The sequence below is a fragment of the Triticum urartu genome, chromosome 5A (assembly GCF_056163025.1).
Source record: "Triticum urartu cultivar PI428250 chromosome 5A, HENAU_Tu73, whole genome shotgun sequence".
NCBI classification, from domain to species: Eukaryota; Viridiplantae; Streptophyta; class Magnoliopsida; order Poales; family Poaceae; genus Triticum; species Triticum urartu.
The window spans coordinates 603,684,278-603,756,006 of record NC_141877.1 but is presented as its reverse complement, the minus strand read 5'-3'; the positions used below and the strand labels follow the sequence as shown (position 1 = coordinate 603,756,006).

The window sequence follows — 71,729 nt, the reverse complement described above, 5'->3', positions numbered from 1 at the left end:
CAGGTGCGGTACTTCAGCATGGCATACCGTATAGAGCCTATGACAAAAGCATAGGGGACGACCTTCGTCCTTCCTCTTTCTTCTGCCGTGGTCAAGCTTTGAGTCTTACTCAACTTCACACCTTACAACTTAGGTAAGAACCCCTTCTTTGACTGATCTATTTTGAACTCCTTCAAAACATGTTAAGGTGTGCGTTCTTTGAAAGTATCATCAGGCGTCTTGATCTATCTCTATAGATCTTGATGCCCAATTTGTAAGCAGCTTTATCCAGGTCTTCCTTTGAAAAACACTCTTCAAACAACTGTTTATGCTTTCCAGAAATTCTACATCATTTTGAATCAACAATATGTCATCCACATATACTTATCAGAAATGTTGTAGTGCTCCCACTCACTTTCTTGTAAATACAAGTTTCTAGCAAACATTGTATAAACCTAAAAGCTTTGATCACTCCATCAAAACATATATTCCGATTCCGAGATGCTTGCTCTAGTCCATAGAAGGATTGCTGGAGCCAGCATACCTTTTAGCATCCTTAGGATCAACAAAACTTTGATTGTATCACATACAACTCTTTCTTACGAAAACTGGTAAGAAAACTTGTTTTTGACGTCCATCTGTCAGATTTCATAATCAAAAAATACAGCTAATGCTAACATGATTCCGACAGACTTAAGCATTGCTACGGGTGAGAAATTCTCATCGTAGTCAACTCCTTGAACTTGTGAAAAGACTCTTTCCCACAAGTCGAGCTTCATAGACGGTAACATTACCGCCCACGTCCGTCTTCTTCTTAAAGACCCATTTATCTCAATGGCTTGCCGATCATCGGGCAAGTCCACCAAGGTCCATACTTTGTTCTGATATATGGATCCTATCTCGGATTTCATGGCTTCTAACCATTTGTCGGAATACGGGCCCACCATCACTTCTCCATAGATCGTAGGTTCATTGTTGTCTAACAACATGATATCTAAGACAGGATTACCGTACCACTTAGGAGTAGTACATATCCTTGTCGACCTACGAGGTTCGATAGCAACTTGATCCGAAGCTTCATGATCACTATCATTAACTTCCTATTCAACAGACGTAGGCGCCACAGAAAACATCTTTCTGTGTTGCGTTACTCTCTGGTAAAGGTTCGACAACCTCATCAAGTTCTATCTTCCTCCCACTCAATTCTTTTGAGAGAAACTCCTTCTCGAGAAAGGACCCGTTCTTAGCGACAAACAATTTGCCCTCGGATCTGAGATAGAAGGTGTACCCAACTGTCACCTTTGGGTATCCTATGAAGATGTGTTTGTCCGCTTTGGGTTCGAGCTTCTCCGGCTGAAGCCTTAAGCATCGCAGCCCCAAACATTAGGAAACGACAACTTTGGTTTCTTGCCAAACCAATGTTCACACGGTGTCGTCTCAACGGACTTATATGGTGTCATATATAAAGTGAATGCAGCTGTCTCTTATGCATAACCTCAAAATAATAGCGGTAGATCGGTAAGAGACATCATAGATCGCACCATATCTCATAAGGTTCGATTACGACGTCCGGACACACCATTACGACTGTGGTGTTCCAGGTGGCTTCAACTGTGAAACAATTCCACAATGTCTTAAGTGATTTGCCAAACTCATAACTCAGAAAATCCCCTTTTGATCAGATCGTAGGAACATGATCTTATTGTTATGATGATTCTTAACTTCACTCTGAAATCGCTTGAACTTCTCAAACGTTTCAGACTTGTGCTTCATTAAGTAGATATACCTATATCTACCCAAATCGTCAGTGAAGATGAGAAAATAGCGATATCCACCGCAGGCTTCAATTCTCATTGGATCACACGCATCAGCATGCATGATTTCCAACAAGTCACTTGTCCATTTCATTGTACCTGAAAACGGAGTCTTAGTCATCCTGCCCATGAGGCATGGCTCGCATGTGTCAAGTGATTCAAAATCAAGTGACTCCAAACATCCATCGACATGGAGTTTCTTCATGCATCTTACGCCAATATAACCTAAGCGGCAGTGCCACAAGAAAGTGGTACTATCATTATTAACTCTACATCTTTTGGCATGAACATGTGTATTACCACGACCGAGATTCAATGAACCATTCACATAGGGTGCATGACCATGAAAGGTATCATTCATGTAAACAGAATAACCATTATTCTCTAACTTAAATGAATGACCGTATTGCAATGAACATGATCTAATCATATTCATGCTCAACTTAGACACCTGATAACATTTATCTAGGTTCAATACTAATCCCGAAGGCAGATGGAGTGTGCGATGGTGATCTCATCAACTTTGGAAACACTTCCAACACACATCATCACCTCGCACTTAGCCAGTCTCCGTTCAGTCCATAGCTTTTGCTTCAAGTCACCAATAATAGTAACTGAACCGGTATCCAATACCCAGGTGCTACTAGGAGTACTAGTGAGTTACACATTAGTAACACGTATATACTTTGTTGAAGTTGCCAGCCTTCTTATCTACCATGCATTTGGGGTAATTCCGCTACCAGTGACCGTTCCCCTTACAATAGAAGCACTTAGTCTCGGGTTTGGGTTCAACCTTGGGTTCCTTCACTGGAGCGGCAACTGGTTTGCCATCCATGAAGTTTCCCTTCTAGCCCTTGCCCTTCTTGAAACTAGTGGTCTTGTTAAACCATCAACACTTGATGCTCCTTCTTGATTTCTACCTTTTGCGGTCTTAAGCATCGCGAACAGCTCCGGGATCAACTCCATCCCTTGCATGTCATAGTTCATCACGAAGATCTAGTAGCTTAGTGATAGTGGCTAGAGAACTCTATCAATCACTATCTTATCTGGAAGTTTAACTCCCACTTGATTTAAGTGATTGTAGCACCCAGACATTCTGAGCACATGCTCACTAGCTGAGCTATTCTCCTCCATCTTATTGGCAAAAGAACTTGTCAGAGGTCTCACACCTCTCAACACGGGCATGAGCCTGAAATCCCAATTTCAGCTCTTGGAACATCTCATATGTTCTATGGCGTTCAAAACTTCATTGGAATCCCGATTCTAAGCCGTAAAGTATGGTGCACTAAACTATCAAGTAGTCATCAGGATGTGTCTGTCAGGTGTTCACAACATCCACAGACGATGTTGTAGGGGTTTGCACATCGAGCGGTGCATCAAAGACGTAAGCCTTCTGTGTAGCAGTGAGGACACTCCTCGGACTATGGACCTAGTCCGCATCAGTGCTTACAATATCTTTCAACTTGGTCTTTCTCTAGGAACGTATTGAAACAGGGAGCTACAACGTGAGCTATTCATCTACAACATATTTGCAAAGACAATTTAGACTATGTTCATGATAATTGAGTTCATCTAATCAAATTATTTAATGAACTCCCACTCAGATAGACATCCCTCTAGTCATCTAAGTGAAACATGATCCGAGTCAACTAGGCCGTGTCCGATCATCACGTGAGACGGACTAGTCAACATCGGTGAACATCTTCATGTTGATCGTATCTTCTATACGACTCATGCTCGACCTTTCGGTCTTCCGTGTTCCGAGGCCATGTCTGTACATGCTAGGCTCGTCAAGTCAACCTAAGTGTATTGCGTGTGTAAATCTGGCTAACACCCGTTGTATTCGAACGTTAGAATCTATCACACCCGATCATCACGTGGTGCTTCGAAACGACGAACCTTCGCAACGGTGCACAGTTAGGGGGAACACTTTTCTTGAAATTTTAGTGAGGGATCATCTTATTTAAGCTACCGTCATTCTAAGCAAATAAGATGTAAAACATGATAAACATCACATGCAATCAAATAGTGACATGATATGGCCAATATCATTTTGCTCCTTTTGATCTCCATCTTCAGGGCTCCATGATCATCGTTGTCACCGGCATGACACCATGATCTCCATCATCATGATCTCCATCATCGTGTCTTCTTGAAGTTGTCTCGTCATCTATTACTTCTACTACTATGGCTAACGCTTTAGCAATAAAGTAAAGTAATTACATGACGTTTATGTTGACACGCAGGTCATAAATAAATTAAGACAACTCCTATGGCTCCTGCCGATTGTCATACTCATCGACATGCAAGTCGTGATTCCTATTACAAGAACATGATCAATCTCATACATCACATATGTCATTCATCACATCCTTTTGGCCATATCACATCACAAGGCATATGCTGCAAAAACAAGTTAGACGTCCTCTAATTGTTGTTGCAAGTTTTTACGTGGCTGCTATAGGTTTCTAGCAAGAACGTTTCTTACCTACGCGAAAACCACAACGTGATATGCCAATTTCCATTTACCCTTCATAAGGACCCTTTTCATTGAATCCGATCCGACTAAAGTGGGAGAGACAGACACCCGCTAGCCACCTTATGCAACTAGTGCATGTCAGTCGGTGGAACCAGTCTCACGTAAGAGTACGTGTAAGGTTGGTACGGGCCGCTTCATCCCACGATGCCGCCGAATCAAGATAAGACTAGTAACGGCAAGTAAATTGACAAAATCGACGCCCACAACTGCTTTGTGTTCTACTCGTGCATAGAAACTACGGATAGACTTAGCTCATGATGCCACTGTTGGGGAACGTAGCAGAAATTTAAAATTTTCTACACATCACCAAGATCAATCTATGGAGTAATCTAGCAACGAGGGGAAGGAGAGTGCATCTACATACCCTTGTAGATCGCTAAGCGGAAGCGTTCAAGTGAACGGGGTTGATGGAGTCGTACTCGTCGTGATCCAAATCACCGATGATCCTAGTGCCGAACGGACGGCACCTCCGCGTTCAACACACGTACAGCCCGGTGACGTCTCCTACGCCTTGATCTAGCAAGGGGAGAAGGAGAGGTTGGGAAAGACTCCATCCAGCAGCAGCACAACGGCGTGGTGGTGGTGGAGGAGCGCGGGACTCCAGCAGGGCTTCGCCAAGCACTACGAGAGACGAGGAGGGAGAGGGGTAGGGCTGCCCCAACAGGGGAGGAACTTCATCTGTTGGGCTGCCCCTTTGCCTCCACTATATATAGGGGGAGAGGGAGGGCTGCGCCCCCACCTAGGGTTTCCTCCCTAGGGGTGGCGGCAGCCCTAGATCACATCTAGGGTGGCGGCCACAACGGGGAGAGGGGGAGGCGCACCTGAGGTGGGCCTTAGGGCCCATCTGCCCAAGGGTTTGCCCCCCTCCCCTCTTGGAGGCGCCTTGGGCCTTGGTGCGAGGCTCCCTAGCCCACCTAGGGGCTGGTCCCTTCCCACTATTGGCCCATCTAGGCCTCCAGGGCTGGTGGCCCCACCTGGTGGACCCCCGGACCCCTCCGGTGGTCCCGGTACACTACCGGTGATGCCCGGAACACTTCCGGTGGCCAAAACCATAGTTCCTATATATTAATCTTTACCTCCGGACCATTCCGTAACTCCTCGTGACGTCCGGGATCTCATCCGGGACTCCGAACAACATTCAGTAACAGCGTACATACTTTCCCTATAACCCTAGCGTCATTGAACCTTAAGTGTGTAGACCCTACGGGTTCGGGAGTCATGCAGACATGGCCGAGACAACTCTCCGGTCAATAACCAACAGCGTGATCTGGATACCCATGTTGGCTCCCACATGTTCCACGATGATCTCATCGGATGAACCACGATGTCAAGGATTCAATCAATCCCGTATACAATTCCCTTTGTCCATCGGTACGATACTTGCCCGAGATTCGATCGTCGGTATCCCGATACCTTGTTCAATCTCGTTACCGGCAAGTCTCTTTACTCGTTCCGTAACACATCATCCCGTGATCAACTCCTTGGTCACATTGTGCACATTATGATGATGTCCTACCGAGTGGGCCCAGAGATACCTCTCCGTTTACACGGAGTGACAAATCCCAGTCTCGATTCGTGCCAACCCAACAGACACTTTCGGAGATACCTGTAGTGAACCTTTATAGACACCCAGTTACGTTGTGACGTTTGGCACACCCAAAGCACTCCTACGGTATCTGGGAGTTGCACAATCTCATGGTCTAAGGAAATGATACTTGACATTAGAAAAGCTTTAGCATACGAACTACATGATCTTGTGCTAGGCTTAGGATTGGGTCTTGTCCATCACATCATTCTCCTAATGATGTGATCCCGTTATCAACGACATCCAATGTCCATGGTTAGGAAACCGTAACCATCTATTGATCAACGAGCTAGTCAACTAGAGGCTTACTAGGGACATGGTGTTGTCTATGTATCCACACATGTATCTGAGTTTCCTTTCAATACAATTCTAGCATGGATAATAAACGATTATCATGAACAATGAAATATGATATAATAATAACTAATTTATTATTGCCTCTAGGGCATATTTCCAACATCTCCTACATATTCTACGAAGATCTTTATCGGTCAAACCGCATAACAACATACGTCATTCCCTTTGTCATCGGTATGTTACTTGCCCGAGATTCGCTTGTCGGTATCATCATACCCAATTCAATCTCATTACCGGAAAGTCTCTTTACTCGTTCCGTAATGCATCATCCCACAACTAACTCATTAATCACATTGCTTGCAAGGCTTATAGTGATGTGCATATCCGAGAGGGCCTAGAGATACCTCTCCGATACACGGAGTGACAAATCCTAATCTCGATCTATGCCAACTCAACAAACACCTTTGGAGACACCTGTAGAGCATCTTTATAATCACCCAGTTACTTTGTGACATTTTATAACACACAAGGTGTTCCTCCGGTATTTGGGAGTTGCATAATCTCATAGTCATAGGAATATGTATAAGTCATGAAGAAAGCAATAGCAATAAAACTAAACGATCATAATGCTAAGCTAACGGATGGGTCTTGTCCATCACATCATTCTCTAATGATGTGATCCCGTTCATCAAATGACAACACATGTCTATGGTTAGGAAACTTAACCATCTTTGATTAACGAGCTAGTCAAGTAGAGGCATACTAGGGACACTCTGTTTGTTTATGTATTCACACATGTACTAAGTTTCCAGTTAATACAATTCTAGAATGAATAATAAACATTTATCATGATATAAGGGAATATAAATAACAATTTTATTATTGCCTCTAGGGCATATTTCCTTAAGAGAGGGCATTGTCTGTGAAGAACCGCGGTCATCACCCGCTGGAGATTATGATGTGGGCGATGGAGCAAGCGGAGTCGGCGGATCCAGTGAGGGCGGCCAAATGGGTGTTGTACATCTCGTTCTCCACCACGCCGTTGGCGCTAGCTATGAAGGTGTCTGCGATGAGGACGGGCGAGGCGGTCCTGGACATCTCGGCGCCAAGATCGAGCTTCCCTCTGATCGAGATCGGCGGGGGCGAAGGGAGCAGCGAAAGGAGGCCACAAGGTCGCGGAGGCATGCCAGGGGTGACTTCGTCAACTCCGCCTCGTCGTTCTATACATCTAAACCCAATGCCAGCTCCAGTGCCCTAATACGTCTCCAATGTATCTATAATTTTTTATTGTTCCATGCTATTATAGTATAAATGTTGGATGCTTTATATGCATTTATGTGTCATTATATATCATTTTTTAAGACTAGCCTATTAACTTAGTGCCAAGTGCCACTTGTTGTTTTTTGCTTGTTTCTGGTCTTCCAGAATATCAGTACCAAACGAAGTCCAAATGTCATGAAACTTTTTGGAGACTTTTTCTGGACATAAGAGACCCTGGAAACTTTGGGAGAGGGTCAGGAGAAGAAGGATTAGCCCACGAGGCACCCGGGCGCGCCCAGGGGAGGTAGGCATGCCCTGGTGGCTTGTGAGGCCCATGAGCATCCGTTTGACCTAATTCCGACTCTATAAATTCTCTAAAATCGGGAAACCAACAGAGAGCCACCCAAGATACTTTTTCCGCCGCCGCAAGCTTCTATTCTCGCGAGATCCCATCTGGAGGCCTTTTACGGTACTCTGTCGGAGGGGGAACTGACCACGAAGGGGCTCTACATCAACCTTGTTGCCCTTCCCATGATGTGTGACTAGTTTACCACAGACCTACGTGTCCATAGCTAGTATTTAGATGGCTTCTTCTCTTTATTTGATCTTCAATACAATGTTCTCCTTGATGTTCTTGGAGTTCTATTCGACATAATCACTTTTTTGCGGTGTGTTTGTTGGGATCCGATGAATTGTGAGTTTATAATATGATTATCCATGAATATTATTTGAGTCTTCTCTGAAATCTTTTATGCATGATTATTATAGATTTGTATTTCTCTCTGATCTATTGATTTGGTTTGGCCAACTAGATTGATTTTTCTTACAATGGGAGAGGTGCTTTGTGATGGGTTCAATATTGCGGTGATCTATATCCCAGTGACAGAAAGGGACAAGACACGTATTTGTATTGTTGCCATTAAGGATAAAAATATGGGGTCTATTCATGCGTGAGTTTACTTTGTCTACATCATGTCATCTTGCTTAAGGCATTACTCCGTTCTTTATGAACTTAATGTTGGGGAACGTTGCAGAAAACAAAAAAAATTCTATGGTTTCACCAAGATCCATCTATGAGTTCATCTAGCAATGAGTGATCGGATTGCATCTACATACCTTTGTAGATCACGCGCGGAAGCGTTCAAAGAACGGGGATGAGGAAGTCGTACTCGACATGATCCAAATCACCGGAGATCCTAGTGCAGAACGGACGGCACCTCCGCGTTCACCACACGTACGGTGAGCGTGACGTCTCCTCCTTCTTGATCCAGCAAGGGGGAAGGAGAGGTTGATGAAGATCCAGCAGCACGACGGCGTGGTGGTGGATGCAGGGGTCACCGCAGCAGGGCTTCGCCGTTCTACTACGAGAGGGAAAGGTGTTGCAGGGGAGAGGCAGGCGCCAAGACTCAAGGGTGCTCCTGCCCCCTCCCTCCCCCCCTTTATATAGGCCCCCTAGGGGGTGCGCCAGCCCTAGAAGATGGGATCTCCTAGGGGGGCGGCCAAGGGGTGGAGTGCCCCCCAAGCCAGGTGGGGCGCCCCCCCACCCTAGGGTTCCCAACCCTAGGCACATGGGGTGGGCCAAGGGGGGTGCACCAGCCCACTATGAGCTGGTTCCCCTCCCCACTTTGGCCCATGGGGCCCTCCAGGATGGGTGGCCCCACCCGGTGGACCCCCGGGACCCTTCCGGTGGTCCCGGTACAATACCGGTGACCCCCGAAACTCTCCCGATGGCCGAAACTGCACTTCCTATATATAATTCTTCACCTCCGGACCATTCCGGAACTCCTCGTGACGTCCAGGATCTCATCCGGGACTCCGAACAACTTTCGGGTTACTGCATATTCATATCTCTACAACCCTAGCATCACCGAACCTTAAGTGTGTAGACCCTACGGGTTCGGGAGACATGTAGACATGACCGAGATGGCTCTCCGGTCAATAACCAACAGCGGGATCTGGATACCCATGTTGGCTCCCACATGCTCCTCGATGATCTCATCGAATGAACCACGATGTCGAGGATTCAAGCAACCCCGTATACAATTCCCTTTGTCAATCGGTACGTTACTTGCCTGAGATTCGATCGTCGGTATCCCAATACCTCGTTCAATCTCGTTACTGGCAAGTCACTTTACTCGTACCGTAATGCATGATCCCGTGACCAGACACTTGGTCACTTTGAGCTCATTGTGATGTTGCATTACCGAGTGGGCCCAGAGATACCTCTCCGTCATACGGAGTGACAAATCCCAGTCTTGATCCGTGTCAACCCAACAGACACTTTCGGAGATACCCGCAGTATACCTTTATAGTCACCCAGTTATGTTGTGACGTTTGGTACACCCAAAGCACTCCTACGGTATCCGGGAGTTACACGATCTCATGGTCTAAGGAAAAGATACTTGACATTGGAAAAACTCTAGCAAACGAACTATACGATCTTGTGCTATGTTTAGGATTGGGTCTTGTCCATCACATCATTCTCCTAATGATGTGATCCCGTTATCAATGACATCCCCATGTCCATAGCCAGGAAACCATGACTATCTGTTGATCAACGAGCTAGTCAACTAGAGGCTCACTAGGGACACATTGTGGTCTATGTATTCACACATGTATTACGATTTCCGGATAATAAAATTATAGCATGAATAATAGACAATTATCATGAACAAGGAAATATAATAATAATCCTTTTATTATTGCCTCTAGGGCATATTTCCAACAGTCTCCCACTTGCACTAGAGTCAATAATCTAGTTACATTGTGATGAATCGAACACCCATGGAATTCTGGTGTTGATCATGTTTTGCTCTATGGAGAGGTTTAGTCAACGGATCTGCTACATTTAGGTCCGTATGTACTTTACAAATCTCTATGTCTCCATTTTGAACACTTTCAAGAATGGAGTTGAAGAGACGCTTGATATGCCTAGTCTTCCTGTGAAACCTAGGCTCCTTGGCAAGGGCAATAGCTCCAGTGTTGTCACAGAAGAGAGTCATCGGGCCCGACGCATTGGGTATGACTCCTAGGTCAGTAATGAACTCCTTCACCCAGACTGCTTCGTGTGCTGCCTCCGAGGCTGCCATGTACTCCGCTTCACATGTAGATCCCGCCACAACGCTTTGCTTGCAACTGCACCAACTTACTGCCCCACCATTCAAAATATACACGTATCCGGTTTGTGACTTAGAGTCATCTAGATCTGTGTCGAAGCTAGCGTCGACGTAACCCTTTACGACGAGCTCTTCGTCACCTCCATAAACGAGAAACATTTCCTTAGTCCTTTTCAGGTACTTCAGGATATTCTTGACTGTTGTCCGGTGTTCCTTGCCGGGATTACTTTGGTACCTACCTACCAAACTTACGGCAAGGTTTACATCAGGTCTGGTACACACCATGGCATACATAATAGAACCTATGGCTGAGGCATAGGGGATGACACTCATCTCTTCTATATCTTCTGCCGTGGTCGGACATTGAGCTGAGCTCAATTTCACACCTTGCAACACAGGCAAGAACCCCTTCTTAGACTGGTCCATATTGAACTTCTTCAATATCTTATCAAGGTATGTGCTTTGTGAAAGACCTATGAGGCGTCTTGATCTATCTCTATAGATCTTGATGCCTAATATATAAGCAGCTTCTCTAAGGTCCTTCATTGAAAAACTCTTATTCAAGTAGGCCTTAATGCTGTACAAAAGTTCTATATCATTTCCCATCAAAAGTATGTCATCTACATATAATATGAGAAATGCTACAGAGCTCCCACTCACTTTCTTGTAAACGCAGGCTTCTCCATAAGTCTGCATAAACCCAAATGCTTTGATCATCTCATCAAAGCGAATGTTCCAACTCCGAGATGCTTGCACCAGCCCATAAATCGAGCGTTGGATCTTGCACACCTTGTCAGCATTCTTAGGATCGACAAAACCTTCCGTCTGCATCATATACAGTTCTTCCTTAAGATAACCGTTAAGGAATGCCATTTTGACGTCCATTTGCCATATCTCATAATCATAGTATGCGGCAATTGCTAACATGATTCGGACGGACTTCAGCTTTGCCATGGGAGAGAATGTCTCATCGTAGTCAACCCCTTGAACTTGTCGATAACCCTTAGCGACAAGCCTAGCTTTATAGATGATCACATTACCATCCGCGTCTATCTTCTTCTTAAAGATCCATTTATTTTCTATGGCTCGTCGATCATCGGGCAAGTCAGTCAAAGTCCATACTTCGTTTTCATACATGTATCCTATCTCGGATTTCATGGCTTCCAGCCATTTGTCAGAATCCGGGCCCGCCATCGCTTCTTCATAGTTCGAAGGTTCACCGTTGTCTAACAACATGATTTCCAAGACAGGGTTGCTGTACCACTCTGGTGCGAAACGTGTCCTTGTGGACCTTCGAAGTTCAGTAGGAGCTTGATCAGAAATATCTTGATCATCATCATTAACTTCCTCTCTAATTGGTGCAGGCACCACAGGAACATTTTCCTGAGCTGCGCTACTCTCTGCTTCAAGAGGCAGTACTTCATCAAGCTCTACTTTCCTCCCACTTACTTCTTTCGAGAGAAACTCTTTCTCTAGAAAGGATCCATTCTTGGCAACAAAGATCTTGCCTTCGGATCTGAGGTAGAAGGTATACCCAATAGTTTCTTTAGGGTATCCTATGAAGACGCATTTTTCCGACTTGGGTTCGAGCTTTTCAGGTTGAAGTTTCTTGACATAAGCATCGCATCCCCAAACTTTTAGAAACGACAGCTTAGGATTCTTCCCAAACCATAATTCATACGGTGTCGTCTCAACGGATTTAGACGGAGCCCTATTTAAAGTGAATGCGGCAGTCTCTAAAGCATAGCCCCTAAATGACAGCGGTAAATCGGTAAGAGACATCATAGATCGCACCATATCCAATAGAGTGCGATTACGACGTTCGGACACACCATTACGCTGAGGTGTTCCAGGCGGCGTGAGTTGTGAAACTATTCCACATTTTCTTAAGTGTGTGCCAAATTCGTGACTCAAGTATTCTCCTCCACGATCTGATCGCAAAAACTTGATTTTTCTGTCACGTTGATTTTCAACCTCACTCTGAAATCCCTTGAACTTTTCAAAGGTTTCAGACTTGTGTTTCATTAAGTAGACATACCCATATCTACTCAAGTCATCAGTGAGGATGAGAACATAACGATAGCCACCACGAGCCTCAACACTCATTGGACCGCACACATCAGTATGTATGATTTCCAATAGGTTGGTTGCTCGCTCCATTGTTCTTGAGAACGGAGTCTTGGTCATCTTACCCATGAGGCATGGTTCGCACGTGTCAAATGATTCGTAATCAAGAGACTCTAAAAGTCCATCTACATGGAGCTTCTTCATGCGTTTGACACCTATGTGACCAAGGCGGCAGTGCCACAAGTATGTGGGACTATCATTATCAACCTTACATCTTTTGGTATTCACACTATGAATATGTGTAGCATTACGCTCGAGATTCATTAAGAATAAACCATTCACCATAGGAGCGTGACCATAAAACATATCTCTCATATAAATAGAACAACCATTATTCTCGGATTTAAATGAGTAGCCATCTCGAATTAAACGAGATCCTGATACAATGTTCATGCTCAAAGCTGGTACTAAATAACAATTATTGAGGTTTAAAACTAATCCCGTGGGTAAATGTAGAGGTAGCGTGCCGACGGTGATCACATCGACCTTGGAACCATTCCCGACGCGCATCGTCACCTCGTTCTTCGCCAGTCTCCGTTTATTCCACAGCTCCTACTTTGAGTTACAAATGTGAGCAACCGCACCGGTATCAAATACCCAGGAGCTACTACGAATACTGGTAAGGTACACATCAATTACATGTATATCACATATACCTTTTGTGTTGCCGGCCTTCTTATCCGCTAAGTATTTGGGGCAGTTCCGCTTCAAGTGACCACTTCCCTTGCAATAAAAGCACTCAGTCTCGGGATTGGGTCCATTCTTTGGCTTCTTCCCGGCAGCTTGCTTACCGGGCGCGGCAACTCCCTTGCCGTCCTTCTTGAAGTTCTTTTTACCCTTGCCTTTCTTGAACTTGGTGGTTTTATTGACCATCAACACTTGATGTTCCTTTTTGACTTCTACCTCTGCTGATTTCAGCATTAAAAATACCTCAGGAATGGTCTTTTCCATCCCCTGCATATTGAAGTTCATCACAAAGCTCTTGTAGCTCGGTGGAAGCGACTGAAGGATTCTATCAATGACCGCGTCATCCGGGAGATTAACTCCCAGCTGAGTTAAGCGGTTATGTAATCCAGACATAGTGAGTATGTGCTCACTGACAGAACTATTTTCCTCCATCTTACAGCTGAAGAACTTGTCGGAGACTTCATATCTCTCGACCCGGGCATGAGCTTGAAAAACCATTTTCATCTCTTCGAACATCTCATATGCTCCGTGTCTCTCAAAACGCTTTTGGAGCCCCGGTTCTAAGCTATAAAGCATGCCGCACTGAACGAGGGAGTAGTCATCAGCACGTGTCTGCCAAGCGTTCATAACGTCTTGGTTCTGTGGGATGGGTGCGTCACCTAGCGGTGCTTCTAGGACATAATATTTCTTGGTAGTTATGAGTATGATCCTCAGGTTCCGGACCCAGTCCGTATAATTGCTGCCATCGTCTTTCAGCTTGGTTTTCTCTAGGAACGCGTTGAAGTTGAGGACAACGTGGGCCATTTGATCTACAAGACATATTGTAAAGATTTTAGACTAAGTTCGTGATAATTAAGTTCATCTAATCAAATTATATAATGAACTCCCACTCAGATAGACATCCCTCCCGTCATCTAAGTATAACATGATCCGAGTTAACTAGGCCGTGTCCGATCATCATGTGAGACGGACTAGTCAACATCGGTGAACATCTTCATGTTGATCGTATCTTCTATACGACTCATGCTCGACCTTTCGGTCTTCTGTGTTCCGAGGCCATGTCTGTACATGCTAGGCTCATCAAGTCAACCTAAGTGTTTACATGTGTAAATCTGTCTTACACCCGTTGTATGTGAACGTTGGAATCTATCACACCCGATCATCACGTGGTGCTTCGAAACAACGAACTGTCGCAACGGTGCACAGTTAGGGGAAACACTTTCTTGAAATTATTATGAGGGATCATCTTATTTACTACCGTCGTTCTAAGTAAACAAGATGCAAAAACATGATAAACATCACATGCAATCAAATAATAATAGTGACATGATATGGCCAATATCACATAGCTCCTTTGATCTCCATCTTGGGGCTCCATGATCATCTTGTCACCGGCATGACACCATGATCTCCATCATCATGATCTCCATCATCGTGTCTCCATGAAGTTGCTCGCCAACTATTACTTCTACTACTATGGCTAACACGTTTAGCAATAAAGTAAAGTAATTTACATGGCGTTTCTCAATGACACGCAGGTCATACAAAAAATAAAGACAACTCCTATGGCTCCTGCCGGTTGTCATACTCATCGACATCCAAGTCGTGATTCCTATTACAAGAACATGATCTCATACATCACATATATATCATTCATAATTCATCACAAAGCACTTGCTGCAAAAACAAGTTAGACGTCCTCTAATTGTTGTTGCAAGTTTTACGTGGCTGCAAAAGGGTTCTAGCAAGAACGTTTTCTTACCTACGTGAAAGCCACAACGTGATTTGTCAACTTCTATTTACCCTTCATAAGGACCCTTTTCATCGAATCCGCTCCAACTAAAGTGGGAGAGACAGACACCCGCTAGCCACCTTATGCAATTAGTGCATGTCAGTCGGTGGAACCAGTCTCACGTAAGCGTACGTGTAAGGTCGGTCCGGGCCGCTTCATCCCACAATACCGCTGAAGCAAAATAAGACTAGTAGCGGCAAGAAAGTTGACAACATCTACGCCCACAACGAATTGTGTTCTACTCGTGCAAAGAGAACTACGCATAGACCTAGCTCATGATGCCACTGTTGGGGAACGTTGTAGAAAACAAAAAAAATTCTACGGTTTCACCAAGATCCATCTATGAGTTCATCTAGCAACGAGTGATCGAATTGCATCTACATACCTTTGTAGATCACGCGCGGAAGCGTTCAAAGAACGGGGATGAGGAAGTCGTACTCGACGTGATCCAAATCACCGGAGATCCTAGCGCCGAACAGACGGCACCTCCGCGTTCAACACACGTATGGTCAGCGTGACGTCTCCTCCTTCTTGATCCAGCAAGGGGGAAGGAGAGGTTGATGAAGATCCAGCAGCACGACGGCGTGGTGGTGGATGCAGGGGTCACCGCAGCAGGGCTTCGCCGTTCTACTACGAGAGGGAGAGGTGTTGCAGGGGAGAGGGAGGCGCCAAGACTCAAGGGTGCTCCTGCCCCCTCCCTCCCCCCTTTATATAGGCCCCCTAGGGGGTGCGCCGGCCCTAGGAGATGGGATCTCCTAGGGGGGCGGCGGCCAAGGGGTGGAGTGCCCCCCAAGCCAGGTGGGGCGCCCCCCCACCCTAGGGTTCCCAACCCTAGGCGCATGGGGTGGGCCAAGGGGGGCGCACCAGCCCACTATGGGCTGGTTCCCCTCCCCACTTTGGCCCATGGGGCCCTCCGGGATGGGTGGCCCCACCCGGTGGACCCCCGGGACCCTTCCGGTGGTCCCGGTACAATACCGGTGACCCCCGAAACTCTCCCGATGGCCGAAACTGCACTTTCTATATATAATTCTTCACCTCCGGACCATTCCGGAACTCCTCGTGACGTCCAGGATCTCATCCGGGACTCCGAGCAACTTTCGGGTTACTGCATATTCATATCTCTACAACCCTAGCGTCACCGAACCTTAAGTGTGTAGACCCTACGGGTTCGGGAGACATGTAGACATGACCGAGATGGCTCTCCGGTCAATAACCAACAGCGGGATCTGGATACCCATGTTGGCTCCCACATGCTCCTCGATGATCTCATCGGATGAACCACGATGTCGAGGATTCAAGCAACCCTGTATACAATTCCCTTTGTCAATCGGTACGTTACTTGCCCGAGATTCGATCGCCGGTATCCCAATACCTCGTTCAATCTCGTTACCGGAAAGTCACTTTACTCGTACCGTAATGCATGATCCCGTGACCAGACACTTGGTCACTTTGAGCTCATTGTGATGATGCATTACCGAGTGGGCCCAGAGATACCTCTCCGTCATACGGAGTGACAAATCCCAGTCTTGATCCGTGTCAACCCCACAGACACTTTCGGAGATACCCGCAGTATACCTTTATAGTCACCCAGTTACGTTGTGACATTTGGTACACCCAAAGCACTCCTACGGTATCCGGGAGTTACACGATCTCATGGTCTAAGGAAAAGATACTTGACATTGGAAAAACTCTAGCAAACGAACTATACGATCTTGTGCTATGTTTAGGATTGGGTCTTGTCCATCACATCATTCTCCTAATGATGTGATCCCGTTATCAATGACATCCCCATGTCCATAGCCAGGAAACCATGACTATCTGTTGATCAACGAGCTAGTCAACTAGAGGCTCACTAGGGACACATTGTGGTCTATGTATTCACACATGTATTACGATTTCCGGATAATAAAATTATAGCATGAATAATAGACAATTATCATGAACAAGGAAATATAATAATAATCCTTTTATTATTGCCTCTAGGGCATATTTCCAACACTTAATACTCTAGATACATGCTGGATAGCGGTCGATGTGTGGAGTAATAGTAGTAGATGCAGACATGAATCGGTCTACTTGTCTCGGGCGTGATGCCTATATACATGACCATTGCCTTGGATATCGTCATGATTATCCTTTTTTCTATCAATTGCCCAACAATAATTTGTTTACCCACCATATGCTATTTTCAAGAGAGAGACCTCTAGTGAAAATTATGCCCCCGGGGCCTACTTTTATCATATATTAAAAACCAAAATTACTTTGCTGGGATTTTCTTTTCCTTATTTTATTTTGTATTTTTGTGCTATCTATCTATCACTACAAGATTTGATCCTTGCAATTAACCGGCAAGGGATTAACAAACCCTTGTTCGTGTTGGGTGCAAGTACTTGTTATTTTGTGTGTAGGTACTGCTAACAAGGTGTTGCGTGGTTCTCCTACTGGATTGATAACCTTGGTTCTTAACTGAGGGACATACTTGGTTCCTCAGAGAAGGGCTTAATGAGTTGGTTACAAAAGTATGGAATAGTACAGGCTCTAATGTTTCTAGCTTGAACAATTGGCAAGCAAAGTTAAGATGTCTTAGGCCAAAGTTGAAAGAGTGGAATAGAAACATGAATGCTTGGTATAGAGAGCTTAAAAAGAAGATTATGAGTAAATTTGATAAAATAGATAAACAATGTGAGATATATGGTCTGACTGCTGCTGACATGGTGGAGCAGATGGAGCTCAGGGCTCAACTTGATAGACTCTTGAGTCAGGAAGAGGCTAAATTGAAACAGAGGGCTAAGATTGCTCAGTTTTTAATTGGTGACTGCAATACTAAATACTTCCATGCTAAAGCTAATGGAAGACATAGGAGGAATAAAATTACTAGCTTAGATCAGGATGAGGGGAGGATAGAAGGGGATAAGCAACTACTAGATTATATTACCAGTTTTTATAAGAACTTATTTGGGCACCATGAGATGTCACATATTTCTTTAAATATTGATGATCCTGCAATTGTGCCTCTACTTGCTAAAGAAGCATTGATAAGTGAGTTCTCATTGATGAAATTAAAAAAGCCGTGTTCCAGATGGCCCATAAAAATCACCTGGTCCTGATGGTTTCACTGCTGAATTTTATCAACACTTTTGGGAATTGATAAAAAATGATTTAAAGAGAATGTTTGATGACTTTTATGAAGGGAATTTGAATATTAAAAGGCTCAACTATAGGATTATCACTTTATTGCCCAAAAATGGATGCTAATCAAATTAAAAAATATAGAAAAAATTGTCTATTAAATTTAAGTTTCAAAATATTTACTAAAGTACTGATGAATAGGCTGAATATGGTTGCTGGTGAGGTAGTCTCTCCAAGCCAAACTGCCTTTATTAAAGGCAGACATAATGGAGGGGGTCTTAGTTTTGCATGAAGCTTTGAATAGTGCACCCACAAAGAATCAAGACACTTTACTATTCAAAGTTGATTTTGAAAAAGCATATGATAAAATAAAGTGGCCTTTTGCGCTTGATGTTGAAACTGAAAGGCTTCCCTGATAAATGGATTGGTTAGATCACAGGGACCATTAGGGGGGAATGTTTGTATCAAAGTTAATGAAAACCATGGTTCTTATTTTCAACACTCACAAACGGCTGAGGCAGGGGGATTCTCTGTTTTCCCTGATGTTCAATTTGGCAGCTGATGCTTTGGCAATTTTAATGAATAATGCTAGAAAAGCTGGCTTGATACAAGGTTTGCTGTCTGAGAGTTTGGAGGGTGGTGTCAATATGTTATAATATGTAGACGACACCATCTCCCTTATGCAAGATGATTTTGATAGTGCTCATAATTTGAAATACATATTGTGCATTTTTGAACAAATGTCAGGTCTAAAAATCAATTTTCATGAAAGTGAATTGTTTTTGTTTGGTGAAGCTGCTAATAAAAACCAAAAATATTCTAAAAAATACTTGTCCAGTAGGTGATCTCCCTCTAAAATATATGGGTCTTCGTATTGATAAAAAGAATCAGAAATAAACATTGGAAACCTCTAGAAGAGAAAATGGAGAAAAATGTGGTACTTGGCAAGGTAGATTGCTGGCTAGTGCTGGTAGAATTACCTTGATCCAATCTTCTTTGGCCGATATACCTTACTTCATGATGTCCTTTTATGGGTTGCCTGTTGGGGGTGAATAGGAGAATGGATTTCTTTAGGACTAGATTGTTATGGCAAGAGAGTATTAATAAGAAAAAAAATCATTAAGCTAAATGGTCTGAAGTTTGTAAACCAAAGGATATGGGTGGGCTGGGAATACATAATTTAGCTTTGATGGATAAAGCTTTATTATGCAAGTGGTGGTGGAAAATTTATAACACAAAAGGGTTATGTCAGGAGGTGCTGAAAGGGAAATACATTAAGAATATCTGCATCACCAATGTCAAACATGGGGTGGGAGACTCACAATTTTTGAGTGAGCTCCTAAAACACAAATATATTTTCTTCTTCGTGTGTATATTTAATGTGGTAAATGGTGAGAATACCAGATTATGGGAAGACTGATGGATATGACCTAAATCTCTATCCCAAGTTGTATAATATTTGCTTTGACAAAAACAAATCAGTTGTTGTAGTTTTGAAAGGGGGTTTGAGTAATATTAAGTTTAGTAGCTCTATGTTTGGGGAGTCTTTGGAGCTCTAGACTCGTATCAGAGAGGCTTGTGAAAGTGTGACTTTAAATGACCAAAAAGATATAGTTAGTTGGACTTTGATGGGCAATGGGAAATACACTGTTAAATCATGCTATAGATACATGATACAAAATGGGGTCAAGTACCCACATAAATTTATGTGGAAAGTCAAAATGCCTCCTCCGGTAAAGGTGTTCTTGTGGCTTGCACTAAGAGGATGCATCCTCACTAAGGACAACCTAATCAAAAGGGGATGGCGTGGTGATAGTAAGTGCTCCTTTTATGTTAGGGAAGAAGATATTAATCATCTCTTTTTCCACTGTTCTGTTGCCCGGATGTTGTGGATGGTTATGAAATGCTCATTTGATATGCATGACATTCCTGACAATATACAAAATCTATTTGGGGTCTGGATCAACTTTTTTGATAAAATGATAGGGATCTCATGACAGTGGGAATTTCTGCTATTTTCTGGACTTTGTGGAAACTTAGAAACAAAGCTTTTTTGATAATAGCAGGGTCACTGATCCTTGCGTTCCAGTTAATTTGATTATTAAGTGGTTACATGATTGGAATGTGTTGCAGAAAAACCAAGAAAAAATAAGGTGAATGATGGTGGGCGTAAGGATGTTGAGTAGGTTGCGAGGGAGATCTTCATAGTAGCGCATGGTTGGAGAACAGGAGTGCCAAGACTTGTTGCTCCTTGATTTCCTCCCTGATGAAGCTAAAGATGAAGATGCAGTTGCTTCTTGAAGGAAATATGCCCTAGAGGCAATAATAAAGTTATTATTTATTTCCTTATAATCATGATAAATGTTTATTATTCATGCTGGAATTGTATTAACCGGAAACATAATACATGTGTGAATACATAGACAAACAAAGTGTCACTAGTATGCCTCTACTTAACTAGCTCGTTAATCAAAGATGGTTATGTTTCCTGACCATGAACAATGAGTTGTTATTTGATTAACGAGGTCACATCATTAGTTGAATGATCTGATTGACATGACCCATTCTATTAGCTTAGCACCCGATCGTTTAGTATGTTGCTATTGCTTTCTTCATGACTTATACATGTTCCTATGACTATGAGATTATGCAACTCCCGTTTACCGGAGGAACACTTTGGGTGCTACCAAACGTCACAACATAACTGGGTGATTATAAAGGAGCATTACAGGTGTCTCCAAAGGTAGATGTTGGGTTGGCGTATTTTGAGATTAGGATTTGTCACTCCGATTGTCGGAGAGGTATCTCTGGGCCCTCTCGGTAATACACATCACATAAGCCTTGCAAGGATTACAACTAATATGTTAGTTGTGAGATGATGTATTACGGAACGAGTAAAGAGACTTGCCGGTAACGAGATTGAACTAGGTATTGGATACCGACGATCGAATCTCGGGCAAGTAACATACCGATGACAAAGGGAACAACGTATGTTGTTATGCGGTCTGACCGATAAAGATCTTCGTAGAATATGTAGGAGCCAATATGGGCATCCAGGTCCTGCTATTGGTTATTGACCGGAGACGTGTCTCGGTCATGTCTACATTGTTCTCGAACCCGTAGGGTCCGCACGCTTAAGGTTACGATGATAGTTATATTATGAGTTTATGCATTTTGATGTACCGAAGGTTGTTCGGAGTCCTGGATGTGATCACGGACATGACGAGGAGTCTCGAAATGGTCGAGACGTAAAGATTGATATATTGGAAGCCTATATTTGGATATCGGAAGTGTTCCGGGTGAAATCGGGATTTTACCGGGTTACCGGGAGGTTACCGGAACCCCCCGGGAGCCATATGGGCCTTCATGGGCCTTAGTGGAAAGGAGAAAGGGGCAGCCCAAGGTGGCTGCGCACCTCCCCCCTCCCCTAGTCCTATTAGGACTAGGAGAAGGTGGCCGGCCCCCCTCTCTCTCTTTCCCCCCTTGGGAATCCTAGTTGGAATAGGATTGGGGGGGGAGTCCTACTCCCGGAAGGAGTAGGACTCCTCCTGCGCCCTCCTCCTTGGCCGGCGCCCCCCTTCCCCTTGGCTCCTTTATATACTGAGGCAGAGGCACCCCAGAAACACACAAGTTGATCATTGAGATCTATTCCTTAGCCGTGTGCGGTGCCCCCTGCCACCATATTCCTCGATAATACTGTAGCGGAGTTTAGGAGAAGCCCTGCTGCTGTAGTTCATCAAGATCGTCACCACGCCGTCGTGCTGACGGAACTCTTCCCCGACACTTTGCTGGATCGGAGTCCGGGGATCGTCATCGAGCTGAACGTGTGCTCGAACTCGGAGGTGCCGTAGTTTCGGTGCTTGATCGGTTGGATCGTGAAGACGTACGACTACTTCCTCTACGTCGTGTCAGCGCTTCCGCAGTCGTTCTGCGTTGGGTACGTAGACAACACTCTCCCCTCTTGTTGCTATGCATCACATGATCTTGCGTGTGCGTAGGAAATTTTTTGAAATTACTACAAAACCCAACAGTGGCATCCGAGCCTAGGTTATTTATGTTGATGTTATATGCACGAGTAGAACACAGGTGAGTTGTGGACGATACAAGTCATACTGCCTACCAGCATGTCATACTTTGGTTCAGCGGTATTGTTGGACGAGACGACCCGGACCAACCTTACGCGTACGCTTACGCAAGACCGGTTCCCTCGACGTGCTTTGCACATAGATGGCTTGCGGGCGACTGTCTCTCCAACTTTAGTTGAACCGAGTGTGGCTACGCCCGGTCCTTGCGAAGGTTAAAACGGAGTCAATTTGACAAACTATCGTTGTGGTTTTGATGCGTAGGTGAGATTGGTTCTTACTTAAGCCCGTAGCAGCCACGTAAAACTTGCAACAACAAAGTAGAGGACGTCTAACTTGTTTTTGCAGGGCATGTTGTGATGTGATATGGTCAAGGCATGATGCTGAATTTTATTGTATGAGATGATCATGTTTTGTAACCGAGTTATCGGCAACTGGCAGGAGCCATATGGTTGTCGCTTTATTGTATGCAATGCAATCGCGATGTAATGCTTTACTTTATTACTAAACGGTAGTGATAGTCGTGGAAGCATAAGATTGGCGAGACGACAACGATGCTACGATGGAGATCAAGGTGTCGCGCCGGTGACGATGGTGATCATGACGTTGCTTCGGAGATGGAGATCACAAGCACAAGATAATGATGGCCATATCATATCACTTATATTGATTGCATGTGATGTTTATCTTTTTATGCATCTTATCTTGCTTTGATTGACGGTAGCATTATAAGATGATCTCTCACTAAATTATCAAGAAGTGTTCTCCCTGAGTATGCACCGTTGCCAAAGTTCGTCGTGCCCAGACACCACGTGATGATCGGGTGTGATAAGCTCTACGTCCATCTACAACGGGTGCAAGCCAGTTTTGCACAAGCAGAATACTCAGGTTAAACTTGACGAGCCTAGCATATGCAGATATGGCCTCGGAACACGGAGACCGAAAGGTCGAGCGTGAATCATATAGTAGATATGATCAACATAAACGATGTTCACCATTGAAAACTACTCCATCTCACGTGATGATCGGTTATGGTTTAGTTGATTTGGATCACGTAATCACTTAGAAGATTAGAGGGATGTCTATCTAAGTGGGAGTTCTTAAAGTAATATGATTAATTGAACTTAAATTTATCATGAACTTAGTCCCTGATAGAATCTTGCTTGTTTATGTTGATTGTAGATAGATGGCTCGTGCTGTTGTTCCGTTGAATTTTAATGCGTTCCTTGAGAAAGCAAAGTTGAAAGATGATGGTAGCAATTACACGGACTGGGTCCGTAACTTGAGGATTATCCTCATTGCTGCTCAGAAGAATTACGTCCTGGAAGCACCGCTGGGTGCCAGGCCTGCTGCTGGAGCAACACCAGATGTTATGAACGTCTGGCAGAGCAAAGCTGATGACTACTCGATAGTTCAGTGTGCCATGCTTTACGGCTTAGAATCGGGACTTCAACGACGTTTTGAACGTCATGGAGCATATGAGATGTTCCAGGAGTTGAAGTTAATATTTCAAGCAAATGCCCGGATTGAGAGATATGAAGTCTCCAATAAGTTCTATAGCTGCAAGATGGAGGAGAACAGTTCTGTCAGTGAGCATATACTCAAAATGTCTGGGTATAATAATCACTTGATTCAATTGGGAGTTAATCTTCCGGACGATTGCGTCATTGACAGAATTCTCCAATCACTGCCACCAAGCTACAAGAGCTTCGTGATGAACTATAATATGCAAGGGATGAACAAGACTATTCCCGAGCTCTTCGCAATGCTGAAAGCTGCGGAGGTAGAAATCAAAAAGGAGCATCAAGTGTTGATGGTTAACAAGACCACTAGTTTCAAGAAAAAGGGCAAAGGGAAGAAGAAGGGGAACTTCAAGAAGAACGGCAAGCAAGTTGCTGGTCAGGAGAAGAAACCCAAGTCTGGACCTAAGCCTGAAACTGAGTGCTTCTACTGCAAGCAGACTGGTCACTGGAAGCGGAACTGCCCCAAGTATTTGGCGGATAAGAAGGATGGCAAGGTGAACAAAGGTATATGTGATATACATGTTATTGATGTGTACCTTACTAGAGCTCGCAGTAGCACCTGGGTATTTGATACTGGTTCTGTTGCTAATATTTGCAACTCGAAACAGGGACTACGGAATAAGCGGGCACTGGCAAAGGACGAGGTGACGATGCGCGTGGGAAACGGTTCCAAAGTCGATGTGATCGCGGTAGGCACGCTACCTCTACTTCTACCTTCGGGATTAATATTAGACCTAAATAATTGTTATTTGGTGCCAGCGTTGAGCATGAACATTATATCTGGATCTTGTTTAATGCGAGACGGTTATTTATTTAAATCAGAGAATAATGGTTGTTCTATTTATATGAGTAATATCTTTTATGGTCATGCACCCTTGAAGAGTGGTCTATTTCTATTGAATCTCGATAGTAGTAATACACATATTCATAATGTTGAAGCCAAAAGATGCAGAGTTGATAATGAAAGTGCAACCTATTTGTGGCACTGTCGTTTAGGTCATATCGATGTAAAGTGCATGAAGAAACTCCATACTGATGGACTTTTGGAACCACTTGATTATGAATCACTTGGTACTTGCGAACCGTGCCTCATAGGCAAGATGACTAAAACACCGTTCTCCGGTACTATGGAGAGAGCAATAGATTTGTTGGAAATCATACATAACGATGTATGTGGTCCAATGAATATTGAGGCTCGTGGCGGATATCGTTATTTTCTCACCTTCACAGATGATTTAAGCAGATATGGATATATCTACTTAATGAAACATAAGTCTGAAACATTTGAAAAGTTCAAAGAATTTCAGAGTGAAGTTGAAAATCATCGTAATAAGAAAATAAAGTTTCTACGATCTGATCGTGGAGGAGAATATTTGAGTTACGAGTTTGGTGTACATTTGAAAAACTGTGGAATAGTTTCGCAACTCACGCCACCCGGAACACCACAGCGTAATGGTGTGTCCGAACGTCGTAATTGTACTTTACTAGATATGGTGCGATCTATGATGTCTCTTACTGATTTACCGCTATCGTTTTGGGGTTATGCTCTAGAGACGGCTGCATTCACGTTAAATAGGGCACCATCAAAATTCGTTGAGACGACACCTTATGAACTGTGGTTTGGCAAGAAACCAAAGTTGTCATTTCTTAAAGTTTGGGGCTGCGATGCTTATGTGAAAAAGCTTCAACCTGATAAGCTTGAACCCAAATCGGAGAAATGTGTCTTCATAGGATACCCAAAGGAAACTGTTGGGTACACCTTCTATCACAGATCCGAAGGCAAGACATTCATTGCTAAGAATGGATCCTTTCTAGAGAAGGAGTTTCTCTCGAAAGAAGTGAGTGGGAGGAAAGTAGAACTTGACGAGGTAACTGTACCTGCTCCCTTATTGGAAAATAGTACATCGCAGAAAACTGTTTCTGCGACATCTATACCAATTAGTGAGGAAGCTAATGATGATGATCATGAAACTTCAGGTCGAGATACTACTGAACCTCGTAGATCGACCAGAGCAAGATCCACACCAGAGTGGTACGGTAATCCTGTTCTGGAAGTCATGCTACTAGATCATGATGAACCTACGAACTATGAAGAAGCGATGGTGAGCCCAGATTCCGCAAAGTGGCTTGAAGCCATGAAATCTGAGATGGGATCCATGTATGAGAACAAAGTATGGACTTTGGTTGACTTGCCCGATGATCGGCAAGCAATTGAGAATAAATGGATCTTCAAGAAGAAGACTGACGCTGATGGTAATGTTACTGTCTACAAAGCTCGACTTGTCGCAAAAGGTTTTCGACAAGTTCAAGGGATTGACTACGATGAGACCTTCTCACCTGTAGCGATGCTTAAGTCCGTCCGAATCATGTTAGCGATTGCCGCATTTTATGATTATGAAATTTGGTAGATGGATGTCAAAACTGCATTCCTGAATGGATTTCTGGAAGAAGAGTTGTATATGATGCAACCAGAAGGTTTTGTCGATCCAAAGGGAGCTAACAAAGTGTGCAAGCTCCAGCGATCCATTTATGGACTGGTGCAAGCCTCTCGGAGTTGGAATAAACGTTTTGATAGTGTGATCAAAGCATTTGGTTTTATACAGACTTTTGGAGAGGCCTGTATTTACAAGAAAGTGAGTGGGAGCTCTGTAGCATTTCTGATATTATATGTGGATGGCATATTGCTGATTGGAAATGATATAGAATTTCTGGATAGCATAAAGGGATACTTGAATAAGAGTTTTTCTATGAAAGACCTCGGTGAAGCTGCTTACATATTAGGCATTAAGATCTATAGAGATAGATCAAGACGCTTAATTGGACTTTCACAAAGCACATACCTTGACAAAATTTTGAAGAAGTTCAAAATGGATCAAGCAAAGAAAGGGTTCTTTCCTGTGTTACAAGGTGTGAAGTTGAGTAAGACTCAATGCCCGACCACTGCAGAAGATAGAGAGAATATGAAAGATGTTCCCTATGCATCAGCCATAGGATCTATCACGTATGCAATGCTGTGTACCAGACCTGATGTGTGCCTTGCTATAAGTTTAGCAGGGAGGTACCAAAGTAATCCAGGAGTGGATCACTGGACAGCGGTCAAGAACATCCTGAAATACCTGAAAAGGACTAAGGATATGTTTCTCGTATATGGAGGTGACAAAGAGCTCACCGTAAAAGGTTACGTTGATGCAAGCTTTGACACTGATCCGGACGATTCTAAATCGCAAACCGGATACGTGTTTACATTAAACGGTGGAGCTGTCAGTTGGTGCAGTTCTAAACAAAGCGTCGTAGCGGGATCTACATGTGAAGCGGAGTACATAGCTGCTTCGGAAGCAGCGAACGAAGGAGTCTGGATGAAGGAGTTCATATCCGATCTAGGTGTCATACCTAATGCATCGGGTCCAATGAAAATCTTTTGTGACAATACTGGTGCAATTGCCTTGGCAAAGGAATCCAGATTTCACAAAAGGACCAAACACATCAAGAGACGCTTCAACTCCATCCGGGATCTAGTCCAGGTGGGAGACATAGAGATTTGCAAGATACATACGGATCTGAATGTTGCAGACCCGTTGACTAAGCCTCTTCCACGAGCAAAACATGATCAGCACCAAGGCTCCACGGGTGTTAGAATCATTACAATATAATCTAGATTATTGACTCTAGTGCAAGTGGGAGACTGAAGGAAATATGCCCTATAGGCAATAATAAAGTTATTATTTATTTCCTTATAATCATGATAAATGTTTATTATTCATGCTGGAATTGTATTAACCGGAAACATAATACATGTGTGAATACATAGACAAACAAAGTGTCACTAGTATGCCTCTACTTAACTAGCTCGTTAATCAAAGATGGTTATGTTTCCTGACCATGAACAATGAGTTGTTATTTGATTAACGAGGTCACATCATTAGTTGAATGATCTGATTGACATGACCCATTCTATTAGCTTAGCACCGGATCGTTTAGTATGTTGCTATTGCTTTCTTCATGACTTATACATGTTCCTATGACTATGAGATTATGCAACTCCCGTTTACCGGAGGAACACTTTGGGTGCTACCAAACGTCACAACGTAACTGGGTGATTATAAAGGAGCATTACAGGTGTCTCCAAAGGTAGATGTTGGGTTGGCGTATTTCGAGATTAGGATTTGTCACTCCGATTGTCGGAGAGGTATCTCTGGGCCCTCTCGGTAATACACATCACGTAAGCCTTGCAAGGATTACAACTAATATGTTAGTTGTGAGATGATGTATTACGGAACGAGTAAAGAGACTTGCCGGTAACGAGATTGAACTAGGTATTGGATACCGACGATCGAATCTCGGGCAAGTAACATACCGACGACAAAGGGAACAACGTATGTTGTTATGCGGTCTGACCGATAAAGATCTTCGTAGAATATGTAGGAGCCAATATGGGCATCCAGGTCCCGCTATTGGTTATTGACCGGAGACGTGTCTCGGTCATGTCTACATTGTTCTCGAACCCGTAGGGTCCGCACGCTTAAGGTTAGATGACAATTATATTATGAGTTTATGCATTTTGATGTACCGAAGGTTGTTCGGAGTCCCGGATGTGATCACGGACATGACGAGGAGTCTCGAAATGGTCGAGACGTAAAGATTGATATATTGGAAGCCTATATTTGGATATCGGAAGTGTTCCGGGTGAAATCTGGATTTTACCGGGTTACCGGGAGGTTACCGGAACCCCCCGGGAGCCATATGGGCCTTCATGGGCCTTAGTGGAAAGGAGAAAAGGGGCAGCCCAAGGTGGCTGCGCACCTCCCCCCTCCCCTAGTCCTATTAGGACTAGGAGAAGGTGGCCGGCCCCCCTCTCTCTCTTTCCCCCCTTGGGAATCCTAGTTGGAATAGGATTGGGGGGGAGTCCTACTCCCGGAAGGAGTAGGACTCCTCCTGCGCCCTCCTCCTTGGCCGGCGCCCCCCTCCCCCTTGGCTCCTTTATATACTGAGGCAGAGGCACCCCAGAAACACACAAGTTGATCATTGAGATCTATTCCTTAGCCGTGTGCGGTGCCCCCTGCCACCATATTCCTCGATAATACTGTAGCGGAGTTTAGGAGAAGCCCTGCTGCTGTAGTTCATCAAGATCGTCACCACGCCGTCGTGCTGACGGAACTCTTCCCCGACACTTTGCTGGATCGGAGTCCGGGGATCGTCATCGAGCTGAACGTGTGCTCGAACTCGGAGGTGCCGTAGTTTCGGTGCTTGGTCGGTTGGATCGTGAAGACGTACGACTACTTCCTCTACGTCGTGTCAGCGCTTCCGCAGTCGGTCTGCGTTGGGTACGTAGACAACACTCTCCCCTCTTGTTGCTATGCATCACATGATCTTGCGTGTGCGTAGGAATTTTTTTAAAATTACTACGAAACCCAACACTTCTCTCTAAGATAGCTTGCTCTTTCCTGTTCTATGCTTTTTGTTTGGTATTTGTAATAAGACCTGGCACTGCATCGTTCCTTGTGTGTTTTTGGATACTTGGATGTATGTTTCAGTCTCGTTTGTCTTCAAAAAGGTTAGCATCCCCTGGCGCTTGTGCCAGAGCAAAGCATGTTTGCATGAGCTGTTGGGAGGGAGGGAGGGATGACTCCTTCTCTCATAGTAGCTTTAGTCATGATTAGTAGTTCCTACTTTGTAGTCTTGCAGGACATTGTGGTTTCTTTTATATGAAAATCGAAGAGAAAGCTCTTTTTATAGAAAAAAACGCAATACAACCATAGATGTTTACATATACACACATACATCTCGTACTATGTTGAGAGTGCGACCTGTTGTTCTATGGGCTCTGAGCACTAACTAGACCAACAGAGGAAGGAAGGAGGCCTTGCTTCTTTTTAATTTGATAGGAAGCACGGTGTGAGACACACGTTTGATCTCGCGAAATTAACCGATATGGTTAAATGCCGCCCGCAAGGATCAAATATGTGGCAGCCACTAACTTTACGCTTGTTTCTCAGCTCCAAAATTAAGATACAAGGGTTTCATATTGGCCGAAAATCTCAAGGAACTCAATGAAAATAATTTCTAAAAGCAATGAACGGTTGCTTAGATACTTGTTGAAATCCTGCCTTTTCACCTTGTTCCCCGCCTTACATATCTTCGGCTCTTATGCATCCGACCATCTTCACCGTTATTGTCATGTCACCTTTCACTCTGCATCTTCCCACTCCCCAACCACCAAATTTATTTGGCCATCGATCACCACTGCGTCATGGCGGGGCAGTCGTCGACCTAAGCTAAAGAGGCGTCAACGTTACCCGTGTAGCCGCAGGTTAACCCCCGAGGTATAGGTCATGGTACCAACCGTCGGATTAACGATCACTCGGGCCGAGCCCCCTCCCCCCCTCCTCTTCACACACATCTCAATGTTCATGTATCTGCACAGCTGTACCGTCCAGTTGGCGTGAACCGGATGAATGATCCCTGCGACACCATCGCCAGCCAGGCGGCCAGCACTGCACGGTTATCTACGGAAAGGTCCAAAGTCCAAGCCAAGTCACCTCCACTTACACGTGAGCTGCGCCCCACAGCCCACAGCACCGCCCCGCCCAGCGCGCACCGAGCTCGAAGCACCCACCCACCCACCCACCCAACCCCTCGAGCACGGGGGGAGCCACACAGCCGGGCGCACACACTCGATCCCACACTCCCCCGCTCCCCCCCTCTCGGCACCGCGGCGAGCGAGCTAGCGAGGTTGGTGGAGCCGCTCCGCTCAAGAGGGGGAAGGCGACCCACGGTGGCAGAGGCAGGGGAGACCACGACGCCGGTCGGGCCGGAGTCCACCACCAGCAGCAGCAGCGGAGCGGAGCGGGCCGAGCTCGTTCCGGCCACCCCTGTGCCCATGGCGGCGAGCGGCGAGGGGGCCGGGGACGCGTCGGCCGCGGCCCGGCGGCGGTGGGATCTCACCAGCAAAGGGGCGGAGACCATGTAATGGCTGTGTTACAGTAATACCAGTACCGTCTTGCATTCTGTTTGCTGCGTTTTTGTTTTTCAGGAGGGGATTATGTGGGCGCCGTTGCCGAGCAATGTCGGAGCTGGAGCTCGTCATCTGGCGTGCCGCTAGATCCGTTTTAGCTGTGCACGATTCATGCGTGCTTTTCGTGATTTTCAAGGGATTCTTTTTCTTGGTCTGGGAACTCTAGATTGGGCGACCTAGGGTTTCGTATTGGGGGAGACAGATTCAACATAGCCCTCGAACGCCTTACACTGAACTCAGGTTTCAGGAGAAGGAATGCTTTTAGGAGCCAAGCGCAGTTTCCTTTTTAGGTTTTTGGTTAGGAGCCCAGCTCATCTTTTTTTAGCTTTGAGAACTTGTTTCCATTTTTTTCCCTTCCAGAGGCATAAGTCTGGACGCGATGGATATTCCATCTTGCTCTAGCAAGCTTGAATCATTCTAGCGTGCATGAGAATTTTCTGGTGGATGTGCGCTCCTCAACTTCCACCGGCAGATTTTAGTTGTATATCCTGGCACATCTTACAGGAATTTTTAATTGCAACTTTTTTTTTATTCACCAGCCTTTCCATGTGAAGATTTTGAGATAGTGTCTTAGGTGGCCTTGGCTGTTAGGATCGTGCAAGTTGACTTTTTAGGATCCTTTTTTACATATTGTGCGGCCGGTCGATATGCAGTTGAGATCTGGCGATCTTTGTCAACAGTTCTTGGGCATCAGCTACAACTTCCGTGCGTTGTCAAGGAAAAATGGATATGTATCTTGTTTCTTATTAGATGCTTGGCCACATATCTTTATTATCACAGATCTTTTCCTTTTGTTGAGAACATTAAGACATGAACTGGCATGCATTTTTTTTCTAGAGCAATTCAATTCAGATGTTCAGTTTGAAGAGTTATGAGAAGTGGCGTTGGGTATCTTTATGTAGTTACATACCTAAGATGTGTCCAAATTTACAGAAGTGCTCTTTTGTTTATACTTCATTGTCAGTTGTCACATATATATGTCGGCATTATGAGTCTTTATGGGGGATTGGCTATCATAATGCTCAGGTTAGAAGCCTATCATTTGCTTGAATACACTAAATGCACCTGACTCTTAGTTCATTATTGGAGAGTATTAGAGTATTTCTGTATGTGCTGAGTTGCTTGCACGATATTTGCACCGAATAGTTTATGAGGTTGCACTTTTTTATTTATAGAAGGTAGTTGAAGCCCCCAATGTTTATCCATTTATTCCCTCTCATTACAATTCCTAGAGAGCTCCAGCTGCAGAGCTGTACTTATATTCTTTATTTTCTGCAGTCCAATGGTGAAAGAGGCTGCGGAAATCTCCACGGACGAAGAATCAGATGGTGTTGTTATATGCCCACCAGATGGCAACACTCGTGATTGCGAGGAAGTTGTTAGTGGCAGTGATCATGATAGTTCTCCAGAGGGCCAAGTAACTTCTGTAGAACCGGCCATAGACGGAGAAACAGGGGAAGACAAGCTTATAAACCAAGATTCACTGAAGTTGATTGATCAAGAAATGTCTGCTCTTCCTAAGTCACCAACAAAGCCTAGTATGTCTGGATCAGAGAAGTCTAAGCGTACTGTTCCTCAACCATTCGCACTTTCAACTCAAAGAAGGGTCTCTGGTGGAGGAAATGGTGGTGTGGCTCATCCATCCAGCAATGGAGAAAAATCTGGGCAAGGAAGTAGTGCCTCTCCAGCAAGCATGATAAAGAAGGTATGTTGGCGATTTCTCTATGCTCTATTGCACTGTCTCATGATGCAGCTAATATCATGTGCCTCTAGTCTTGATTTTATTAGACCACTGTTTTTAATTTGATTTTTGGCCCTAACGTTCATGCATGCTTCATTGCTATGGAACGTTAGCCAACTAGATCATACAGAAGCAAGATTGGCTAGCCAACTTATCGGTTGAGGTTTTGCTTGCACATGCATTGGCCATCATTGGCTAGAAAAATGGACTGGAGTTGCCAAAAAGTTGGCCCTCATCCAAACAAAGACCAATATTTTGGACATAACAAAAAAAATTGTATTGTACACTTTGGTCACAATCCAAACATACCCCAGATCATATGAGTTGGTGATGCTTGGAAGAGTGTAATATCTTCTGATTGAAGAGCTCCTTTGTTTGTTGAAGTTTATTTGTCTTTCTTTTGTCGTGGAACATCTTAAATTTCTTTTATGAACCTGAACATATGCACACATATTAATCGATGACATGTGTCTTTTCTTTGTTCCTGACTGATGTTTCTATTTGGCTGAAAATGTCATCCTGTAAGCTTTTTGTAGAGAGTTTGTTCTATTGACAGAACTAATCTGGGTATTACCGCAGAGTACTCTGGTGACACCCAAGAAGATGCCGCAACCTGGCCTTACATTTCAACCTCAAGACGACGACTCCTGTTCAGTGACTTCTTCGTATCCTTTTCTAATTTACGGTCTACACTCTACACTGTTCTATCATTATGTGCCTGTAATTTTATTTTTTGGAAGATGTTCTTTCAATTTTTGCATACCAAGGCTCAAGGCTGAAAGATGACTGGAAAATTACATTGTTCTGGCAATTTGTTTCTTACGTTTTCTGGAAGATCTTACAATTTGTGATATGAACCCACAAGCTGTATCTTCTCAGTTGACATTGTTTTGTGAACTGAAAACATTGCCAACATGATGTTTCTCTCCTCGTAGCAGTTTGAAACAATTGATTATGTATTTTCCTGAGTTGCACAAAGAACCACAGCTTCAGCACGAGCTGGCAGAACTAAGACAACTGTTGCCTTTGCTCCTACATTTGTATGTGATGACCGTGCTGACAAGAGGAAAGAGGTGTGTATGCAATCTGATTGCATTGTGCCAAGACAAGATGATCATAACCATTAACAGCCAGTAGCGATTTTTTTAAAATCTGATACTCACAGTATTACTAATTCTTCAGTTCTACACGAAATTAGAAGAGAAGCACAAAGCTTTGGAAGCTGAGAAGAATGAGGCTGAAACAAGGAAAAAGGTAAGAACGTACTTTTGTTTCGTATGATGGAACATTTGAGTTATTTGTGCTCTGTTTCACCCTGGTAAAGGAAAACTGTCTTGATTTAACACGGGTATCCTTTGTTCTGTACCACACTTAAACAAACGGATTTTCCAGCATTACTAGGCGATTAGATGCTTGATTGCATATGTTTATGTCAGAAATAGAATTGGAATTGATATAGAACTATAATCCCTATGATGAAAATGTAGTTGTGTGAGGATTTGCATCTCCTATACATTGGAGGTTTATTTGTACATTCCCACTTGGCCATAGCAGTGTATGTCTATCAAGCTTATTGAATAACATAGTGTTCAAGCCTAGGTTAGACTCTTCTGAATTTGAGCCCTAGATTTCTAACAGCTTGCTACTGCCAATTTTTTGACCAACATATCCTTGAATCTTTTGTTGTTAATATTGTTACTAACATTTCTGATGTTCATTTTTCCTGTAGGATGAGCAAGAAGCGGCTTTAAAACAACTAAGGAAGTCCTTGGTCATCAGAGCAAAACCCATGCCAAACTTCTACCAAGAAGGGCCCCCTCCAAAGGCTGAGCTTAAGAAGGTAATTCTGATATCTTGTATTTCCGCATAAAAATTATACATGCAGTTGCTTATACATGTTTCATAAATCACTATTTACATTTAATGGATGTGGTGCTTCCTAGGAGAATTCTGTATATATCACTGAAATGAGCCAGCGCCTTAATAATTAGTTAATGTGCTGTTTTTTGACTGAACAACACATGTTGCCCCTAATACAGAAGCAACCCATTGAATGATATCATAGGTGTAATTTGCTTCATAAAGTTACCTGTATAAGGCTTTCCATTTGTGTTATAGTGAGTAGATGTTGATGCATAGTTTTATGACAAGCAGAGCATTTAACTAACTTCCCATGATTTTTTAGTTTACTGACTACTGGCAAGAAATATAACACACCCGATGAACTGACTTTAAACTATGCTCAGTCACGGATTTACATTTGTGGTTCTGTTCTGTGAAGGTGCCTCCAACCCGTGCCAAGTCACCAAAGTTTACAAGGAGAAAGAGCACCGGCGACGGCACACCGGTGACCCCGGAGGCGGTGAACTCCAGCGCCGCATCTCACAGGGCGCATCGTCACAGCATGGGGAACCCTAAAGACGCCAACAAAGCGCAGTGCTCCCCGAAGAACGGTGTAGGCGCCAAAGCCAGAGCCGTGAAACCCGTGAGCTGAATGAAGGCCCTCTGAGAAGGAGGAGCATGGAGCAGCCAGCCAAGCTTGAATGTCGCTGTACAAACCCTAACTCAACGTTGTCTCTTGCATTTCGCTGTCAAGTTAATTCATGTAAGGTGGATGTTTGTCAGTCACTCGGTCGTTTGATGCCCTCGACGAACTGATTTGAGAGCTGAACTTATTGCATTGCCCCTCTGGATGTTTGCTTGCCTGGGTCTGGGTGGTTTGCAGATTTGTCCCATGTTCCATGACCCCCACCTTGTCTGGTGTTGTGATCATGTTTGTATTATTATTGTCATGGCTTGAGTTTTGCAAATTTGTGCGGAATACCTTCGGGTTCCAGACGTGGCCACCATGATAATGGATGTGCCAGCTTTACATCTAGAAATATGAAAGCATAAGCATCCCCATGACATGGCCACCCCTGGGAAATAATACTCCCTCCGTCCTAATATAAGAGCATTTTTGACAACAGTGTCAAAAATAATGCTCTTATATTATGGGACGGAGATTGTAAAAAATAATGCTCTTATATTATGGGACGGAGGGAGGAGTAAATTTGAACGCCATATTAAAATGGAGAGAAGGAGCATTCACATTTATTTCTCATTCATTAGGAAAAGAACGGAGCATTATTACTCCAACGTGAAGGATCTCAATTATTACTCCATTTCCTGGTCCGGTGTCATCAGAAATGAAAAGAAAAACAGAAAGGAAAAGGTTTAGATGGGACACAACGACATATTTAAACTGACAACTAATTGAGAAAGCCACCACCCTATTATGTTTATTTCGAAGAGAAAAGATCATCATCAGCATTCACCTGTCGCCTCTTCTTCTTGTTGTTTATTTCGTCTAATCTCGTGTACATTTCCAACCTGCCAGGACAGGTTCCGGTGGTAGAGTTCATCCCTCTCGCTGTCCCATTGACTGGAATTATTGATACACGTAGAAATCTCTCTCAGCCTTCAATTCTTTCTTTGTTTATTGGACGGTTTCTTGGTAGTTGGCGAGTAGTGCTCCAGCTCCATCCAGGGGCCAGGAACGTGGGTCTGGAGGAGATCTGAGCTTCCTTCTCCGTGAGGAAGGAAATTTGCTCAAGTCCACCAAAGATTTCATCGACGATCACTTCCACAGATGAGATGAAGGTATGTATGTATGTATGCATCTCTTCTCGCCTTCTTCAATAATTGGCTCAATTTGCACATCTCCTGATCCATCTTGCCCTTCTCCGTTTAGAAATTTGTTCAAATTTTGTATTGAGAATCTGATATTCAATCAATCACCATGATCTGCAGTGACAGCTCGGTCCTTCCATCCCGAGCGAAGATCGATCAATGGCTACTGCTAGTAGTACGGCCTGGGGATCTCACCGGCAGCAGTTCTCCGCCCTGCTATCCTCGGCGGTCCTGGAATGGGTGCTGATCCTGCTCATGCTGCTGGAGGGCCTGCTGTCCCGCCTGGCCACGGCGTTCGCGCGCCTCTGCAAGCTCCCGCCGCCCTGCCCGGCGTGCGCGCGGCTCGACGCCGTCCTCGGCGGGGCGCGCCCGGGCTCCTCCTACCGCGACCTCCTCTGCAGCTCCCACAGGGCGGAGGCGTCGTCGTCCTGGGCGTTCTGCCATGACGGTGGCATGGGCATTGGGGACGTTTTGGGAGATCGGCGCGTCGTTGACGACGAGATCGATCGTGTCGGGTACAGTGAGCTGAGGGCCTCCGACTCCGAGTCGGAGCTTAGAAGAAGGTCGCCGGAGGACGCCGCCGCCATCCGTAGGCTGAAGGAGGAGCTTACTCTGGGCCAGGCGCAGGCAAAGGTTGCAGATAGCCTTCCTCTCAAGATTCAGAATGGTGGCCCGGATATTACACACTCTGAAGATTCAAGGGAGCCGGGCAGCATCGAGGCCGACATTCAGTCAACTGATCTTGCCACAAATGATGAAGAACCTCATACCAAGGTTGCAGATGGCTTTCTCCAATCCGGGCTAACGCAAGTTCAGAGTGGCAGATTACACTCTAAAGATTCACACAACATTCAGACAAGTGATCTTCCAACAAAAGATGAAGAACCTCGTACAGATACACAAGGTGTGTGCAGCATTACCCTTGACAAGCATACCATCAATTAAATTTCGTCCTGCCAATCTGAATTTCTGACAATGCTGCCATTTTCTCCTGTAGATCATAAACCAGAAGAAGAAGATGAGTGGCACAACGCTGATGATGGCGAGCCATTTGAAACCAAAGCTGCAGCAGATGAGCCGGAGCCTGAATTTGCCGACAGAGCCACCACACGGCAGGATTCCTTGAGAGTCCACCAGCACCTGAAGCTGCTGCTCTCGCAGCTCTCCGCTTCTTCGTCTTCTTTCCGGACGCCCGACAGCCCGAGCGTGCAGGAGCAGCAGCACGAGCAGGCCGTGCTGCGCAACATCACCAGGGCGCTCTCCCTGCAGCGGAACTACTCGGGCGTCTCCGACGGCAGCGTGGTCGACACTGAAGCTGAGGAGTGCGGCACGGTTGATGAGCTGAGGCGGCGGGTGGAGCTGGACCGCAGGTCCATGGCGCTCCTGTGGAAGGAGCTGGAGGAGGAGCGCAGCGCGTCGGCCGTGGCGACCAGCCAGGCCATGGCCATGATCACCAGGCTGCAGGAGGAGAAGGCGGCGATGCGGACCGAGGCGGCGCAGTACCGCAGGGTCATGGAGGAGCAGAGCGCGTACGATCGGGATGAAGCTGAGCGGCTGGCCGGCGTCGTGCGGGAGCTCGAGGCCGAGGTCGAGGGATACAAGGCCAGGCTCAGGGACCACGAGATCGTCGGCGAGATCCGCGACCATATGCGGCTCCTTCCGTGCCAGACAGACGGCGAGACCGGCGGCGTACCCGTCTCCGGACCGGCCGGAGAGGAATTCTCCGGCGACACCGAGGACGACGAGAACGCGCGCGCCTGGAAGCAGCTGAGGGGGCTGACGGACAGGCTCCACCGGCTCTCGAACAACAGCAGCGGGATTGTCCAAGAACCGGAGCCCACGGACGTCGAAGAAGAAGAAGAAGACGGCGACGGCGGCAAGGAGGAGGACACGACGGAACCTTCGGTGGTGGGGAGGCGCGTGAGGAACGGCGACAACTTCACGAAATGGCAGCATCTTCAGTCCATCGAGACGACGAACAAGGGCTCGACTCACGGCCACGGCCACCACGGACACGACGGTGGCGGCGAGGGTGACGACACGGCAGCACTGGAGGAGGAGATCGGGGAGCTCAGCCGGCGGCTGCAGGCGCTGGAAGCGGACCGGAGCTTCCTGGAGCACAGCGTGAACTCGCTGAGGAACGGGAGGGACGGCGAGGCCGTGATCCACGACATCGCTCGCAGCCTCAGAGAGCTCCGGAAGACACTCGGAGAGGATGCCATTGCTAGCTGAAAGCTTCGCTGGCCGGGGTTGCTCATGAGCATGCACATACAGAGGTGATTAATTCTTCAACCTCTGAACTGATGAAAATGGTTCGTGATCAATCTGCTGGAAGTTCATCTGAACTTTTTATATGAACTCCACCTCCGATCGATCCAGTGATCATCACCGCTGCTAGTCTCACTTTTGATCCTTGTGATTTGATCGGTTGGAGTTCGAGCTGATCGAATGTTGTGCATGATGTAGGTTGTAAATAGTGATGAGGCTGCTCGATTGTACAATAAGCATGTGTGCATATGGTGCTGGATGGTTTGCAAGTGGACCAGGATTTTTTGCGTGGAGTGGTTGTTCTGCAATGCATTGCAGAATCAGGGTGTCACTGAATTCGCCCCCGTTTCATGTACAAAATTTTATCTTGACGGGTTTGAAATATTATGAAATTTTGAGAGGATGTAAGTGTGTTTCATATCTAAGATGGTGTAATGTTTCAGATCAAAATTCAAAGTGCGCATCTAGAAACAAAAATGACACGTCACAGTGTGAATAGTAGCTAATGCGAACCGGGCCTTTAATTCAACCCATTTTCTTTACGCATCACCAATGAATGTTGACATTTTTAGCTCTTATACTATGCTTTGAATTCAGATATGTAAAATTTTGTTTTATGATAAATACTTGTCACTGCTAGAACATAATTTATGTTTAGACTTTTTCAACATTCATAGAAAGACTAATTTCAAACGGGTGCACCAAATATCCCCCCTACAGGATATAGATAAAATATTGTAGATACATGTGGCAAAAATTACATACTTTGAATTTAGGTGTTTTTAAAGAAATAAAATAAATATTTTTGGCTTATCGACAATTAGTTGTTATGTAAACTCTAAAATCAGATAAATGCCTCTGACCATTTTGGACATCGCCCCCGTGTGATTTTACGAAACCGGTTCTCTTAGAGATCTATCGGTTAATTAGTAAGTTTTTTTTATAAGATCAATCAGTGAATACTAGTACATCATGTCCACATGACAGACACCTCAGCCGACTTGGCTACACATAAAGATCCACACACCACCCAGGAGAGGAACTCCATTAGGGTTGCCAACAACTATTATCATAATCACAACTCCTCGAGCAAGCAATTGAGAGAGAGAGATAGAGATATTAACCACTGACAGGTGGGGTACAGGGCCGGCCCTAGGCCTAGGCAAAGAGTGCGACTGCCTAGGGCCCAGCCAGGGGAGGGGCCCATATCTTATATTCTTATGTTCTGTCATTGATACTTTTTCTTAAAAAAACGCACGGACGCTTCGTTCTTTCTTCTTTCTTCCCCCTACTTTCATCTCCACATGGATTACCACAAGTCTCAAAGAAGGCAGGGGCCCAACGATGCTAATTTAATGATTTTTCTAGGTGTATCACCACCTTAATCTCTCTCTTTGTTATCAAATGGATTTGTTCGGTTGCACACTTGCACTAGGGCCTCAGAATTGCTAGGGTCGGCCCTGGTGGGGCAGATATGTCAGGCTTAGTATAAAGAAAGTTGTATTGGGAATCTGCTACGACAATGCACCTATGGAATCTAATACATAGGTCATTCGCTTCCTTGCCTTTAGGGTTTCGCTCCTGAGATCGCCTCGCCTACCCCCCCCCCCCCCCCCCCCCTCCCACACACACACACACATACCAAGCTGTTTTCGTTTTTTCTGATCATTTTGCCCCATATCAAATTTCCTTCAATTGTTTTTACGTCCATCACACCTTCCCGCATGAAAAGAAGAAAATCATTAAAAAAACACTAGAAAAAACACCACTCAATTACAATCACAACGGGCCCTCACCAGTTTGTTTTCTTTTTTCTGATGTTTTTGCCCCACATCAAATCGGCTTCGTTTGTTTTTACCTCTCTCACACCTTTTTTTTTGTTTGCGGGGTGAAAGAGAGATTTATTCAACAATGATAGGGTTACAATCTCAAGACAACAAGTCTGCCTCTCCACACCTTCCCACATGGAAAGGAAAAAAGAACATAAAAGAAAATGAATCAGTATATGTGCCCTCATATATATCAGCGTCGACACTGGGGAAGACAAACCATGTTCCTTCCATTTCATGAATGAATCAATGTATAAAAATATACGAAATATGTATATGGCAACCGTGTGGCAGATTGCGCAACTGGCACATGCATCCAACGTCATCAATTCTCTCCCGATTTCCTTTCTTTTTCGCACGACCTCCCGATTTCTTTTCTTTCCCTCACGTCCTCCTCCGATCCTTCCTTTTTCGCACGACCTCCCGATTTCTTTTCTTTCCCTCACGTCCTTCTCCGATTTTTTTCCTTTCCCGCACGTCCTCCCTGATTTTATCGGACACACCCGCTTGTGCCTTCCTAATTTTCGTAATCGTCATTTATGGCCCCACATGCCTTCTCGATTTTCAGCAAAAATAATGCTTAGACTAGGATTTGATCTTTGGTCTGCAAGTAATTAACAAAGGGAGCTAACCACCTCACCTATCACACTCATTGTTGAACATTCTAAGGGAAATATTGTTTTTGACATGTTTTTGCCTTTAATATGTTAGCACTGAAAAACTTTTTGTTTCAAGCATCGTGGTAACTTTGATCATTGGGAATAAATTTGTTGACCCGCCACCTGGTAATTTCTGTAAATAGCACGATAACATTCATGCCATAGACCTGATAATTTAGATACAAACATCGTGGTAACTTTAACCATAGGGGAAAACAAATGTGAAAAGATACCTGATAATTTATGTGTAAATAGATGGTAATATACACAGCGCACATCTGATAACTGAGGTAGAAGCACCATGGTAACTTTGACCGTAGGGATTTTTTTTGAAAAGATACTCCGGTATCTTCTGTGTAAATAGCACGGTAGTATACCTCCCTCCCCTGGCATTTTTATGTGCAAATAGTATGAAAATATAGGCACTGCGATAACTAAACACCATGATAAGTTTTTGACCTGTGCGGGGGGGGGGGGGGGGGGGGGGCTTGATAGGTTACCTAGAATCACCATGATAACTTTTTGCCCCGGGAAAAAGTTGTTCAAAACATCCCCAATAATTTTTGTGTAAATAACATGATAATATAAGCACCGCATAACCGATAACTTGCAATATAAACATGATGGTAACTTTTTTTACCAAAGAAAAATATATAAGTTGTTAAAAACATACACTCGCCTCGCGCGTGGGCCTCTTGAATGAACACAACACATGGCGTGCCACGGGAGTCACATAATGTTTAGTGTCATGAGGGGCACACGTGCTATAGGCATGATAAGTTACGCAAAAATATCGTGGTAATTTTTGACCTATGGAAAAAGCTACCGAAACACACCTAGGTTTTTAGGTGCAAGTATCATGATAATATACGAACCGTAGACCTGGTAACTCATGTACAATCCCCCATGGTAACTTTGACCTGGGGGAGGTTGATGTACATATACCCTAATAACTTATGTGTAAGTACCACGGTATTTTACACATCGAAGACCTTATAACTTGTGTACAAAACACAGTGGTAACTTTGAAAGGGTGTAGTTGTTGAAGCATAGTACCTGATACGTTCTATGTAAATAGCACGGTAAATTATGCAACACAGGCCTGATAATTTGCATACAAATATCATGGTAACTTTGTCCTGAGGAGAAATCATGTGGTAGACGTGAAGAAGTGTAGTTTTCTCGGGGGTGAGCGCCCGAGATGTGCGAGAGAAACAGGTTTCTCAGGCGAGCCTGCGGGGTCATTTGGGAAGAGGCGAGGTCAAAGAACGAGTGATCGTATGATACTTTAAAATGAAAGAAATAGAGGTGTGCCAGTTTTGCTTATATGGCACACGTGTACCAAATATCACATTCCAAAAATATAATACATGTTTATCTAAATAATGCCAGGGTAACCAAGTACCATCGACTTTAATAGAGGATGTGGATCCACAAGATCCTGGTATCAGTAATATTTTTAAATTGTCATACGTCAAATTAGTTTTGTACTATGTTCGGACAAAGTTAAGTTATACTTCCTTCGTGCGAAAAAACTTGTTCCAAGCTTATTTTTCAAATGGATGTATCCTATATACTTAAGAGATTCATCCCCACTACAAGTATTTATCTCAACATGCAGGGCATCCAACTCAGCGTCCTACCACATCAGCGAACTCCTAATATGCATGATGCCACGTCGAACGTGTTGCTACCCGCGTACAGAAATGACCGAGGCACGACATTTCGTTACCATCCCACATCTGCTTCATCCGTTAACCACGGGCTCCTCAATAATAAATGTGCGTTATCTTCTCCACCATGCCATTGGTATTCTCCCACTTTATTTCCCCCTCCTCTTCATATCCTCCGCCCGGTTCCACTCACCAAAATAAATCAACCCATCCATACTCAGCCGTGCAAAAGCTACCATACACACCTCACCTTCAGCGGCGATGGTGGTGCTCATGGCGCGGTGCTGCTGCCAGCCTGGCGTTCGTGGGGGTCGCCCCCAAATACCAGGATGCTGCTGCTGACCCGGGCCCCTGTGAGCCTGCAATCCGTTGTCGAATCAAGCCCGGCGGACAGTGCTGACCCAAGCCCGCGCCCCGGTGTCGACCAGAGCTCCAGGCGTGCCACACGTGTCACCGTTGTCGTCGTCCTCCGACATCACCTGTGCCAAAAGGTGGGGGCTCTCCTTCCTCTCTATCTCGACAAATCCAAATCCTAACGATCTTGAGTTTGTTTGGGTTGGAAGCTTTGATTTGTGTGCGGCAGGAATCATTTTTTAGAAGGCAGATCTGTTATGTCTCCAGCCGCCTCTTCCGCCCACCAAGTCCGGTCAGTCTTTCTAATCCCCAATCCTCTCTAATGCAAGCACTCCCCGCAAGCATTAAACAACAATCTCTGATTCCTCTTTGTTTTATTTTCTTTATATTCATAGTTGGAAGGAATAAACAAATGAAACAACTTTGATTGGAAACGATGGGTCGTACTGATCTCTCTTCTTTTTCTTTTGTATATATAAGGCGCTGATTGGAAGGAATAAGTACGTGCAACTACAATCCCGCATCTCTCTCTCTCTCATACATGCACAGACGTGTAGGTTAGTATGAATTTTATTGTTTTTTTTACTTTGATTGTTTTGTGAATCAAGGCATATTCCTTTGGTCATTTTCAGGTATGTTCCTGACCGACAGTACTATTCCACTATGAATGCCATCAGAACGATCCAATACTCGAATAGATGGTTTATTAGGCATGTGTGTTTCAGTACTACTGTTCTATCTGAACATCATCTAGCCTGGAGAGCTAGCACAGTGATAGATTAGCCATGTGTTTCAGATTTATCATTCAAAATCAAAGATTATGTAAATATTCTTGTGGATATGAGTTGCAGGTTAATCGACTAGCGGCTTCAAGTGTAAGTTTAAAAGGGAATTTTTCCAGATATTATACAAACAAAATGAAATAAATCATATTTGCATTTGTTTTACATAATGATATGTTATACATTTCCTTCCATAAATTGAAGCTTTCATAATCGATTGCAGGGCTGTAGCTTCTGTGCTAAATGATCAACACAAGAATTTCTCTGTGCTGGGGCTGGATGTTGAGGAGATCAAGCTACTGTTGTAAATGAGGGTTCATTGAGAAGCAAACACAACGGCGCATATGATGGCGAAGGAAGGGGTCTTGAATGATCTTGGTAAAGTATGGCTGCATGTGCCACCTGATAGTATCCTGCATGTAATTTGAAATCCCTGAACTTCATGAATAAATAGAGTGAAGACGTTAATCTAAAAAAATTTGAAGCTTTTATTAAGTATTTGCACTGTATGAAGGTAACACAACTACCAATATGTTCACTCCATGCAATTGCCTCATTCACCTTTCTGCAGAACAAACTGCTATGCTTTTTTTTCATAAAAATCCTTAAAGAGACTATTATTGCTATTGGCATTGTAATTTTGATTTTTCCTTTATGCAATTCGCCCATGTTGTGCTAATAAAAATTTGCAAATGTTACAAGATTTTATACCCAGTCATGTCTACTCCTCCCTGGGATGTACAACTGTGATGACAAATAAGACTGTTGGTGTGTTTCTGGTTTGAAGATAGATGATATCATATTATTGTTTATCTATGCTAGGATATTAAGTGATGTTATGTTCTCAACCATGTGTGTATCATTATAATATACAATCGTGTTAAAAATGTAAGAACAAATATAGTGTTAATGACAGTCCTTGGTGAGAGGATCAAGTATGGCCATTTCTGATTCTCCTAAACTTTAATTGTTCTATGCTGGATAGCAGTCTTTTAAATAAGATGTTGAATATGGAGTACCTTTGGTTACTTTTCCACCCAAAATTATTATCATAGTGGAGAATCGAAGCTAATTACAATTTTTCCATATTAACACGCAAGGCTCGCAAATTAGCATGAATTTCTTTTTGCTCTGATACACTTCTAATAGATAATCAAATTATATTACCTTGAATTATTATCAGGAAAATCTAAGCAAGTATGGAGATACTCTACAATATACGAATTCTCCTAGCTTTTCATATTGTTTCATCGAAGGTTAAAAAAATACATTTTTTTAGGATTTTATTATTTCTTACATGATAAATACTTATCATGCAGTGCTAAAAATTCCCGCAGCAACGTGCGGGGTATCATCTAGTATAATAAGTGCTAGATACATTCATTTGACTGATAAGCTTTTTCGGATGAGGGAAGTACGTATTTTTACAGGAGAACGTTTTTTTTTTCATTGCACTGTCTCAGTGCAGACCAGCCCATTATCAGAGAGACTGGCGTGTAGGGTCACCTTGTCAGCATCAAGGTCGAACAAGACCAGACCAGACCAGACCAGAGCAGACCACGCAAATCCTCTGGCTCTCGCACCAGCCGGCCGTCGTTCCCCATCCCCTCGCCGCCGGCACCACCATACCGCCGCGGCGCCATGCTCCGGCTGCGAAGCTCCATCCTCGCCCATCTCCTCTCTTCTTCTCCGGCCACCTCTCCCGCACCCCCTCTCCACCGCCTCCTCTCGGTCGCCATTCCCCCAAGCACCGGATTCGCTGCGGAGAACTACCTCTTCTCCACCTGCGGCCTCACGCGGGCAGAGGCCGCCAAGGCCTCCCGCAAGCTCACCCGCCTCAAGTCCCCCGCCAATCCCGACGCCGTGATCGCCTTCCTCGCCGGCCTCGGCCTCTCCGGCGCCGATGTCGCCGCGGTCGTCGCCAGGGACCCGCAGCTCCTCCGCCAGAGTGGAGTACTTGAGGAACACGTTCAGGTGGACGGATGCTGAGGTGGCCATTGCCGTTTCTAAGGCTCCAGCGGTGCTGACGAGGGCTAAGGAATCGCTGCAGCGCAGATCCCAGTTCCTCATCTCCGAGCTGGGGTTGGAACCGGCATACATTGCTTATCGTCCGGCAATGCTCATGTACTGCTTGGAGGGCCGGATCAGACCCCGGCACTAGTTGTAAAGTTTCTCAAGGAAAATGGATTGCTCAATTCCGAGAAGACGTTCAGGAAGAAGTTCATACACCCTCATAAGGAAGCTGCACCGTACCTGGAAAAAGACTATGATGCTGCTTGAAAGGGGGAAGAGCCCACTAATTTCAGATTCACATAAGCTCTGATGTAACTGTTTGCTGGTTGTGCGCTGATGTATGTCTGCTAGATGCTGGGTCGGTTGTTGTTAATTGTTATGAGACTGATAATTTGATCCCTGAATACTGATATGTAATGTCATCACTCAGCAGAGAAGAAACCATGGATCAGTTATCAACTTTTTCGTCCTCATTCATGTTTTTAAACACACGTATTGTAACTAAGCGTGAGATCAGGCCATTCTGCCATGCATTCAAATTTCAGTTTTCAAGTTCGTTGCTGGTGTATTGAGATAATTAGCCAAGGTAAGGTCTCCTTCATGTCAGTAATGCACTCCTAATGTTCTATAAATGTTTATGCAATTCATAGTGGATAATTGGAGGATCAATCTGATGCCCATCCCAAATTTAGGTAAATAGTCTTTTTGAAGCAGCTTGAGAGCATGTTGCCTCCTGGTGTTGGCGTTTCCTATTTTGGGCCTTTTTTTTTGCTTTAACTAAGTAAGTGAAGATGGAGGCGTTCATTCAAACGTGGAAACTTTAGCGAAAAAATTCAACCGTAGAAAGTGTACACAGATGAGTTCTCCTTTAGTTAGATCAGAAGCAACGATTTGGAACCATTGGTCATATTGGAAATACCTACTGGGCTGCAGGATGAAATGTGCAGGGCTCACACATACAGGTTATCTGCTAAAGAGAGATGCCCACTTGACTAAACATCGAACTCTCATGGAGGAGGGTTGGCATCATTTTAAGTTTTAAGTAAGTAAACTTACGTGCCTCTGTTCATTTTTATGCTAGTATTGTTATTGAGACAATGGCGAAGCACTTGCTGCTAGTGATGTTATTGAGACAAAGAAGCACTATTTTTTTTGTGTGTGTTGCGGATTTTTATGCTCTGCACCATGGCCATAAATCATGTGTTTATTGTGGATGGCAGCTTAAGATTTTTAGTTCATTATTGTGTTTTCATCCTGTGGGTAATTCTTGGTGCCAAGCACCACCAGGTGGTTCACTAGCATTTTTTTTCTTGCTTTCTATATCTGAGGTACCTCTTCTTTAGTTTGGCTGAAACTGAGTGCTTAACTTGTTGCTTCTATCAGTGTGATTGTGATTAGTGTCAGCAAACAGTCGGTATCATGTACATCCATACTTGAATACATGGTCTGAATATCTGCAGAGACTGCAGGTTCTTAATTACTCCCCCCTAGTATTCTTGTTTGTATGAAATGCTGCACATAATCTGCTAACCTTTTGGGGCACATTTCTTCCAACTGGCACATAATCTGTACTTGAATTAGTTTCCGCCATCTTGGGTGTTCATCTGGATGAAGATATCATTGAAATTCAGGGACGCAGAGTAAAATTTGATACCTGTGTCTGCATGATTTTTGCCAAGGTAAAATTAAGGACTCGAACAATGTTTTATCTGGAAAGGCAAAGAACTCCTGTACTTTCTTTAACTTCCGAAGTAACTGCCAAAGCATGCTAGAATTTTTTTAGCTTCTATTTTTCAAGAAGATGGGTTGTACTGTAGTTGTCATGGTCTGCTTTTTTCTGAAACACAAAGTAAGCATTTCAAGCTGGCTGTACTTAAACCTTTCATACATCAACTCATGCATTTGGGTCCTCCAACAACCTCCTCTGGGCCCTCAAGAAGAGCTTCTACCTTCTCATGTCTGACCTCGAGGGTGCGGTCAAACCAAACGTCACGTTGCTGCCGGGGTGCAGGCTAGGTGCTTGTGTTATTGCCAAGCTATGCATTAATCAGCCATGGCTGCTCCCCACCATACCAGAGTGTGCCCAGCCGCTCTCGGATGTTCAGGCAAGCTCTGCATGCTGTCGCATTCCTCAGCGAGGAGAAGATCGCAGCCAAAGTTGAATACTTGAAGAGCACGTTCAGATGGTCGGATGCTCAGGTGTTTCTAAAGCTCCACTGATGCTGAAGAGGTCCAATGAATCGCTGCAGCGCAGGTCTGAGTTCCTCATCTTCGAGGTGGGCTTGGAACCGGCATACATTGCTCATCCACCAGTAATACTCGGTCGCAGCCTAGAGGGCTGGCTCAGGCCCTGATACTAGGCTGTAAAGTTTCTCAAGGAAAATGGATTGCTCAAGCGTGACCTGAGCTACTTTACAGTTACACTTGTCAAGATGAACGAGGATGATTTCATGCTGAAATAATATGCCCCCACAAGGAAGTTGCACCTTACCTCGCTGAAGATTATGCAGCCGCTTGCAGAGGGCAAGTGCCTGCTAGATCCAGTTTTACATGAACCAAGACCGGTATGGAAATTGGTATGGTCATTATGTCATTCAGTCGAAACGAAAGCATCACACTACTATTACTATGGACTTGTCCTTCCTTGTGTCATATTGACACATATATTGGAATTAAGAGTGTGAGATCAGGGCATCCCACAGATGCTTTGAGGTATCAATGAGTAGTATTTCTGCACACTCTGTATCTTCATGTTCTGAAATGGCCATTGCAGTTTGCAGTGCAATCCTCAATCTGTCTTTCCATGAAAGAATGTTCTCATTTTAGCCATGAAGATGATATGAAGTCTCAAACTTTGCTTTGGATGAAAATTTTGGACCTCTTCTTCTGCGGGAAACACTTTTGGAATTGCTGATGGCCAGTTAGCGACAATGTGCTGACCATTGCTGAGGATGCAGTTTTGATCTGGTTTGTTGGTTGCTTGCTTTAGTTCTTCTATAAGCTGAAACGTTTCTTCTTCCTGCAGTAGTTTTGTTTGTAAGATATTAACTGTTGTGAAGGCAGGCCATTGCTGAGTGTTGACTAATAGTTTATATATCAGTTTTTTCATTTATTTGTCTCCTGTAGTTTTGGATGACCTTCTGGGTGATACTTTTCTAGGGCATCTGATCTTGAAATTGAATAGTTGAGTAGTAGGCTAGTGGCATTTCTGTTGACTGCCTACTTGTATATTACTACCACGTAAACAGATATTTCTAATACCCTGGTATTTTTGGTGGAGAAGCAAATTGACGCTTGTATGGTATGGTGCTGAAAAACAGAGGGCATTTCATACAATCGGAGAAGTTATGTTATGGTAACCTTAAAAAGGATTATGGCATTACCATGTTCTGCTATATCTTTTAGCTAATTTTATTTATTCCATAATAGCACTATCTATATAGATAGTGAGGGTATCTTTATCCCTTAGCATATTTGTGTAGGATAGTAAAGTGGGTCTTATGTGCCATCTTTTTTGCAAATTTCTATCTGGAAAGTGGGAATAGGAAAAGGGAAAAGGCCGAATGGGATGCCATGTAGTATGGAATCTTGCAGAATTTCAAACATAGGAATTACTGATGGTGCACATTTGTTTGTTCCTGATGTGAGGCTGTAGAAGTTGGAAGGAATGAGATCTCAGGTGTGTGCTCGCAGTAAGACAAAGGTGATGGTCCATGCTATTACCGGCGAAGAGATGTGATTTAAAGATCAGTTGTGTGTCCCTTCTCTGGTACTTGTGTTGAAATTATATAAACAAGATTAATGATATGTACACGAGGTGAATGGATCGATCGATGGAGTGATTTACCACCAGATCAGAAGAAGATGCGGAGTTCTTCCTCAAGCGAAAATTGGGCTGGGCAATACGAGCAAACTGATTTACTGAATGTGAATGGTGCTTTTTTTTTCTGCCAGGTGAAGATGTGTTGAAACTGGATGTTGATGGTGCTTGTTTCTTCTTCCAGGAAACGAGACAAAACATGGTGGCAATGGCTTTGCTGTACTATACATGATTCTGAAGGCCCTGTTAGTTTATGATGCCCTGAAGATTCAGTGACATGTACGGCCTGACGCTGGCGTAAGTTTTATTCAGGGAAGCTCCTACTTGTCTCTCTTTTGAATTTTGCAAGTTAAGTAAACCTTCTAGTATTATGTGAAGAGCTCCACTCTATCCTTCCTTCTTTTTTCCTTACTTCGGTAGAACTGCAGGACCTAGATGGAAGGAAAGGTACTGCAAAGAAGTCGAGGCACAAGAACGACCAGAAAAGAGGATACTTGATATGGTTGCTGACAAGATGCATTTTCTTTTGTTTGAAATTGAGTTCATCAACACTTCCAGGCCCGCTGAGAATACTAAACCTAAAGCATTCAAGCCAAAACCAAACAAGAAGACTGCGCACGGCAAAGAGGACCAAGCACTTGGCAAGGTATATAGCAGTGTTACTGTGCCTGGTTATATGCTTCTTGCTACTAGATTTTGCTGTGGCTATGTATCTTGCTGTTGCCTCTCCAGGCCTTCTGCTAAACTTTACATGGAAGGGTAATGACTGATGGCTCCTTTTGCTAGGCTAATAGGCTCAACTCTGCAGTCTGAACTGGTATCCTGGTAACGATGGGAAAACAGTGCTACTTATTTGTCATGTCTTCAACAAGCTCTATGAATATTAGTCAGGGAATAACCTCATGTTGGTTGAAAGACGTGCACCTGGTATCTGCCCGTTGATGCACCTCACCTCACATGATTTCTTAATATTTGGTAGCTTGTGTCATTTCTCATGATTTATGTGCCTGTAGCTGAACTGTATGAGCTACCTAATCTGGGCACAGTAGCTTAGTTATTTCTATCTCCAAGCCACATTGCTCCTGATGTAAATATACAGCGGTTAATCACTACAACAGATGGGGCCTCTAAAAGTGCTATGCATGTTTTCTTGGGTCTGCTTCTTAGTCCTCTCTTTTGTATTTTTGGTTAAGTGACACAAGCATGTTGTCTCTGAGGCTGGATGCATGCATTTTCATGTGCGGATCCTCCTACCGATAACCAGATTAGGTACTCTTATAATTCAGCTACATGCAATATTTTGTTTCAGAGATATGAACATAGCTTCGCACCAGGTTCGATCTCTCATTACCTGTCAAAATGCATTCACAAGTTTAGACCTGGAACCACCATGTTAGCATACTGTATGGTCTTGCGGGTTGCGACCAATTTACTTTCTTGCTAGATTATCCTCCACACTCTTTTCTTCACAAGTTTATTCAAGTTTCTGACATTAAAATTATCCTCCACACTCTTTTCTTCCATTTCATAAACTTTAAATGATACTGCTCATCTGTTGTCTTTCTACTGGTAGTGGTATATATAGCGGAATGTGCATGCAGGCCCTGTTCATGTGCTTGACCAAATTTTCCAGAAGTTTTAATGCTCACAGATTTTAGTTGGCTCTGTTCATTCTTTTCAAAATGTGCATACTTCCCTGCTGCCCCGATTAGAATTACACTATTTTATTAAGCGTCAAAACAACGTAGTATTCTAAGGATGCCTCACTTTGAAAAATGTGGCTTCTTATGCATCAGAAATTCAGAATTCATGTTTCAAGAATTCCTGGAGCAACATGGGAGGGACGAACTCCAGAGCTATGCTCTTTAAAGGAAGTTTATTTCTCAGTGACGCGTTGTAATTTGTAACTTGACATAAATTCGAAATGATTCGGTATCTTCTTTGCACTTTCCAAAGTTTTTGAAATTCTAAAAGGTTTCTTCAGTTCATCCTCAACTATATAGTGGGTTGGATATAAATTAAGAAAAGAGTTTTGAGTGCATATGAGATATGCTAGTAGAAGATGATGGTCTTTGAAGAGTAGGAATATTTGATGTGGTATATTGATCATCACATTCATATGTCGGTTACAAGGCAATGTTTGATTGGGAGATGGAGATACAACTTCTACCTACTCCCACACATGGTGACATACACGTATACAAACACAAGCACGTATTCTTCTAGCTAGCATCTACATGGCTCCATTGCTTCAAGCACACTCAAGCCGTTGCGCATTCTTCCACATCTCAAGTGGGATCCTTAGCAGATTCTCCTCCTTGGGCGTTGCTGGCGGGATGAACGCGTCGTCGGCGTTTGTGTCGATGTCGATCTCAGGCATGAACCACGGGAGCTGGAGCGCGGCGGCCGCAGTCAGCCGCTTGCCGGGGTTGCACTCAAGAAGCCCTTTCAGGACCTGGTAACCGTCCTCGGACAGCATCTCCGCGGGGAAGAGGTCTCCCACCGTGCTGCGCTGCTGCTCCCGGAATTGGAACGATCTCCGCACCGCACCGGCGAGCGGCAGCGACGTGAACTCCGGCCACGTCCTGTCGTCCGGCGAGCCGAGGACGCGGAAGATAGTGCGGAGCTGGCGTACCGCATCGTCCCTCCTTACGTCGCCCTTGAACAGCGGCCTGCCGGTGAGCATCTCGGCCATGACGCACCCGAGCGACCACGTGTCCGCCCCCGCGTCGTAGTCCGGCTTCCCCAGGAGCACCTCGGGCGCCATGTACGGCAGCGTGCCGGCGTCGCTGCACCGCGTCCGGTCGGCCGTGCGCAGGGACATGGCGAGGCCGAGGTCGCAAATCTTGAGGATCTTGCCCCCTTTCCCGACGAGGACGTTGGATGGCTTGAGGTCGCGGTGGACGATGCCGAGCCTGTGCATCTTCTCGGCGCCGGTGAGCAGCCGCCACATGTAGGCGCACACGATGGGCTCCGGGAGCGGCGCCCTCTCCCGCAAGAAAGCGTGGAGGCTCGGCCCGGCGACGTACTCCATGGCGAGCCCGAGCCTTGGGGTGGCCGGGTCGCAGACGAGGCCGTGGGAGCCGACGACGTAAGGGTTCCCGGCGCAGGCCGCGAGGAATCCGGCCTCGCGCCGGAGCTCGGCAGCGGCGTCGGCGGGGTCCTCGGAGCCGCAGGGGAACTTGATCGCGACGGTCCTGCCGGTGGCGCGGTGGCGCGCCCTGACGACGGTGCCGAAGCTGCCCTTGCCGAGGCAGGGCGCGTCGTCGAACTCGTAGTCCTCGGTGCTGCCGATCCGGACGCGCCTCCTCTTGCCGCCGTGGGTGGCCTTCGCGCTGGCGAGGACTGCGGCAGGTCGCTTGCGGACGGCCATGGCGGCGCTCGCCTACTGCTGCTGCTGCTTCTGGTGGGTTGCTGGAGCGCGCGGAGGGGACGGCGGTCGCGGCCGATCGATGGGGGCGCGCACTTCCGCGTGGATCGGCGCCATCCATAGGTATATCGACGCCGAGAGCGAGAGCACGGCTAGGTTACAGAAAAACAGATCTCGCCGTTTGCCTCACCGGGTTCGTAATGCTATCGGTTCCGTTACCTTGCTGCTCGAGTTTTCGATGGGGCAGTTGTAGGTTCAATCGCACGCCCATACGCACGCGTCTTCCGCTCCTCTCCCGAAATCGCAAATTTCGTGGAATTGGCGAAATTTCGGAGACATCTTTCAAAAATTAATAATGCTAAACATATAAAGAGTTACACACAATTACATGTTGACTAGGATTCTTTCTGGGGAAAAGCTTACCTTCACCCGACTGATCACGTGTGCCGTGTCCGCCGGCTCCGCGCCTGTTGGATTGTCGGTTGATCGGACGGATGAGGGCGTCCCTGCTTTCGCGTCACGCGCGTCCGTTTTTCTGAAACAGAGCCCTTGTTTCAGGACAGCATTTCTGCAATCGGCAGCTCCGTCCCCAGCGGCGTAGGGCGTTGGGCGACCAGGCATATCCAGCACGGTGGCGATGGCGACGGGCTCGTCAGTGGCCGACGTCGACTCCAGCAGGTATGGATCTGAGATCCCCCATCCCTTTCCCCCGCATTTCAGGCGATTCTGTAGGCGTTCATGGCGGTTCTCCACAGGACGGCTAGATCCGTAGGGGGTGGCATATCCACTGAGATGACGACGACGGCGAGATTAGGAGGAAGACAGCTGGTTTGCTGGATCTGTGTCAACGAGCCATCCCCGACCATCATCAACGCCACCCTGTAGCATTTGTTACGGTTGGAGCTGCATCTGCCGCTGCTCGTCGTTCAATGTCGCCGCCGTCCTGGAGGAGCGTTGGTGTCCTTGGCTCTCGCCTCCTCGAGCTCAGACGCAACAATAGATTTGTTGCAATTTTTGCAACAAGAGTCATGTTGCAAAAAATTAGACGCTACAGGAGAGATCTTGTTGTATTTTTCTGCAAGAAGGGTCTTGTTGTAGAAAATTAGACGCAACGAAAGATGTTGTTGTAATTTTTTCAACAATAATCTTGTTGCAGAAAATTAGACGTGTGAATGATGTTGTTGCAGAAAAGTAGACGCGGCAGGAAATGTTGTTGCAATTTTTGTAAGAGTTTAGTTGCAGAAAATTAAAGAAAAAGACGTTTTGCAATATGGGTCTTGTTGCAGAAATTTTTAGAATATGAGGTTTCGCAACAAAGGTCTTGTTGCAGGAAATCAGAGAAGACCAGATCTTGCAACAAGAGCGTCGTTGCGGGAAATTAGAGAGGAGGATTGAAGGGCTCGCGTCACGTGATCAAACGTCTCGCGAGGCGGCGGATCTTTTTAAAATATCCACTCGACGACGCGTACAAGGAATTCTGTTTCCGAAACTGAGCGCCTGTTGCAGGAAGTAAGGAGGGTCATGCGCGTGCGATGGTTAGAACGGACGGCTGTTGGGGCGCTAATCCAACGGAGTTCCACGCGGTAGATGTTTTTAATACATCCGCCGGAAGACGCGTAGCGGCGCCCTTCTTTCTTTCTAACTAACCACTCTCCCCTGATTTTCATAGGGGTGGGCCCCCTTTCCCCCTTAACCTTCAATCATAACCCATTTGTTTGTAAAACCCATATAAACTTGTGTATGTGTAGCATTACTCTAGACTTTCGGACAAATAAAGTACACATTTCTCGAAAATTAGTACTTTACACATTTTACTTGGAAAGAATATATTATCGCATTCTAATTGATAGTTGATATATCAAGAGTGTGTCGTTGAACAAAAGCATTTGTCCTTTGTGTAAAACTTATGAGTGTATTTTTGTGTAGGTCACGATGAAGGGCCTTTCTATCAAGGAGAAGAAGAGAGTGGGTGGCGGAGGTAGGTAGCCGAAGTCGGTCAAGCAGGCCACATGAGGTCGTGGAGGACATCCATTTGCCCTTCGTTGGCAAGGCCACCTTCTCCTTGGGCGGCGCTGTGGCAGGCCCTTGCCGACGTTCATGGGCTGGCCTTTCTTCGCCAAGCGGAGGCATCTTTCCATGACAACGGAGAGGCACGACGGTGGAGCTTGGTTATGGTGGCACGCGTGCAGAGGAATGAAGCAACGATGGAGTGTAAGAGCAGCAGAGCAGGGCGCGAGGAAGAAGAAAGGGTAAGGGGAAAATGAGCGTAAAGTTCTTTCTTATATAAGGGAGGGGAATGTGAAACGCTGGTAGGGTAATTCTGCCGCGTGGCAACAAATAGACACTGTTGGGGGACGCTTCTTTGAACATGTTTAAAACCAACAAAAGAAGATTACATGTAGCTCGGAGTTGACAAGGTGTAGCCAAGCTCGAAGACCGATTCAGGGGTTATTGATGGTGTCCCGGCAGTGGGGTCTCTCACCACGTCGGTACCCAACCTGGTGGGCCGGGCTGAGCACCCCCTATGTCGGTTTCATCGTAGGCCACATTTGGTGGCCCACGGCGGAATTATATGAAGACTCTGGAAGACTTAACGTACAAGCCGGAGATATCGCAGCCATGGAGAACTCTATCTCCACCGACGTAGGATCACCCGTACGCTATATAGGCCGGGGGCCGGGCTCGTCGATAGATAGATAGCAATCTCTTGATACTTTACCTTGCTTTGTACACACGCCAACGTAATATACACAAGCAGGAATATAGTATTATCTTCACCGTGAGAGCCTGAACTTGGATAAATCCCTTCTTCTGTTACTATCCAGCCCAATTGGCTAGTTAGGATACACTACCGATGGATCTGCCAGATCTATCTCCGATAGTGGTTCAACATCAATCATATCTAGACATACATTTACAATTTTCAATGATTCACCACCAATTGCCTATTCCTTTTTAAGTAGGAGAGATTTTAATAAATACTTAATTATCATTGAATAGACAAAAGACGAGAAGCTCACGGTGGATAGGATGGCAGATGGCACTGGCAGCCTACAAAGAATGGGGGCAAAAGAAACATAGTGAGGTACTGAGGTCAAGGCAGAGAGGGAGGGAGTGAAGATTTGGCTGGTCGGCTATGTAATAAGCACATGAAGTGCAGAACATGATGAATGGATGGATGGCGAGACGCGTAGGGCTAAGGATCGGCGATGGTCAAAGGAAGGTAAGTGAAGTCTATTTTAAACCCTTGGATTATAGAGCACGATGTAAATGAACTCTGAAGTTTAAATCCATGAAATCGATACCCTATATTCATCGATCCCAATGAATCTAGACCATGAATCCGTTTGGTGCATTAGGAAAATTATGATTTTGACCGGGATCAATCGCTAGTCTCACTGATTAAGTTGGTCCACCTGTCAGATTCATCATCTAAACAAATGTGTGTATCGGTGGAGGCGGAGATGGCCCCGCCTCACGCCCTAAGAGCATCTCCAATAGCATGTGTATATTTAGATGTTTATATATTCATATAGACAATGGTCTAAAAAGATTCCTTCATATACACATTCAATTTTGCATCAGAACGTCTATATACAGGGACCATGACAGGTGGGCCGTCGCTTGGGAGAGGAAGAAATCATAACTGCAACTGAGTTTAGACAACGGCTTCACATTGTCCAGGTATGGACATTGTTGACGCCGATTTAAAGGATGTGTATATTTGGACGATCATATAGACAAACTGTTGGACGCTTGTTTTGGGTTCACGTCGTGAAAAACAAGTATAGACATTCATATAGACAAGCTATTGGAGATGCTCTAAGGAGGAGACAGAGCCGGAGGAACATTAGGAGAAGAGCGCCATGTACAGCTCGCAGCCCGATGACCGATGCACCTCACCGCCGATTGCGCTTGCCCGTGTGTGTGGCGTGATGCCGTTCGCGTACAGGGGAATCGCGTCTTGGCATGTACTAGCCTGTAGGCGACCGCTGAGTTGTATTCCAGCTCGAGCGTCACGCCAGACTGACACACGGTGTGCATGTCTCGCGCTCGCGCTCATCATAGTCTAGTCGCGGTGCCATCCCTGGTTTTCACGAGGTTGTCGGATCGGATGAGCTGCAGTAGAGCACCGGCGAGTGTGCTCACCACATGCTCTGCTTCACCGGCGTTTGCACGGCCGACTGCTTTGTCTCCTTCCCCTGCTGTGTGCCTGTGTGTCACGCACAAGGTCATCAACAACTACAAGCCATTGATTATTAGTGTGATGAATCAAACAAGTTTCCGTTGTACACTCAAACCAAAGTACCAACAAGCTCGTGCATCTTCGTGCCGTTTTGCAATCCCAATCATCTCGATCAGCTTGGCTGCTACCACATATAGCAAAATTAGGCAACGAGCCCTCCGGAGGCTTGCACGGTGTGGGTGCGTACCAAGTAGGCCGCGCCGGACGGAGGCGCGAGGAACAGATCGGGCGGGCCAGCGGTGTCCTGTACACGATCGTGCATGAAGAGACCGACGGACACGTATAAGGAGACCCCGTCGCGGTTGCGACCTAGCTGATGCACGCGGGCGAACGACCACCGCGCACGCAGCCTACTCCTCCGGTAAGAGCAGACTTGACGGCGTCGGTTGTGGGCAGTGCCATCAAGGGCGAGGCTGTAGGGTCGGTTTAGGGTTATAATTGACCAGGATATGAATATAGGACATAGACTTCAGAGATTTAGATGCTGGGGTTCATTTACGTCGCACTAATAATTTTAGGGTTTAAAATAGACTTCACTCAAGGGAAGACACGGAAAGTGGCGCGCATACCATCTTTGGCAATGCTCGACTTGTTTGCAATTGCAATCGGATGCGGTGAGAATTGAGCAGTTCAGGCCGATCTGCCTTCTCAATGTTAGTTTCAAAATCTTCACCAAGGTCGGGACTAATAGGCTCACACAGATTGCGCACTCTGTGGTGCAACAATCCCAAACTGCTTTCATGCTGGACAGAAATATCCTTGAAGGGGTGGTTGTCCTTCATGAAACGCTCCATGAAATCCACTCCAAAAAATTAGATGGAGTCATTTTTAAGGTGGATTTCGAGAAAACGTACGATAAGGTCAAATGACTATTCCTCCAACAGGCATTGCGTATGAAAGGTTTCGATGAAGCCTGGCGCCGACAGGTCGAATCATTTACGCAAAAAGGGAGTGTGGGAATTAAAGTGAATGACGACATAGGTCATTATTTCCAGACACATAAAGGCCTAAGACAAGGAGATCCGATGTCCCCTATCCTGTTTAACATTGTGGTGGATATGTTAGCAATTTTGATAGGAAGGGCTAAGGAGAATGGTCAAGTGGGCGGCTTGGTACCTCATCTTGTTGATGGAGGTGTATCCATCCTTCAGTACGCTGATGATACAATCATCTTTATGGAGCATGACTTGGCCAAGGCAAGAAATATGAAGCTGGTGTTATGCCTATTTGAATAATTGACCGGGTTAAAGATTAACTTTCATAAGAGCGAGTTGTTCTGCTTTGGTAGAGCCAAAGACGAACAGGAGTCTTATAGGTAATTGTTTGGGTGCAAGTTGGGGAGTTTACCCTTCTCCTACCTAGGTATTCCGATACACCATCGTAGGCTGACAAACAGATAATGGAAATGCATTGAAGACCGATTTGAGAAGAAACTGAGTTGCTGGAAAGGTAAGCTCATGTCATACGGAGGCCGATTAATCTTGATAAATTCGGTGCTCACGAGTATGCTTATGTTCCTCTTATCGTTCTTTGAGGTCCCAGTTGGTGTTAGGAAAAGACTGGACTTCTATCGACCGCGTTTCTTTTGGCAGGGTGATGAACTTAAAAGAAAATACCGGCTTGCTAAATGGGATATCATCTGTAGACCGAAAGACCAAGGGGGTCTTGGTATTGAGAATCTTGAAGTTAAGAACAGATGCCTTCTTAGTAAGTGGCTGTGGAAGCTCTCGTCCGAGACTGAGGCCATGTGGGCGCAGATCCTACGTAGCAAGTACCTCCAGACTAAAACGTTGTCCCAGGTCACAGTCAGGCCGACTGACTCGCCTTTCTGGAAAGGACTAATGAAAGTCAAACAATCAATGTTCAATAGGATGAGGTTTGTTATTGGAAACGGTGCTAGTACACGTTTCTGGGAGGATACTTGGCTTGGCGACTCACCCTTGGCCATTCAATATCCGTCTTTATATCGTATTGCTCAACGACGTGAGGTGTTCTTTGCAACGGTATTTCAATCTATCCCTCTTAATATCCAGTTTAGATGAGCGCTAGCGGGCAATCGTTGGGAGGAATGGCTCCATCTAGTTAGGAGACTCATGGAGGTTCAATTTTCTGACCAACCCGATGAATTACGCTGAAAACTGACTAGGTCTGGAGTATTTACAGTTAAATCAATGTATATTGATGTTTAACTCGAACTCCATTCCAACTTCCAAAACTGTCTGGGATATCAAAGTCCCTTTGAAAATAAAAGTGTGGTTTGTTCATAAACAAGTTATTTTAACAAAAGACAACTTGATTAAGCGTAATTGGACAGGACCTACTAGATGTAGTTTCTGTGATCGGGATGAGACGATTAAGCACCTCTTTCTTGATTGCCCGTTGGCCAAAGTCCTTTGGCGGACGATCCACATTGCTTTTAATATTACTCCACCGAATTCTGTCAATCTTTATTTGGGACATGGCTAAATGGGATTGAGCCCGACTTAGCAAGACATATTAGGGTTGGAGTTTGTGCTCTGCTGTGGACTATCTGGAATTGCAGAAATGATTTGGTTTTTAACAGAACATCACGTATTCATTTTTTGCAGGTTATTTTCCGCACCACGGCAGTGATCCGTTCGTGGTCGCTACTCACTCCGATGGAAGCCAGGGAGCATTTGGTTACTGTATCTATCCGTTGGGAGATGGTAGCTCGGGATATCTTCAACCGGTTTGGCTGGCGGTCATGTAATAGGATAGTCAATTAGTTTACCTGTCTATTTTTAGCCAGCCGGTTGTGGCGTCTCCTCTTGCTAGTTTGTGTCGCTAGTTTTTTAGGCTCTGTGTGAGCTGTCTTTTCTTTTTTTAGTTGAAGACTTTGAAACTTTGTTGGCACATTTTATTTCTTTGGTTAATAAGATGGCCGTATGCATCACTCTGATGTAGAGGCCGGGGAACCTCCCGAAAAAAAAACAGAAATGCAGAGTGGAGCTGAGGCACAAGGCATACACACATGCATCTCCGCCCAGCGTGAGGCCATGAACTCATGTCGTCATGTGCCATAGACGTACGCAGAATATTTCCATCTCCATGACTCTGGAGCACGTAGTAACTTTCTTGCCTTGCAACATGCACGGCACGGTCAAAACTCAAAAGTAAAAGTTGAACCCACCATATTCACATACGATGCAGGCAGCCAGAGCCGGACTTCAACTTTCTCATCCGGGAGTGCATCTGGAGTTCTGATTCTCTGAACCCATCCTATAGACGTGTTTTTAGTCAGAAACGATAATACACCTTTAAGTCTCAAAAACACAGAATGTAGCATGCGTATAAAAGGGTACTCAAGGGATACAAGTACGTGCATACGAATTTTGAAACTTCAACATGACAATATTTCTCTATACTACAAGACCTGAATATGTTCTGTTCAAGCTTAGTCTAAGCTAGCTGGCTCGAAAGATCGATAAGCCCCCCGATCTTTGATGAGGTTATCCGAGATGTCACGGATGACAAGGATGAGTGCTAGACTGACCCGTTTCTTAGGGAGGTTCGGCAAATCCAACGAGTCGGATCCAGTCAAATGGGAGCACAAGGTGATGTGTGCCTCAGCTAGGTCATGTCCAATCACCTGCCGCCGTAAATGCCAGTAGACAGCAAAGCAACAATGTGGGAGGGAGGGGGGCTTCGTCATATTGGCTCGCTTTTCGTGATGGACAGGGCCGTTCAGGGGGCTGTGCGAGAGGTGCGATCGCACAGGGCCCCTATTTTGGGCCAACGTTGTGTATTTTTTTATTAGGCTATCTTATTTCTTTGCATTTTTTTGGCTTGAGGCCTGGTCTAATTGCTTGAACGCTCCCCCCTATTTGGTTTGGTTGATTGCAGACCCTGAGCCTTTCCCTAACTTCCTCTCAGTCAGCCCTTTGGCCCACAATTCATTCTAGTCTGCTTGAGTGCCACGGCTCGATCTAATCTACTTTGGGGAGGCGGAGCAAGAAACAGGATGGCGGCAGAATTCACCCCACAAATCGAGCAGTAGCCAGCGTGAGCAAGGGCCAACGGCATCAAGAAAGGCAGAATGCAGCCGCTGCTAGCCGGTGGTCAAGCGCCTAGGATTGGGATCGATTTGCAGATTAATCAGGTGCGCCCAAGAACAAGAAGGTTTAGTTTACGTTATTTTTTGTTGAATAACTTAATGGGCAGCGAGTATATTGTATATGCACATCAGTTCTTAAGTTAATTAATAAATTACCGTATATTTAATGTTTAGCCGATCCATCCTTTATAGTAGAAGATAGTTTGTGTATCAGATATATTTCATACATTGTGCGAAATATCATATAATAAAAGTTAATATGACTTAAAAGAGAGTATCGTACAGTTTACTAATATTTTGGTTAATTACAAGAGTTTTTCAGATGTTAAGGCATCATTTTTATTTCGCATCGGGGCCCCAAATTCCTGAAGATGGCCCTGGTGACGGATGGGTGTGTCGTGGATACTGAAATAGGAACCGTGGTCATGCGTTACTTGATTTACGGGCGCCGTTTCGATTAGGTTTGGCCTATAAATTGAAGTGAAGCGTCGGAGGGACGATATGCGCTTTCACCCTTTCCCGTCATTTTCTTCCTTGCGCTCACAGTCACTTAGCAACCATCCACACAAATGGTACACCGGATCTGAAGGGAGGCCCCAATCCAAGACCGCACAACCGCCCACTGTCAAGCTGTTGTTGGGCACCTCATCTCCGCGGGAGCGCTACAGAGCCTCATGTTGGAAGCCTCATCACCATTGTCGGTCATGTAGGCTTTACCCGACACCGTCAATCGGCGACGGCGAGGGAAGATCGATCAAGGGGGAAGCATAGAGGCAAAGAAGAGACGCCTCCTGTGCTACCCTAACGGATGGCGCGGGTGTGGTCTCCTTTTTCCACGTCCGTCCTTCTTCAATTCATGCATATATATGCTTGTTCGATTCAAAATTGACGAAGGGAAATAATTGTTGAGAGCATATGTAGTATTGCTCCCATCTACTTTTTATTTATTTGAGGGTTATTTGCAAACTTGCAGCAATAAACTGCTCCTCCTGGTTGCTTATATAAGTGTCTTGTGCACACGTATTACAGGGAGTAATTGGAACGATCGATTTTCCCCTTTATAAATGATGATATTAGAGGGTTATTTTCTGAAATTTTTCGTACATTTTCTTGAAAAATATCAACAACTTTGAACTCCGTACATTTTGTGGATATTTTGGAATTATGAACCTTTCTGAAAAACACCAACAAATATGAAAACGTGAACCATTTTTTAAATCTCCAAAGACTTTTTTTAAGTGCGGACACTTTAATAAAAACAAACAATTTTGAAACTTGAACAAAATTTTAAAGTGCGCACATTAAAGTTTTTTTCAGGTTTAAAAAATTGTTTAGTGTTTTAAAAAATTTGTTGGTATTTTCAAAAAGTGTTCGCACTTTAAAAAAATTCAGGAATTTTAAAAATGTTTCATGTTTTCAAATTTTCTTTGTGTTTTTCACAAAATGTTCGTAATTCCAAAATTTGTTCACTTTTCTCCAAAAGAATGTTTGGAATTTTCAAATTGTTTTTCCTTCTAATAATATTTGTATTTAAAAATTGTTGACAATTTTCAAGAAAATGTTTCATTTAAAAAAAAAATCAAACCTCGACGATGCCGTGTGTTGTTGAATAGTTTCGCGCTTGACTTTAATCACCCAAAATTATTTGATGGAGTAGCTGGCGGTATGATCTCAGAAGCTTATGTCTCAAGTTTGAATCCCTGTGAGGTTTAAATGTCTTTTGGGTATTTTTTAGTTGCGTGTTACAATAAAAAAACATGCTTCGCATCTGGTGGACCGGCTTAGTCGTGTCTGGCCATAGTTTTAGCTGCCACGTCGGCAATCCCCTTCAGAACATGCTCAAGGTTCAAAATAGACCGGGATTAAATAGTTTGGTGTGTTGATTTCATGGATTCAAAGTTTAGGGTTTGATTTAACTTTCGTGTAAAAGTTCAAGGTTTATTTTGGACTTTTCCTAATTTCAAACAGCGTGGCAACCAATTGATCCCGGTGCCATTGAGTTTGAGGGTCATTTTTTGAGATGTATACTCTACCTTTTCAGTGTAAAATAGTTATGATGTGTTCGGTACCTTCAGTAACTTCACTGACAGTTACAGGTCCTCGTGATGCCCTTGCTGCAGAATGCTCTACTACGAAAGGATATATGGGTCTGGCTTGCCTTTTTTCAGAGAGTGAGAGAAGGGGTCTTGCTACCCTTCACGAACCGATCACTGCCTTTTCTTTTGCATGCAACACTCAGGTAATTAGTAATAATAGTTCGTCAAAAAGGGTGGATTGGTGGAATAAACCTTCACGTTTAAGTAAATACTACTACTCATGATCGATGAGTTAGATGTATCTCTTGTGTTTGGAGCATTACTACCTAATTTTGAGTTCAAGACTGAATCTCATTACTAGGAGAGGAAGAAGTAGAATACCAAGGCAGGCACACAAGAAGAACAGTACTACTGATGCAGCAGTATTACTAAAAAGGGGAAGCAGTAATAAACCGCAGCAGTAGCACTGATTCAGTCGACATGATAGTGAGGAGGTAGTTGGGGAGAGGCAAGAAGAACACACAATAAAATGTCTTAACACATATATTTCATACAGAACAAGTAGGTAGCTAGCATCATCTTACATTACATTACCGAATACAGACAAATCCCATCTCGATCATCACACCAATAATAGTAATAAGCATACAAATTAATCACCAATTAGGATCCATGGATGGTTTAGTACTGCAAGGTAGTACGTACTCTAGAAGATAGATGCTGGGAGCTCGCTAAGTGTAGTAGTGGCCGGCAGTGCTAGGTAGAAGAAGATAGATGCTGCAAGCTAGCAAAGCTAAGCTAAGATAAACTAAGCTAGAGGGGATCAGTGGCAGACTGGCAGCCATGCGTAGCTAGATCCCTCCGCAGACGGTGACTAAGAAGCTCACCACGAACAGCACGCCGTATGACACGGCGGCGAGGACGCAGCAAATGGTGAAGTTGAGGTTGTATCCAGGGGCGGAGCCAGGATTTGACCATAAGAGGGGCGAAGAAGACAATGAACCTATATAAAGTTTTCTGTCTGACAGTGACCATACAGACAGGAACACCAGATTATATGTATTTTGTAACTAGAAAAATTTATTAGCTTTTCGCATTAGTTTGTTGTGCAAATTTTAGTCATGCCAAAATATTCGATCGGTTGTTTGTATATGAACTAATTTCACATTTAAGCTCTTATGTATGCGAACAAGTATATTGATTTCTAATTGGATTGACATACAAACCCAGATGATAGAATTAGCGCATGCCTAATTTTGGGTACTACCTATTTTTGAGAATAAATCAAGAAATTGCAACCCTAATTAATGTCATCTAAAGCAAGAAGTTTCTGGACTTCTCGAGACAGGTGCGGATTAGTTCATCACAGTATCAATCTGCGAATGATTCAACGAGACTCACCGCAGCGCTGATCCGTTGTGCAGATGCCATTGTCGAACTTCCCTTGGCGGCTGCGCAGGCAGCGTGCGTGCGTTCGTCGCCGCCGCCGAAGCGATCGATGAAGGATGCGATCAATGGAGGATGTCCTGGATCGATCGTGGTCTGGTGGGCTTTCCTACTAGTGTGGGCTAACCAACAAATAGAGATGGGTTTTAACTTGCAAAGTTCCGGGCTTCAAGCCTTGACGCACGGTTAGGGGGGGCCAGTTAGTCAAAAATCTACTTGACCGAGATTATAATCTCCTTACGTAGACCACGACACTTAAACGTACGACACAGCCGTTGGGGGGGGGGGGGGTGGCCCCCGCTTGTTCCCCCGTAGCTCCGCCCCTGGTTGTATCCGTCGGCGCAGTGCCCGACGACGACGACCGCCGCCCCCTGGAGGACAGAGTAGAGGAAGCAGGCGTTCGCGGGGGCGAAGAAGTGCGCAATAAGGGCGAGGAACCGACCTAGACATTGGAGGGACAGGGACCCGCCGCCAAGGCCACGCCGACCGCCGCGGCCAGCATCGCCTGCGCCATGCCCGTGAGCACCAGCACCAGTGCCGTCGCGCGCAGGTCCAGTGCCTCCGCCTCCGTGGCCACGCAGCGCTGCTGGGGCTGCCCTCCGTACGCGGCCGCCGCCGCCGCGTGCTCGACCTGCAACCGCGTAGCGAGAAAATTGATTAGTACGCGTCGTACGTGCTGGCAGAGGGAGGTGGGCGAGAAGTGGAGCTTTGAGACGTTGGTACGTACCTGGGCGTGGAAGTCGCCGGGGTTGACGGTGGCGGCGAAGAAGAGGCCCATGGCGGCCACCGCCAAGCCGAGGATGAGGGTGGCCCTGGCCGCCGCGCGCACGTGCCCCGGCGCACCACCATCATCGCCTGCTGCTCCAACAACAACTCACTAGTAGAAAAAGGGGCTTTCGTTCGGGCCTGGCCAGCCCATTAGTCCCGGTTCTTTCACAAACCGGGACCAATGGATGCATTTGTCCCGGTTCGTGAGCCCAGGGGGCCGACCGGGACCCCGTGGGCATTGGTCCCGGTTCGTATGGACCCATTTGTCCCGGTTCTATGCACGAACCGCTTCTGGCTCACAAACATTTGTCCCGGTTTGTGGCTGGAACCGGGGCAGAAGGCCACCTTCTGTCCCGGTTCCGGCCATGAATCGGGACAAATGAGTTGCCTATATATACCCCGTCGCCGCAGCAGAGCACTTCACAGTGCTCTGTTTTTTCTGGCCGGCGAGGAGAGGGCATTTGGGTGCTCTAGCTCACCTCCTATGCACACGAGGTGTTCGATGAAATGCCCGAGCCACACTAGTTAAGATTTCTCCTCTCGAAGCTCGACCTCCAAACTCCATTTTCTCCGAGATTTGTCTAGGTTTAGCGGTTCGTCCCGTCCCCGTCTCACCGCCGTCGATCGCCCGCGCCGATCTCGTCGCTTGCACCACCATGGTGAGCCTCTTATCTTCTTCTGAAAAAAAATTCTTACTTTAGATAGATACTTGTCTAATTTTCTTACTTTTATTATTGCTTGTTATTATATAGTGCCATGGTTTTGGCATCCGCCCCCGTCGGCCCTCGTCCTGGCTATGATTCGGATGTGGTATATATTATCTTTTATAACTACTTGGTTCATTTATTGTTTATGACAAATGTGCCCATCAAGTTGACATAGATTTTATTTATGTAGGAGGTAGTTGAACCGGAAATTCCAACCGACCCTATTGTCGAGAGGTTAAATTTAGTTGAAGAAGAAAACAATTACCTGAAGGAAAAAATAAAAAAAATGATGGTGAGAAGATGATATTGGAGTTGCATGTTGCGGATGTCGTCGATGATCACAATATCAAGATGGATGCAATGCGGTTGAAGATTAGAAAGATTAGAAAATATGCCACACTACAAGAAATATGTCAACTTATGACCTTCTGTCAGTGACCCTGGAAGAATTGGTCATAAATCTATGACCATTTCAGACCAATTGGTCAAAAGCTGTTCGGGGGGCTCCAAACCCTAAACCATTGCGACCATTTTGGTCAGAAAGGTCGTAATTTCCTTACACAAAATGGTCATAAAGCAGACAGCACTAGTCCAATGCCTTATTTCTAGCTGATCATGAGCAATATAGATGGTCATAACCTTGTAAATTGTGGTGGGTTGCTATGACTAGGGACCACCTCATCAGTTTTGCCTATGTGTCATGTCCATGTGGCAGTTTTTGCCCTAGGTTGTGAAGCAATCTATATTTCTGTCATTCCCAAAATTCCCAAAAAAATCTCATAAATTCTTTGGGTCATATCTTCATCAAATATGTAAAAGTCCTTCCTTGCCTAGTTCAAAACTAATTCAACAATATTCATTTTCCTATTCTGTTCACAATAACACTTTATGAAGGAAGTGCTATTTATATATTCTTGATTGCCCTAGGAATTTTTGGGCACTCTTTTCTATCCAAATCATTACCGCATGACAAAATTCAGCTCCATTTTCCTAGCAAATCTTCCTCGGCAAATTTCCAAAGTTTTTGTCCACCTAGAAGCATTGTGAAGGAAGTACCTTTTTTATATCTCGAAATGACATGAAATTTATACAGTTCCTTCATATGCCCAAATTATCACCCTCCTCCAAATTTCAGCTCAGTCAAATCATCTATGTGAGCCCAGGTTCAATTTTTATTTTATGGCCAAATTGGCACGTTGCAAAGCAAGTGTTATATAGACCCCTCCTATTACCCTCAAACTTTTCGGGCATGCTTCCATACCCAAATCATTGCCACATGATAATATTCAGCTCAATTTTCCTAGTAAATCTTTCCCAGGAAATTTCCAAAGTTTCTACCTCGAGAGAAGCTTTGTGAAGTAAGTACTAGCTAGGCTTACCCAAATGATCTGAAAATTTACCAGCGCATGACCATACCTATGTAACTTAACTACACCAATTTTTAGCTCATTTAATTCATCCAATCTCTCTCACTAGTTTTCCCAAGTTTTTGTCCATAGAAGAGCATTATGAAGGAAGTACTACTTTGGCATGTCCAAATGGTATCAATTTTCTACAATGCTTTCCTATGCCCAAATAACCATCCTCCACTAAATTTAGCTCAATCCATTCATTATTTTGAGCCCAGCTTCAACATTCATATTTTTGTCCAGTGTGGTACTTTGCAAAGCAAGTACCACCTAGGATCCTCCTTTTGAGCTAAAACTTTGTGAAGACATTCTCCTTAGTAGATGATCATTCTCAGCCAAAACTCATGCCCATTGGCCATGTGCATTTCCCGTACCGCTAATCAAACACTTGGCTGCTTATTCATGTTTGAGCATCGATCGGTCTCCTCGTGAGAATCTTATGTTGTGATTTTCTTCCTATCACCTACCTAGGGAGTGCCCAACCCACTAGACATGCCTAGGCTGCCCAGAACACATGGCAACGCCACGGTCACGCGGTGACCACGCGGCGGGCATGCGAGTTTACATGCTCTAGAGTTGGGGGCCTCGGCCACCGTCCAAACCTCGAAGTATCGCCACCAAACCATGTATTTATGATTAAATAGGTACTTATGTAACTAGAAATGATTTTTGGACAAAATAAATAGCAAACTATGAGGCAGCTGCAGTTCAAATTTGACCCGCTTCTTGCTGAATCGGTGGGAATTTGTCTTTTTCACCAGAGGTGGATCAAAACTTTTGACACCCAACCATTTTGTCAATTGTGCATTATATATGGCCTAGTATTTTATAAAATTGATTAGGTCCAATTTTGCAACAAATATATGGTAGGTCCTTCACAAAAAAACTCATTTTGGGCACTTAGAAAAATGGAAAATGAATTTTTCGTGCAAAGAAAATGAAAACTTCCTTAGGCAACATTGTTTGGAATTCCAAGATGCACCCTTGTGCACAATATGAGATCATTTGAACAAACTATGCCATGAATGTGGCCATAAGATTGATCATTTGGCTTGAAAGCCATGAATCTTCACGCATGATAGCTCATTTCTGAGAATACTTTTTTAAAATAATTGCCGTATTACAAGTTTATTATTTTTCCTGGGAACTTGGCCATATATAATGACACAATGCGAAGGTTTCCCAATTTTTTGATTTTTTTTGAACTTTTTATGCCCGTTTCAAAATGCGGTCAAAACGGCGGGAATGACCGTTCCTAGCTAGTGGTTGAATCTTGAATTTTTTTTGGTGTTTCTCTGATAAAATAGATACTTATGTACCTAGAAAAGATTTTTTGGAAAAAATAAAGAGCAAACTACAAGGCAGCTACAATTCAAATTTGACCCGCTTCCAGCTGAATCGGCGGAAATTTGTCTTTTTCACCAGAGGTGGATAGAATCTTTTGACACCCAACCATTTGGTCAATTGTGCATTAAACATGGCCTAGTATTTTATAAAAATGATTTGGTCCATTTTTACAACAATTATTTGGTAGTTCCTTCACAAAAAAACCTCATTTCGGGCACTCGAAAAATGGGAAATGAATTGTTCGTGCAAAGAAAATGAAAACTTCCTTAGGCAACATTGTTTGTCATTCCAATATGCACCCTTGTGCACAATATGAGATCATTTAAGCAAACTATGCCATCAATGTGGCCATAAGATTGATCATTTGGCTTGAAAGCCATTGTTCTCCACATGTGATAGCTCGTTTCTGAGAACACTTTTTTAAAAAATAATTGCCTTATTACAAGTTTATTATTTTTCCTGTGAACTTGGCCACATATAATGACACAATGCGAAGGTTTCCCAATTTTTTGATTTTTTTTGAATTTTTTATGCCCGTTTCAAAATGCGGTCAAAACAACGGGAATGACCGTTCCTAGCTAGTGATTTAATCTTGGAATTTTTTTGGTGTTTCTCTGATTAAATAGCTACTTTTATACCTAGAAATGATTTTTGGAAAAAATAAATAGCAAACTATGAGGCAGCCGCAGTTCAAATTTGACCCGCTTCCAACTGAATCGGCGAAAATTTGTCTTTTTCCGGAGAGGTGGATCAAAACTTTTTACACCCAACCATTTGGTCAATTGTGCATTAAATATGGCCTAGTATTTTAGGAAATGGATTTGGTCCAATTTTGCAACAATTATTTGGTAGGTCCTTCACAAAAAAAAACTCATTTTGGGCACTTGGAAAATGGAAAATGATTTTTTCGTCCAAAGAAAATGAAAATTTCCTTAGGCAACATTGTTTGCCATTCCAATATGCACCCTTGTGCATAATATGAGATCATTTGAACAAACTATGCATCTTCATATATGATAACTCAGTTCCGAGAACACTTGGCTTAAAAGCCATTGATCTTCATACATGATAACTTGGTTCCGAGAACAGTTTTTAAGACATTTACTGTAGTCAATGTTTATTATTTTTCGTGTAAACTAGGTCAGATATAATCCCACATTGCGAAAGTTTTTTTTTGTTTTTTTGAATTTCTTTCAAAATGTTGTCAAAACGGCGGGTATGACTACGAGTCTTCGGTCACCGGGAAGGTGACGACGACGAACTCCTCGCTCGTGACCACCTCCTCGATGCCCTGCTCTTCTACGTGCTGAGGTCCTTGCTGGCAGCCTTGCCGGATAAAAATCCAGAGCTTCTTTATTCAGTATTGCCGCCCCCGCCCCCGCCCCCGATCGCCACCTAAAGCTAAAATTACCCACACACGCGGGATCCGACGACCCTCCTCACTGCCGATGACCAAGAGGTCACCGGCGGAGGGGAACCGCCGATAGACGGCGCCAAAAGAGTCGGTTCTCTTAGCCAAAGAGATCTGCACTTTATTTTCAGCCGGTTACGACCTACTTAGATGGTCATGGACGTCGCACACATGTACTCTATTTTGATTGGTTCAGAGGCATGTCACGCGGATCATGGATTGAGCACCGTCCGATCCACCCGGATCCAACGGCAGCGCTCCCTCCTCACCTTCTCACCCCACCTAGCCCAACAACCCACAGGTCACAGCCCGCACTCCTCCCTCGTCCCCCGTGAACCCTAGCGCTCCCCAATCCCTCCCACCTCCCCTCCCCTCGCCGCCACCCACCCCTCCCCTCGCTATCCTCCCTCCCTCCCCTCCGGCAAGATCCAGCGCACTCCAAGATCCCCATGCTCTGCTCCTTCCTCCCTCCCCTCCGGCAAGATCCAGCGTGCGGCCTCCCTCTCCTCGATCCAGATCGAGGCAGATGCTCCCCATATCCGTCTCGATCCACCTCCCCCTCGACTCTAGCCGCGTCCCTCGATGCCACCCTCCCCGCCACCGCCGCCGCATCCGCCAAGCCCAAGCCCGCGCCCAAGGTGCTGATCCGGCGTCCCTTCTCCTCCCCCGGCACCGATCTTCAAATTACTTGCTTGTCTGATCCACTTTTTTGGGTTGGATTTGCACCGGCAGGCGAGGTCCATGGACGACATCGACGACGACGAGGAGGAGGAGGACGACCAGGACATGCGCGACCCCACCCCTGAGCCCGACGAGCTGGACGAGGAGATCGTCGAGTCCGACCTCGAGCTCGACAACGACGGCGTCGTCCATCCCGACCACGACGACCCGCCACAGAAGGTCCTTCCCTTGCTCACCCCCATCTCTATTACCTTGTTTCCATCGCTGCTCCGCTCTGCTCTGCTAGTGTAGATCCGCAGCCAAACTCCCATCGTAGCAAGCGGCCCCGTCACGGGATCACAGTGGCCTGACCGGATGCAGGAAATGTGCCAATTTCTGTTGGACCTTATACAGCACATGATGATCTTTTCTTTTTTCCTTTATTAGTTCCTCAAGCTTAACTGCCCTGTTACTGTTCTAGGAGTAGTCTTAGTTGATGCT

The 71,729-nt window shown here is 44.9% G+C and overlaps 4 protein-coding genes and 1 long non-coding RNA gene across 8 annotated transcripts; 4 read left to right on the top strand and 1 right to left on the bottom strand.

Moving 5' to 3' along the window:
- Positions 1-30,557: 30,557 nt before the first annotated feature.
- On the top strand, positions 30,558-35,376 carry LOC125510930 (protein WVD2-like 3). Its single transcript, XM_048676221.2, has 7 exons — positions 30,558-30,893; positions 32,221-32,647; positions 33,263-33,348; positions 33,663-33,756; positions 33,866-33,937; positions 34,413-34,523; positions 34,965-35,376. The coding sequence occupies exons 1-7, from the start codon at positions 30,808-30,810 to the stop codon at positions 35,175-35,177; spliced, it is 1,089 nt and encodes a 362-aa protein (XP_048532178.1). The 5' UTR covers positions 30,558-30,807; the 3' UTR covers positions 35,178-35,376.
- A 319-nt stretch (positions 35,377-35,695) lies between these two features.
- On the top strand, positions 35,696-39,026 carry LOC125510928 (myosin-binding protein 3). 2 transcript variants are annotated; one of them, XM_048676219.2, is made up of 4 exons: positions 35,704-36,325; positions 36,476-37,259; positions 37,353-38,631; positions 38,822-39,026. In XM_048676219.2, the coding sequence occupies exons 2-3, from the start codon at positions 36,515-36,517 to the stop codon at positions 38,585-38,587; spliced, it is 1,980 nt and encodes a 659-aa protein (XP_048532176.1). In that variant the 5' UTR covers positions 35,704-36,325; positions 36,476-36,514; the 3' UTR covers positions 38,588-38,631; positions 38,822-39,026. The 2 variants fall into 2 exon arrangements, with proteins under 2 accessions (XP_048532177.1, XP_048532176.1); XM_048676220.2 differs by having other exon boundaries at positions 35,696-36,333; positions 37,353-39,026.
- A 3,933-nt stretch (positions 39,027-42,959) lies between these two features.
- On the top strand, positions 42,960-44,915 carry LOC125506111 (uncharacterized). Of its 3 annotated transcripts, none has more exons than XR_015602867.1 (3): positions 42,960-43,430; positions 43,619-43,695; positions 43,771-44,915. It is a non-coding gene; the product is annotated as an uncharacterized LOC125506111 (long non-coding RNA). The 3 variants fall into 3 exon arrangements; XR_007282586.2 differs by having other exon boundaries at positions 42,960-43,275; positions 43,348-43,430; positions 43,619-44,914; XR_015602866.1 differs by having other exon boundaries at positions 44,144-44,911.
- Positions 44,916-45,137: 222 nt separating this feature from the next.
- On the top strand, positions 45,138-46,397 carry LOC147973261 (uncharacterized). The gene has a single exon (XM_087522002.1). The coding sequence runs from the start codon at positions 45,562-45,564 to the stop codon at positions 45,907-45,909; it is 348 nt and encodes a 115-aa protein (XP_087378128.1). The 5' UTR covers positions 45,138-45,561; the 3' UTR covers positions 45,910-46,397.
- A 5,428-nt stretch (positions 46,398-51,825) lies between these two features.
- Positions 51,826-53,325, bottom strand: LOC125506112 (putative cyclin-dependent kinase F-2). Its single transcript, XM_048670986.2, has one exon. The coding sequence runs from the start codon at positions 53,124-53,126 to the stop codon at positions 52,005-52,007; it is 1,122 nt and encodes a 373-aa protein (XP_048526943.1). The 5' UTR covers positions 53,127-53,325; the 3' UTR covers positions 51,826-52,004.
- Between the last annotated feature and the right edge of the window lie 18,404 nt (positions 53,326-71,729).

Coding starts and splice junctions, on each gene's coding strand:
- LOC125510930 (XM_048676221.2), top strand. CDS start 30,808: ATGGCGGCGAGCGGCGAGGGGGCCGGGGACGCGTCGGCCGCGGCCCGG. Junction 32,648..33,262: donor CAGCAAGCATGATAAAGAAG/GTATGTTGGCGA, acceptor GTATTACCGCAG/AGTACTCTGGTGACACCCAA. Junction 34,524..34,964: donor CAAAGGCTGAGCTTAAGAAG/GTAATTCTGATA, acceptor TGTTCTGTGAAG/GTGCCTCCAACCCGTGCCAA.
- LOC125510928 (XM_048676220.2), top strand. CDS start 36,515: ATGGCTACTGCTAGTAGTACGGCCTGGGGATCTCACCGGCAGCAGTTC. Junction 37,260..37,352: donor ACCTCGTACAGATACACAAG/GTGTGTGCAGCA, acceptor TTTCTCCTGTAG/ATCATAAACCAGAAGAAGAA.
- LOC147973261 (XM_087522002.1), top strand. CDS start 45,562: ATGCTCCGGCTGCGAAGCTCCATCCTCGCCCATCTCCTCTCTTCTTCT.
- LOC125506112 (XM_048670986.2), bottom strand. CDS start 53,126: ATGGCCGTCCGCAAGCGACCTGCCGCAGTCCTCGCCAGCGCGAAGGCC.